This window comes from Aegilops tauschii, chromosome 5 (assembly GCF_002575655.3).
Source record: "Aegilops tauschii subsp. strangulata cultivar AL8/78 chromosome 5, Aet v6.0, whole genome shotgun sequence".
Lineage (NCBI taxonomy): Eukaryota > Viridiplantae > Streptophyta > Magnoliopsida > Poales > Poaceae > Aegilops > Aegilops tauschii.
Window position 1 is genome coordinate 380,020,957 of NC_053039.3, and position 71,894 is coordinate 380,092,850.

The 71,894-nt window shown below is 47.3% G+C and overlaps 2 protein-coding genes and 1 long non-coding RNA gene across 4 annotated transcripts; 1 reads left to right on the plus strand and 2 right to left on the minus strand.

The window, feature by feature from the left end:
- Positions 1–9,777: 9,777 nt before the first annotated feature.
- Positions 9,778–16,237, minus strand: LOC109786300 (cellulose synthase-like protein E6). The gene is made up of 7 exons (XM_020344879.4): positions 15,731–16,237; positions 13,182–13,500; positions 12,885–13,025; positions 12,651–12,782; positions 11,277–11,489; positions 10,612–11,184; positions 9,778–10,524 (listed from the first exon to the last, which is right to left on the minus strand). The coding sequence occupies exons 1-7, from the start codon at positions 15,991–15,993 to the stop codon at positions 9,976–9,978; spliced, it is 2,190 nt and encodes a 729-aa protein (XP_020200468.1). The 5' UTR covers positions 15,994–16,237; the 3' UTR covers positions 9,778–9,975.
- An 11,370-nt stretch (positions 16,238–27,607) lies between these two features.
- Positions 27,608–31,011, plus strand: LOC109786302 (uncharacterized). The gene is made up of 4 exons (XR_012184914.1): positions 27,608–28,141; positions 28,228–28,377; positions 29,362–29,457; positions 30,757–31,011. It is a non-coding gene; the product is annotated as an uncharacterized lncRNA (long non-coding RNA).
- Positions 31,012–31,735: 724 nt separating this feature from the next.
- LOC109786301 (uncharacterized) lies at positions 31,736–37,453 on the minus strand. Of its 2 annotated transcripts, XM_020344880.4 has the most exons (3): positions 36,971–37,447; positions 32,854–33,042; positions 31,736–32,109 (listed from the first exon to the last, which is right to left on the minus strand). In XM_020344880.4, the coding sequence occupies exons 1-3, from the start codon at positions 37,217–37,219 to the stop codon at positions 32,032–32,034; spliced, it is 516 nt and encodes a 171-aa protein (XP_020200469.1). In that variant the 5' UTR covers positions 37,220–37,447; the 3' UTR covers positions 31,736–32,031. The 2 variants fall into 2 exon arrangements, with proteins under 2 accessions (XP_020200469.1, XP_020200470.1); XM_020344881.4 differs by lacking the exons at positions 31,736–32,109; positions 32,854–33,042 and adding an exon at positions 33,085–33,882 and having other exon boundaries at positions 36,971–37,453.
- Positions 37,454–71,894: the final 34,441 nt, after the last annotated feature.

The window sequence follows — 71,894 nt, forward strand, 5'->3', positions numbered from 1 at the left end:
GGTTATTTGCAAGAACTGTGATGAAGTATTGTTTTTGGTGGGATGGAAAGTACTGAATTAGAATTGGTATGATATTTATTATTAGGGAGATTGCTTCTGATACATGTACTTGGACAACAAAACCAGTGAGAGTGACAAATTGGTCCATTTTTTGTGGCATACACAACCATGGTTTAGGGGATTTCCAAGCATCGGCTGGATTGGGTCCGGATTCAGTTCATATCGTAGTGTTTATTTGGTGAATTTGGATTCAGTGGAAGGCACGGCAATAAGTAAGTAGTGGTGTAATAATTATTTATCCGGAAGATTTGTGATGAAGTATGGTTTTTGGTGGGCGGGACACGACTGAATTAGAATTGGTATAATACCTGATATTTGGAAGATTTCTCTTTGATACATGTGCTTGGAGAACAAAAACAGTGACAGTGGTTGGTTGGTCCATTCTTTTCCATAGAGACCCTGGTTTAGGGGATTTCCAAGTGTCAGTTGGGTGTACATGATTTTTTTTAGTTTTAAACTGCAGCGGGTGGTCTTCTTATTTTGGCGTTGGTGATTAGCATTGCATTGCACGTTGTTTGGTGCAAATCCTTTTGTTTGTACACTGTCTGTCGATTTTTATAATTCTGTCTGTTTTGTTGTGAGACATTGCTTCAAGGTTAGGATTGGGAAAGCACCTGATGAGAGGGAGATGAACCCTGACAGGAAGACAACTCTTGAATAATCTGTGCGCGCTTACGCAGAGAAGGGGGATGGCATGTTGTCAATCCCAAAATTGGCACAAGTTTTGATTCATTGGATGAGGCTTATGAGTTCTACAACCTATACTCATGGGAAACTGGGTTTGGGTTTTGCACGATCTGCAGAGTGCAGGGCCACAAGGGTGCAACTTGCCCCCAAAGAGGTGATGTGCCGAAGGCTCCAAGGAAATTTCCGAAATGCACAAACTATGGGGTGGTCGGCCATCGTTGCAATGCTTGCGGCGCTAAAAAGAGCGGTCCATTCGAACCAAACTTCCTCTAGACTAAGGATTGTTGTGCTGATCCTTTGTAATGTTTCTAGACAAATGTTGCAAACTTTGTCTTTCTTGTAGTGGAACAACTTGCCTGAACTGATTGTGATGTTCCAGTGGTTTACTTTGTCGGTGCTAGCGTATACAACATAGTTTTCTTAATCCATGTACTGTGCCCACTAGCGCGAAATGTAGTTGCTGCCGCTGAAACAAAAAAATGGTTGTTTTGCTATCTGCGCATGTGATCAGGCTGCTGGACAGGGGTGTGTCAATACTAATTAATGTTCCTTTTTATTTCTAAACGCACTTGTCTATTCTGTGCAAACTACATTGGCTACGTTGTTGTTTCCAGTATCAAACTGCTGTTTTTTAAGAAGTTGTGATAGCATGCTTAGTTGTGTCAACTTTAGCCATGCAAATGATTTTTCTCCATTTATTTATGTGTGACATGGCAACTAGGTTCATACGAGTTCATTTTTTGTCAATCTATTCAACTCGGTCATGGCATGGCAGCTAGGCTTATCGTTTTAAACAGGGCGTGTTGTTACACCAGATGAATTGACAATAAGATGCCATAGCTTTCGTAGGATTCTCCATTGCACTTTGAAACTAGCTGGCAGGGGAGAGCACGCGCCCTCTGTCGAGCACAGGTGTGGTACAGGCATTGAATGTCTGTAGCAGAGTAGCGTGGGTGTTGCTGAGTTCCATGGTCTAGAGCTACGTATCTGCAGGCGCTGGTTGACTGGGTTCCATGCTTACTCCCTTTCTAAAATATAATCACGGGAAAAAAGAGATAGATTATGACTTGAAACCGAAGAAAATAACGAATGACCCAGTGAAAAAGTTAGCATTAAATCGATCGTGTGAGCAATGGAGCATGTTAACTGAATCGGTTTCTTCCTTGCTCATCCTGTATGTGTGCGCGCCACTCCGCCTAGTCTCCTAGATGAGCAGTTTGCATGCTGGACGAACACATGCCGTTGGACTGCGAAGTGACAAGTGATGGAAGCGCTGCCCCCCAAAACTTTTTCTTGGGAGGGCATAGTAAATTCGGGGAAGTGACAGACTGTGGAAAGGGAAGCACATATCGTGGCGGTTAGCTGTAGCACTGGATCGGGCCTCTCTTCTGAAACTTAAAATTTAAGGCTAATTCAGAACACTTGTACATATAAGCGTGATTACCCGGGGATAAAACTGATTGATCTATCTGATTCAATATAATAACGCGTGTAACTAGGTTGCTTGGATTATCCTGGCTGGTACAAATGACACAAACTGCAGTTCGATGTTAGTGTTTATTGATTTTAAGCACATCTGTAGCCAGTGCGATGGTGCAATCAAACATCATAATTAACAGGCCCAAAAACTTGATTAGTAACGTAGTGGTAAACACTTGGTGTTTCACTGGACCCAAATGCTGCACGTAGGCACCTTTGCGTGTTGGTGCTCTTCGCTCGGCCACAAAACGTCCACGACGTGCATGAACAGCTCGTACAGGTATCCACGCGCATTGTGCAGGAGTACTACCGCGAGTCCGGGACCAACTATGTGCGTACATGTCAGGTGCGTGTAAGAGGCCTACCTGCCTTTGCATGTGCGTGGGCCATCGCTGATCCAATACAGCCCAAAAATAAATCGAATACGTGCCCTATACCCTGCCCGCGCGGATCCCCATGGTGGTCCGACGACTGAGATTAAGGCCTGCCTGTAGCGCGGCCACCATTGGCATTTTCCGGGGCTAGGGATCGCTTCTTCTCCTGCGGAGCTCTTCCATGACAGCGCCTAATGACTCGGCGGCGGCGGCGGTGGCAGCCGCACAAGACCTCCCTACCAACACTTGTCGTCCAGGGCCACTTCGAACGGCCCCGTCACCGGCGGCCGCGTGGCTCCATGCTACCACGACTCCTTGTCCATGGCCGCCATGGCGGCGGCGAACGATCTCGTCGCCGGTGCCCGTGTGGCACGATGCTACGACGGCTTCTTGTGTATGGCTGCGCAGAAACCCGGCAGAGCGCAATGGCATCCGTGCGGCAAGATGCATCCAGCTGCTATGTGACGCCGCACTTGTCCACGACGGCGAACTCCCGGCCCTTGGTTCCAGAGTCAGCTAATGCGTCACGTCCTTATAGACATGTACACAGAAATACTAAACTTTTGGTGGATGTTAGATGGACCATCATGCCATCAAAACCCATCGACACAAATTATATGTATCTTCTCATGCATGCTTCAATAAGCATTGTACACATTTTGCACTGCTCAGGGGTTGTACAGGAGAGCAAACAAATGTGCACGGAGCAGTATATGTTCATCCAGATTCTACATGAACTTATAGTGATTGTACATGTCTAGAGGGATCATGGGCACCATGAACTTCGGATGTCCAAGCTATATGCCTGCAATCAAGCCAAGAAAGCTTAGGTGTGCTCAGCAGCCCGCAGTAGTTGCAGCAGACCAGGGATGACACGAACATGCTGATGACGTCCAGGTAGAGCGTGAGTGACATGGAGCAGCTTGATGCATCTCGGGGCCGCGGTCGACGAAGAGTTGGTTCGGCGACCATCTTCGCACGTGGCCGGCATGAACCCGACAGGCCAGCAACGTGCCATGTGGCCATCATGGACGTGCAGTCCGTCCAGGTCCTCTGGAGCGGCCTGTCATGGATGAGAAATCGCCACAGGCGCGACCGGCGACGACGAGCTCCTCTGAATCGACGGCAGGGACGAGATCCTTCGGCGCGGTCGGCGCGGCCATGGACAAGTAGTCCAGTACTCGTTGGTGAGTCCTGGAGCGCGGCCGTCGCCGGAGTCCTTGGGCGTGGCCGCCATGGACGTGTGCGATAAAATAACCCTACAGCTACGTACCTGTTCGAGCCCACGAAAGAAGGTTGGGATTGCACCCGGGAATAGCTATTTGGGATTCAAAGCTAATGAAAATGGGATTATGTGCTTTGAGATTAGAGAGGCCACGTGTCATCCATCTAACAGGGTCTTACATGTTGTCCTGTGAGACCCGGTCTCATAGGATTTTTTTTCCTGCCCGAGCAGAACAAGCAAGCATGCATTAACCAGCTCACCTAACCAAGTCAATGTGTTATGGCGACTGATAGGCGCCGGCGCACCGGCTGGAAATTTCGGCCGGTCCCGCGTGGGCCGCACGATCTAGCTGTTGTAGACCGTATGATTCCTTCGTCAATCTTATAGAAAACGCTGCAGCAAAAAAAGCAGGGGAAAAAGAAAAGAGGAAAGAGACCAGCGCCCGCTCGTCCTCGGCCGCCGCCGACTCACGCTCGCCGACATCGCCCGTTTGCCTCGCCGCAGATGCTCACCGCCGATGCTTGCCGCCGTCGCTCGCAATAAATAAGCCGTTGACCAAAGCAACTTTTCTCTTGCCTCCGTGTTGCATCCATGGTAGCTTCGCGGCGCCGACCGCAACACCGTCCCTCGCCGGTGCTGCCCACCGCATGTTGCAGCATCAATGGTGACGGCGGCGTCGCTTGCATACAAAGCCGATGGTAGCAAAAAAAGGATTGCTGGTTCCAGCAAAAATCGAAGCCGGTGGAAGAAAAATTGGGGCTGGTTCCAGCAAAAATCGAAGCCGGTGGAAGCAGGCTGGTTCCAGCAAAAATCGAAGCCGGTGGAAGCAAAATTGGGGCTGGTTCCAGCAAAAACAAAAGACAGTGGAAGCAAAACTAGGGCTGGTTCCAGCGAAAACAAAAGACAGTTGTAGCAAAAAGATTGTTGGTTCCATCAAAAATTGAAAGCGGTGGTGGCAAAAATTGGGCTGGTCAGCAAAATCAAGATAGTAGAGTTGCATCCCTTTTGTGTCGGAGCTGGAACCGGCAAGTGGCAGAGCTGCAACCGGCTATAGGAGAGTTGCAATTGGCGAGCGGCGGAGCTGGAACGGGCTAGGTGTTCTCCTTCGCAGATGCGCGTCTTCCCGCTCCGCTACACGGCCGCCTGCTTGTTTGAAGCGTTGTGGCATCGCCGTTGTAACTCCGCGGCCTGTTGGTTGCAGCACACCGCGCACCGGCCGGCGATGGCTGGCTAACAGCAGGGCGGCTCATCGGGGCTTCAAGCGGCGCGCGGCGGCTCAGAAGAGAGAGATTGGGAAAGCAGAGATTAGTCATTGCGCGAGAGACGTGAGGACTGGGGAGATAAGAAAACGTGTGGCTGAGAGGCTTCGCAAGAGAAAGAACGAGATAAGAGACGCGTGGGCTGATTATGTGGTGGCTAGCGAGCGATGCGAGACCTCGTGTGCTGTTCGATCAGACGGCCCAGCAGCGAGTAAAGCGTTGTTGATCGGATGGCCGGCGAGCGACCGGCGCGAGCGTTAGCCGGCGGACCGGCCAGAAACGTTTCCCTTACACTATTGACCGCGTGAGTGGTGGTATGGTCACAAACTCAAACTCACAATCCGGGCGGGGGTACAGGCTAACAAATAGACGTTACTGTCAGCTCCATCACCATCGCAGGACTAGTTTGGCTTTTAAGAGCCTGTCTATATCAAAAATATACGCATATAAAATCTGAAATTTTGGAAATAACCGAACTTTTTTTGTCGTGACACAGCCGGAGCATACAGCCGCCGGACGTCGCACTGACTTGGCGGAGAGCCTGTCCCTCAGAGGGCGGCGGCGGAGGGGGCTCCAGCGCACGGACTGCATGACGGCCCAGTACGCGGCGTACCAGAGCTCCGCCACCAGCATGCCCAGCCACGCCGCCCTCCCCTCGCCGGCGGCCGGCACGTGCGTCGCCCGGTAGTAGAGCACCAGGAGTATCCCGGCGGCCACCGTGACGGCGTGGAGCCTGTACACCGCCCGGCCATCGTGCATCTCCGTCTCGAACAGCCTCCTGCTCCTCTCCATCTTCCAGTCTCGTCTATCGCTCTCTCGGTCTTTTGTGATTTGTCTAACTCGGAACTCCTGTAGATGATGGACAGGAGCACACGCATGTAGTTGTAGTGTACTGCCGACCAGGTGGAGGCGTGGACCTCCCCACCCCATACTCCACTGGTTTGGTGGACTGGATTGCCCGTCCCACTACCCCACTCCACGCGCGCGCACACACCCACCGACATGGCCACACCCGTGGCCCCGTAGGGCATCTCCAACATGACTCATCAAATCACCTCGATCCGACAGTCCAAACACTTTCGGACCTCCAATGCGGACGCACATTTTAGGTTGGACTGGTTTGGACATCCGAAATTCCAATGTCGGCCCCAAATCGGGGGCGGGAGAGTCTGGACATTTCGCTGCCTCGGCATCCGACAACCTGGGCCCATCTTTCCCATGTCTAGAACCCTCAGCATTGATGCCGCTCTCACCAGCTCGTTGCCTACCTGCATTTGAGTCTGGCCGGCGCGTCGCCCGAGAAGCTTACTTCAGCTTTAAAGTTGGTTGACCTCCCTTCCCAAGCCCTATCCTCACCCAGTCCTCCTCATCTCCTAAATCTACCGCACATTGCACCTCCAACGGCCATCACGATGGACAAGAAGATGCCCGAGGAGGAGAACGAGCGCACCGGGGCGTGGTGGTTGCTGGGCAGCTACCACTCGACGCAACCTCCGCCATGGCAGGACTCCGGGTCTGAGGAGAGCTTCGGATCCAATATGCGGCACTATCCCCAGTCACCGAGTCCGTCTTCGTCCACCGTGAAGGAGAAGTGGTTGTCGAGGAGGAGATCGACTAGGCTAACCTCGTGGGGAGGACTCGGCAGAGGAGCCGTCGTAGCCACCAATGTCGTGCGGTGGCGACAAATGGTGAGTTCCAGCAGCACATGCGGATTGCACTGCGGAACTCGTTGAGGGACTAGGGTCCGGCGCCATCATCCCCTCTATGCAACCACAGTGTCCAGATTAGACTCCGCATGTAGTCGTCCCTAATGCCAAATGGTGCCCGGCCCTAGTGAAGCAAGAGTCATCCCAGCCGAAGCTGCGTAGCCGCTTCGACTACTATCTGAGCGGTGGTGGCTCGCACCGCACATCGTCCTCGTCGTCGGGGGTCGGGAGATGTCTCACCAAGGCGGAGGCACGGCAGGAGTGGCACCGGGTGCAGTGCTTGGCAGTGTTCGCCAAGACCGGCGTGCCACCGCTCTAGGTCCTCACTGAGGCTTGGGCCTTCGATCGGTTCCGGACCACCAAGAAGATGGTTGCCCGTCGTCGGCGCCGTCTGAAGTAGCAACTCCTCCTTGTCGGGCTGGTTGAGACCGAGTGCTCGAACCGTCTCCAAGCTAACAAGAAGCAACCAAGGTGGAAGAGGCGACCGAGCGCGTCTGCGTCGTGAGCGTGACGCCCCGGCCATGGACAGATGCCGCGACGGCTGGAGTTGTATCCTCCACTGGTACGACTACGAAGACTCAAACGACGGTGACAATTGTGGTGCCGGTGGGCTTGGAGGCCATGCCTACGAGGTGGTCGTGCGCTACTTAGCCTAATTTTAGTTTAGTTATGTTAAGTTAAATTTTGAGTAGTTTAGATGAAACTTGTTAAATCTTATCTAATATGCATGTAATATATCATACTAGGTTTAATTTCATGTGTAATTCGTGTTTGAAATGTTCGGATGAGGGAAATTACGGAGACTATTTTGGATGGCCGGCTCCATCCAGATGTTGGTCATACAGTGCAATATATAACAGGTACCTTATACTAATTCAACAAAACTAAGTGAGACAAAGATCTAAAATCCAGAGTGAGAACACTCAGTGATTCGAGTACAATCCAGTGGCACCTTGCTTTGTCTGTACATTGGGATCTTTGTCCAATGGTCCAAATGGCTAGATCCTCTGTATCCACCTTTTTTTTAGACAATCTCGCGAAACTTTATTAACTTGTCATAATGTTTACAGAGACGAAATGAAGATCTCCCGGATGGCCTAACCACACATGACGGCCAACGCAAGGGAGAGAGAATGTTTCGCTAGATTGTGAGCTTCATAGTTTGAGCTCCTAAATTCATGACCTATATTACAAGATAAAAAGCTAGAAGAGTGTTCTGATATCTCCTGAAGTAGAGCTCCATAAGTAGCTAGCTTGCCATGATTCAACCTAATGGTCTGGTCCTATACGGGGCGGAGCTGGGCCCCGGGCACCCAGGGCCCAGGTCCGGGGCTTGCAAAATTTAACAGGCTACAATTATATAGCTTTTTCTGCAGGCCCGGGGTGCAGCCCAGTAAACAAATGAAAGCCCAAAGCCTTGATGGCCTGTCCTACGAGAAACGGACGCACGAACGAGGCAAGGCTGCCCCACGATCTACTCGCACGCACGAGGCAGAGGAACGTTTTTCTAAAAAAATGAGGGAGAGGAACGCAGTGCTGTTGCTGAAAAAAAGCTCGTGCGGCCGCCGCCGAGTCGCACACACACAGGATCAAATCTCCAGACTCCAGCGCTCGCGCCGCCGGCGATGCCTCCGCCCCCCAACCCCCTCCCCACTTTCCCCCTGCTCTCTGGCTCCCGGCCGCCGCCCCCTCTGTCCTGTGCGTCGTTCGCCCGGGCGCGCCATCCCTGCTGGTTGCTTCACTGCCAGCTGCAACACCTTGTAGTTTCCTTTGATGTTTTCTCTGCTCCCCTGATGCTTTTCACTTGTACCATGTTCTACTTATATCAGTGTATAAACTGGTCCGAACTGAAATTTAATTGAAATAGTGGGTGTATATGTATCCAGTCATATATCTAGTGTATTGTTGAACTCAAATTGATGTAGTTGCTAATTTAATTTCATACTGTAGAAAAATAAGATGAAGAGATTTTTTTTCACCAGTCTAGGGTATATCACTTATAGGTCTCGCAAAAGGCTTTTACCTTGTCGAAATGGTAAGTTTTTATATTTATATAGGTGATAATTGTTTCACTTGATGTTTATGCCTTCTCTTATGAAATTTTGCTTTTCATGTCTTGAAGGTGTTGGCTCTTCTTCCATCGTTGATGAGGTTATGTGAGGCACAGATGAAGCAAACCATTGATTGGTACACTTTTTCATCATGTACTGTTCTTTGTAGTTTTCAACTATGTTTTTATCCATTTTGTTGTATCGTTAAGTTTCGAGTTTAAATTCTAAATTTTTAGTGCAATTGAGCCATATTTTGTATGGGTATCTTTTGAGGTAACTATGTACGTTAAGTTTTTCCTCACCTCAAAAACTATTTTGGGCCCGGGGCTTGCCCCAATCCTGGCTCTGCCACTGCCTATACAAGTTGCTTCCTAGTAAAATGTATTGTAAAGAAATCTCTAATATTTCGATTCACATAGATGTGGTGATTTTGGGCACTGGAAAGTCTTCAACAAGTTACTTTCATAGTTAATATTCACACAAATACGTTGGTAAGAAAATATAGAAAAAATGTATTGTGAACCTATTTTTTCATCGGTACAATTTTGATTGATTATTGTGAAGAGTTTCCTCTTAGTTAGTGCTCTGGTTGGCAAGATCTAAGAAATGACAGGATACAAGAGAGGGAGAGATGGTTGAAAGGGGATCATGATTTGAGGTGGGTACAGGTGGGGATGAGAAGGGGTTAGGTGGAGCATTGTGGATGAAAATAGAGGGTTTATGCAAAATGTCCATGTCCTGGCCACCTTGCTAAATCTGGACGGCTCATTCTTTATTCAATGGTGCAGACGATTGGATCCAATGTATTCATGTGCCCACCTAAAACCCTGATTCTGTACAGGTTGCTCCCATACTGGGATTTTACTAGTGCTAGAGGAGACTGAGTTAGATCTGTCGTCGATTGCATCGGCGTTCTTGACATCTTCTGGTTGGGCATTTTTATTTTCACAGGGGTAATTTGATCCATGGTTAATCCCGAGTCGAAGGGCTTACGCAAATTGCCTCTGCCCAACCCGGGGCTGCACCACATATAAATACAGTTGCACATGAAACTATCAGAGCAAGTGTTTCGAGAGAACCATAAACCATACCAACTTGAGTACTTAATTACACACTGATGCCTCTTGTGGGACCTTAAACTATTGCTGGCAGTAAGGCCAACATCACAAAGCCAATAGAAGCTAGTGTAACTGGGAATGGTATTCTGCCTTTGTCCTTCCTCAGGAACATTGCTTCATAGAATGGGATACTGGTTATCACCACCATCCCACAGAGAATGAGCTGGGGGAAAAGTGCATCCAAGTGTATATTATTCCATCCAACTTTCATGACTTTACTTAGCCCTCCCAGCAGGCAAACAAGGTTGAGTAACGTGATAGTCCCGATGATCACATATTCTGGATCCGACGACCCGAATTCCATAATCTCTTGCTCATACCTCTTGGACTCGTCTTCATCGCTTACCTTCGGTGAAACCACAAAATTCATCTTTGACAGTCCAAGTAACTTCCGGAGATTGTCAAGGACTCCAAAGAGGTACGAGGTTATTCTTTTGACCAACCACATCCTCTGCCCATTCCACCATCCTTTCAGCGTGTCTCCAGATGATAGTGCCTCATATAGGCTGTACATGGTCTTCACACAGAAGACATATACGAAGGGTGCAATCCATGGACTTGTAATCTGAACGACACATGAATATTACATCAGTTTTTAATACAAAACATATATGTAACTAAGGTGAGGCTTTTTCATAGCATGAATCATTACCTCTGGGAAAAGGGGGGTGCCTTTGAGGAGGGCCAGTGAAGGGATGATAACATAATACAGCGTAGCGAGTGAGTTGGGTGCCCATAGTCCATAGATATGGTAGCCCATCTGATGTCGTAGCTTGGTTTTTCCATGCCCAAACAAGAACACGTTGTACTTGGAAAGGAAAATTGATAAGTTACCCTCGCTCCATCGCTTATGTTGCAATATTGTCTGAGCAAGTGTCGTTGGACCTACACCCATAAACGCTGGTTTTTTAGGATTGTTGTAGACCGACTCCCATCCTCTGCAATGTATTGCCAATCCGGTGATTACATCCTCCACCGCGCAACCATATTTTACCCCAATCTCATCTCCCCACTGTGTGCCATGTTCATATGTGCAGGCTGCTAAAGACTTGGCTTTCTCTTCAGTCTCATCTATGCTCTCTTGTAATTTGTCCTTGATCCCTGCATTCCAGTCTTCCTGGTAGTCTTTTGTGAACTTCCTGCCGCAAAGGATCTCCCTTCTGTGGAAACATCCGGTGCCAATATACAGAGGGCCACCCAAACTGTCCATACCACCCATCTCCACCTATTAGATTGAGTGGCCATGTTAGTGCCAATAATATAATATAAATGGAGAACATGAGAATGTAATTCAAGTTACAATTTGGCACTGCTGACCTCATTGATGACATGGAGGGAGTTCCCATATATATCATTCTTGCTCAGATTGTTATAGTTCTGAGGGTACTGCACAAATCCAATCTTGTGACCCATTTCTTCGTCAAGGAAGAAGCACAGTGCATCTCTGACCGCATCGTTGTTGTTGGAGTACATATCACAGTCCACATTCATGATGATAGGGCTGTTGCTTATCACTGATGATACCCTTATCTGCATTTCAGCGGAAAAATTGACACATTCTAATTAAGTCCATTATGACAAAAGCATTACAACCTTTCATGGAATAAAATTGTCATATAATTCCCTCAAAAAAATTGTCATCTAAACACCAATTCCACTCCAGTAAGCTAAATTGGTGTGGTGTCAAGCTACTCTCAGCCTCTCACTGTCTCTTGTTAGGCGGAGGGCAAAAGAAGGGGATCAGTGTATCACCAAGTGCTTTTAAGTATCAGCAAGTGCATACATTGGGTGTATGGTATTAGCTAACTTCTTTGTAGCTTCTGTACATTCAAAACCCAAAATTTATAGAAATCACAGTAGGGAAACCTACTGTCTTCCTAAAAAAATTGGGTGTATGCATATGATTTGTGATAACAGATATACGTTTGAATGCATGTATTGACCATTGTGTTTTGCATGCACCCATGAATATGGTGATCATTTTGGATTTTACTCTATGTCTTTGGTGTCACTAGAAGATGAGTAGACAATATCTACTCAAATTTGTGTGTATATAAGCATAGTCCAATTGCAACTTGGATTTCAATGCTGTGCAGCAGACATTGATTTGTTGCAGGTGCTACTCATATGAATGCATACTACAACCAGCACACCTCAGGAACTTGAGCCATGTGACAGGAGGTATGTAGTCCTTGTGCTCTGTGTAGCTTTATAGACATACCGCAAGTGACTGATGGGGCATCAATCAACTTTCCTATTGATTCTGGCACACATCTCGTTGCAACACATTCAGTGACAATAAGCCAAGGGACTATTTTCCTATTGAGGATTTCAGACTGTACCAACATATTTTAAGCATACATTCACTTCATTTGTTTCGCAAAAGGCTGAAGAATCGAGGTTCTTGCATTTTATCAACTTTCATTCTCTCAAATGCTTGGGAAATTTCTATTGTGGACTAGTGATACAATGAGGTGAAACTGAATGAAGAAAGCAGAGAACAACATTTTGGTTACTCTTGTCCAATAATGCAGTTTATCAAGAACTTCGGAATTATGAATTAGAATATGGTGCAGGTGCAGCTAGTATTTCGCCAAGAACCAGTATTAGAAAATGAGTTTACTAATGAAAACTATGAATCTTACAGTAAACTGTCTACTTAGCGTGACGGGGCAAGGTTAGTAAGTTTACCAAAGCATTCATTGCCCCAGCTTTGAAGTTGTGGTGGTGCTGAGGCCTCTTCTCACGCGCCATGTAAACAAGTGTTGGTAACACATTTCCGTCATTATCAACTGCATTTTGGTCCTTGCCATCTATCAGAATCTAACAAAAGAAACAAGTTTATAACTTCAAACTCCTGAATACCATGTAAGTTACTCCAAAATCATGGAAACCTTTACTCCATTCTGGAGGCATGACAGCTACCTGAACAATTGGCTGGTGATTCTTTGAGGTGATTTCCTGGTTCCATTCATGAAATCCTTTATGCTTTGCTTTGATTTCTTCAGGAATTTTGCCCGACATGACAGCCGTGTCTATTCGCTCAGTCATTTCGTCAAACATGTCCTGCCCAGAAGATGAAATAGTATCAGTTGCCATGCCAAATGTTGAGCACTATATATAATAATCTTGTCATCACCAGTGTGTCAACCCATTCCCTGTTCAATAGCCATTTGATGCATGTGTTTTAAAAAAAGAGAGATATTCTTAATATCTACTCACCTTGATCAATGACCATTCTTTTGGGGTGCACAATTCTTGATGCCCATCTGACTGTGAGAAGTAAGCGGCCGGTGACCTTGGCTCAATGTTATATCTCTTGCAGAATGGCAGCCAGTGCTTTGCAAACAAGGAGGCCTCCCACATGCCATAGAAAGTGAGAATCGAGCCTCCGTCGTCGGAAAGGTACACGCTTAATTTCTCGGGCGGGTAATTGTACGCCATGAGCGACAGGATGGTGGAGACGACGAGGCTTGGCGGCTCCGAATAGGGGTCTGCAGTGCACACAAAGATGTCCACAGAAGGTAGCCTTTCTCCGTGCCTTGTTCAAATGACAAATTAACCGTGTTAGTGCTGAGCATGACAAATATATGTTTGAATGATGAAGTATATGAAGTTATGAACACAGGTTCTCGGTTAACTGGTTTTTAAATTCAGTTTTGCTACCCAGGAGATGCAAATTGCTCTCTGGTTTGCCATGATGGGAGTGGGACGGTGTACCCTATCAGCTGATGAGTCCCGGAGGTTGGACCAAACCAGCCAACCGTACTGAAATTTAAATTCTGCAGCGTGTTCAGCGCTGATTTCGACCTGGTGGGTGGTATGCGTCATTCAGTCGTAAATGCATTTGCTCTAATGTACTAGGACTTTTTGTATACATCATGCTTAATAGACATCACCGTCAGCTTCCATCATTTTCACAAGATTAATGTACTGTCAAAAGCAGTCTTTGCCTCTCTAACAAAGACACGTATAAATCTGAAACTTGGAAATAACCAAAGTTTTTTTTTCTTTTGCGGGAAAATAACCAAAGCTTTTGGCATGTTCGTAAGTTTTTTTGTCGTGTATTGATCAAATAAGAAGACAAATCTGTGATTTCGGAATACTGCGTATGCTACAGCGTGTCATCTTGTGGCATTAGTCATTAGCTACTCCCTCTGTCCCAAAATATAAGAACGTTTTTCATACTACACTACACTAGTATGAAAAATGTTCTTATATTTTGGGACGGAGGGAGTATATTTTACCGCCTTTGCTAATTCTGGTGTAACTGAACTCTTTTTTGGCGATCCCAGTCTTTTTTTGGGGGGCGATTCCTAGTCAGCGCACATACAAATCTGTAAAGTGCAAGCCTTCATGTATTATGCAAAACTGCAGATCATGGGCGCGGTCCCATTCGAATTGTGACAAATTGCGTGTCTTCCTTTCGATTTTTTGTTTTTCTCGGGGCATATCTTGTTTCAGCCCAGCCCACTAGTGAGAGATTAAAAATGATTAATCACCACTAGATGGAAAACCTAAAGGGCTACCAAAAAGTGCCTTAGAAATTTAAAAATGTTATAGTCGTTGCAGTGTTTTGAGGCACTGCTTTCCGGAAGTCCTAACCAACTGCTCTTGTATTTCCTGTATATCTTGTCGTAAGGAAGGTTGCTGAAAACTGATACTCCCTTCGTCCCAAAATAAGTAAGTGTCAAAGGGAGTACTCCACTATAGGAGTATCTTATTGAGAAAGACAAAATCATCTACTGTATCTTGTTGTGCATGGAACTGATGAGATGTCACTCACCACCTCGCTGGCACAGACCATGCATTAACTAAGATTGGTTGGTGCTGATGCGGCCGTCCACGCGCCCGCTGTGGTGCATGCGGCCCGCAAAACAAATCGGGACGCCGCGGTAGGTAACGCTAACGTAGACGCAAGCACGCACGGTGTACTCCTAGCCAGCCAGGGGTTGGCGCTGGAGGAGGCAACAGCAGCACTCGTGTAGCTACTGGTGGGCAGTGCAACCATGCCACGACAGCACACGTTTGCTCTGCCTTCGTTGCCACTGAGGTGCTGACCAGGTACGTAGGTCCCCGCGCGCTGGACGCCATTAATCACTGCCGTTCTGGCTGACCGCTGCCTTGCCGGCCGGTATATCAAGCCATGGGCCGGGCCTCTTCCTTAAAATGCCAATATGCCAAGCCCAAGCCCGTCCAGGGCCTGCCGGTGGGCTCAAAACTCAGGCCCAAGCCCGGCCCATGGCCAAGCCCATCGGGCCTAGGCCCTGGATTTTAGGGCCGGGCCTGGATGGGCCGACAGGGCCGGCCCTGAGATGGCCAGGACTACCGGCCGGCAACGGTAAGCAAAGCTGTCCTGCCCGGCGGCCCGTTAGCCGGCCGGCACACGCACGGACAAGTGCATGTGGGAGGGACGTGGCGGTTTCTTCTTCTTCTTCAGATAAAGGCAGGCAAGATGAGCAGCACTCTCTCTGGTAGTACTACACAAGTCCTACGTACGGCGACGACGACGTGTCACCTCAGCTACGTACGTACGGATTAGTAGGCAACCAAGTAGTGGTAGGAGTAAGCAAGGGAAACACGCACGCACGCACGTACGCCTGCGCGCATCTGCATGATATACTATCTCTTGTTTCAAAGAAGAAAAGAAGAAGAAGAAAACTGCGTGGCATGTGACTCGATCATGCCATGCGGCCGCGCGCGCGCCGTTGGTGAGTCGGCCGGTCGTCGTAACACGGACGGATCATGCACGGACGGGACGTGGCGCGTACCTGGCGGCGAGCCTGTCGATGAAGGGGCGGCGGCGGACGGGGCTCCAGCGCACGGACTGCGTGACCACCCAGTAGGCGGCGTACCAGAGCTCCGCCGCCAGCATGCCCAGCCACGCCGCCCTCCCCTCGCCGGCGGCCGGGACGCGCGTCGCCCGGTAGTACAGCAGCAGGAGGATCCCGGCGGCCACCGTGACGGCGTGGAGCCTGTACGCCGCCCGGCCCCCGTGCGTCTCCGTCTCGAACAGCCTCCTGCTCCTCTCCATCTATGCTAGCTAGCTCACTCTCTCCTGTCGATCGATAGAGCTGTCTCGAACGCTTGTGTGTGTATGGTGGCTGGAGGCGCTCGCGTACGCCACGCACATATATGGTGGCTGGGAAGGCCGGAGCCCGGAGGCCTTGCGATCAGCAGTGACGCTAGCGGCTAGCCGGGCCGGTCCAGCTCTCTCTCTCGATCAGATGGCGTCTAATTGGCCACGCACCCGCGCGTGGCCATAGGACACACAGTTGGCTCTGGCGGCTCTGTGCTGTGCACCCATCTAAAACGTGCGCCTGCGCCTGCGTACGTGCACATGGCGCCGGTCTCCTCGCGCAGTGCACGGCTCTGAGCCCACGGCTCTGTCCCTGTGCGGCTGAATCCTTTGGATCGACCAGCATACGTGCGGACGTAGGCCTCCTCTGGTGCTCGCCTTGGTTACGTGCCAGGACTCCTCCAGAGGCAGGCATGCAGTGTCTCATGCGCATGCATGGATGCGCTTCAACCGATCATCACCAGCTCGCTGAATCCACGGAGAAGACCCGTCGGTCGGTTCCCTGACGTACTACTACGCACGAGAGCGGGAAGAAGCATTGATGAGTGATCAAGGAGTCGTCCTCGGGGACCCGGCCGGTCCATTCCTGGAGATACGGACTGTTGGTGGGTTCCTGCACAAATTTGCATTACTGTACTTAGAACGTGGGTAAGGCTGGCCATAGTGGGGTAACAACAGTACTATCATGTACATGGGGCTCGCAAACATGCTTAGGCTGGCCATAGTGGGGTAACATAAGTAGTATTATGCACTTGGGACTTGCAAACATGCTTATGTGGCAGGCAATTAAAGAAAAGAGAGATGGTTATAGTAACATAGATAGATACCGTAACATAATAAATGTGATGCTACTATGTGTCATGCATGGCAATAAATGAGACCACTTATGATACTAATGTATACTACTATGCACTATACAGGTAGTAACATAGACTAGTAACATATACATGACAGATAATTAAAGAAGAGAGAAAGAGTCATAGTAACATAGATAGATACCGTGACATAATAAATGTTATGCTACTATGTGTCATGCATGGCAATAAATAAGACCGTCTATGATACTATTTTATGATACTATGCACTACGGATGTATCATACACTAGTATTATATGCATGATAATAGTATATGTTACTCCTTACTATGACCAGACTAACAGTGCGTGTCAGGTTCCGATCTGACTTGTATGTATGTCGGCAGTTAGCAGCCGGGGGCCTTGGATCTACTTACCATCTAATGGTAGGCAGCATTTTTATGAAATTATGTAACTGACAGGTAGATATCGATCGGCTATCTGGCTTCTCTTCCCCGGCTAAACCGGCGACGCAACCGAGGGAATGTGTGCGTGCGGCACGCAGCTGCACCAGCCTACCGCCGACGAAGAAGCACACGTCCTGTTCGTCCATCCGTGTCCGGCCGCGAGCGCTCGATGCGCCGTGTAGCGACGGACGAGCGTACCAGCCGCCTATTTCTGCTTCACTGACGTGCGTACGTGTGTGCCGCTGTACGTGGCCGGGCGGGCGCGGGCGACGATATCTGTCTGCTGCCATCCAGAACGTGCGGCTTCGTACGTGCCGTGCATGTGCCGCTGGTCTCCTTGCGCGTTGCACGATTTGTTGCATGTCTGATCCCCACGCCCTGTGCTTTGGGTCGACCAGCACGCACGCAATCCAGGTGGGTAGTTTTGTGTCCTAATTAACGAAAGTCCCACGGAACGAGACGAGACTGGACGGAAGAAATTTCTCACTTACAACCTATACGCATGTTATTATTATTATTTTTAGAATTTTTTCATTCATATCACGAATCCGTACAAAAAAGTTGACCCTTACAAGCACACTGAAACGCAAACACAAAGAATCATGAACACTTAGAGTACCCTAAGACAATCATAACACAATAAGATCTCCGAAGCCCTGTGTCATCATCCCTGAATGTTGAGAGAAGACCCCTGCAGCAGAAGGATCTGCAACCAGTCGCAAGCAGGTCATCATCTTCGACCACGGTACAATTGCCGCCACGCTGCTTCCTCCTTTCTTGACACCAGCGCTGAGAGGGCATGGACATCAATCCAACACACCTGCAACAGTCGTCGCCATCTTTGGCTTTGAGTACCGCGAAAAGTGTCCCTTCCGGAAGGAAGAGAACTCGAGTCATCCGACCGGTCCAGCACCGCGGTCGGGCCATCCGCCCGGACAAAGCAGGATCTCCCACCAGCATCAGCGCAGAGGAAGGAGAAGAACAGCAGCAGCAAATCATACCAACAAGGAAGAAGAAGGGTCTTCGTCTCCCTGCATCCATCGTCCATCTGAGGACCCAAACGGCCAGTGCCGATGGACCTCCAGCCACCAAAGCCCGCGACCTCGACGAGACCCGGGGATCCCCAACTCCGCTGGCTCCTAGACGAAGGCAAAAGCCTCGCCTGACCGCGAACGGAGCCCGGAGAAACTTATTCCGACGCGACACCACCGCAACGGCCTCGGCAGCGTCTCCCTCAACCCTAACCCTACCACACACCCACCTAGCGAACAGACCCAAGATTCCTCCTTCCTCCCACCGCCGGAGCGGCCGACGGAGAGAGAGGGAACCGGCGGCGTCACCGGTGACGCGCAAGGGAACCCTCGTCGCCTCCCTGATCGCCTATGCGATCCTACTTTTCCGCTGTGTTGGTTCGATTGGCTGGGGCCAAGTCAACCTATACGCATGTTATTCATGTACCAATAGATAGATAGATGCCCACGCAAAATTCGTGCATCGGACACGATCGAGAACGTCCATCCGTCCGTCTCTCACCTACGTACGTGTCAGGAGCAGGACTCCTCCGGCGCTCTGAGGACGTGCGTCCGGTGTGAGGATGGATACTACAGACCGGATATATGCAGCATGCAGTGTAAAAAAAGGCTAACCCAAAGGCTAATCCTCGTTGGCTTTTCTTTAACTCCATGAGCACCGCGACTCAAATTCGGATGGGCTGGCAGCAACTACACAGGAGTACATGAGAGAAGTAGCTAACTGCCAAGCGCTTAGCTCCTGCTTCAAGGCCGGAAGCGTCGCTTAGCGTAACGATCGCCGTATGTCTCTCTCGGCTGCCCCCCTCTCTCTCTCCACGGGAGGAAACCCGTCAGGCACTTGGGACCCGGCCGGGCCGGTCGGAGTCAAGACGACGGACAGTGCACCGACGGATAGCGTCTACTTACACTTAATAACTGCGGACTAGCGATCATAGATGGATTATGGTGGTGTTTGATTCTCTGCTCCTAGAACTTTTTCTAATTCTTAGGACTTTTTGAAAAAGACTCTTAAGGAGGTGCTTCTAAAGACTTTTAGTAAAAAGTTCCAAAAAAGTCTCACCCTGTTTAGTTTGCTAGGAATTTCTTCTAGTCCCAACACAAAAAAATTCCTGGAACCAAACACCCGCTATATTTCTGGACCAGATCGCATCCGCCACTGCTATACACTAATAATCCCGTATACTTTCTGTCACTACCTCAGAAAATGCGGGGCACAGTGTCAGGGTTCCAACTTTTGCTATTACTACTATTTAGGAATATATGCATCATTATACTAATGCATGTTGTATGTGGGGTTTGATGTACTCCCTTCGTCCGGGTGCATAGGGCATCCAACAAAAAATTAGTGTTTCACATATATAAGTCACCGTGCTTAGAAGAAGCTCCTCGTTCCCCCGATCATTTGTTTTTATTTTATTTTACATACTGCTATTTTCATTGGCTGACACATTAAATAGGATTTGCATAATGGTATTACGGAATTAATGACATGGAAAATCAACATATTGATTCCAAAAAAAAGACAGGTTGGCTCTTCCCAGTTTTTCAAACGGGCCAAATAGGAGTAATTATTGCCATTTTTTGGTTTCATATTCTCCATCCGATCTTCGTCGTCGTCGTCATCGTGGTCCCTCCAGCGACGGTACAACGCCGGAGGGCCGCGGCAGCCTTATCCGTGGCTGCTTGCCGCTCGCAGAGGAGCCGCTCCGCCTCCTGCTGCACCGTGCGGAGTGCCACTGCGGCCACCATCGACTTGGCCTTCGGAGCCCCAGCGGCAGCCTTGCCGCGACCGGCGTTGGCGGAGCAGTCGCTAAGCGGCGACGCCTGGCGGTCGTCTCCGCGGTGGTCACGGAGTGGTCAAGCACCCACGCGGCAGCGAGGTCTGGGTCGTTGCGGACTCAATCCGGCACCACGCCGCTCTTGGCGAATGCAGAGCGACGACTGGCATTGCGCCGTCCGCTCCTGCTGCCGAGCCACGTGCTCCGCCTCAGATACGACGGCCCTCGAGCCCGAGGGATCGCCGAGGTAGTGGAGGTGGCGGGCACGCGCTTTCTTGATCGCGGTTGGCAACTCCTCGAGGCAGTGGCAGCACAGCGGTGACAAAGGCGCGTCGATGCGGCCCTATCGGCTGCGTTGCGGGGGCGCATGCTCCTCATTCACGCAGTGTCCTATCTGGACGCCGCGGTGGTGCGGGGGCGAGGCCGGCTCCTCCTTCACCGGCAGGAGCATGGATGTCGGCTCGGGTTTGACGTGGTGGCGCGGCGGGGACCGCGGCTCCTCCTTCATGCGCACTGGCAATGGCAGTGACGGCCCCATATAACGGAGCGGCCACTCGTCATTATCTCGATCTGACGGGCGAAATCTTTGTCCGTCAGAGCGGCCTCCTTGAGGAGTTGGGGCGGCTGCGGCGGCGGCGCCTGGTCCTCCTCGTCACTGCAGCAGATGACGATCCCCTCGTTGACGGAGGAACCGGCCGTCGTCGACGTTGACGGGCCCGGAGAGCGTCTGCAGCAGCGCCAAGAACCGTCGGAGGTGGAGCTTCCACCTACTCCGCCTGCCGGTGCGGAGCACCACGACTACGGCATCGCCGGAGTTTGGGCCGGAGAGGGAGGGGGGCTCGGGCACGGAGACAGGGGAGGGGAGGGGGGCGGTGCTCGGGGAGGGGGTGGTGCATCTCCGGCGCACGGTTTAAATAGCCGTGGCGAGGCCCGCGTGAAGGGCCGTTCAGCCGCTTCAGTGCGGTGCAGCGGCCGAAGTTGGTTCCTCGGGAACCTGCATCCGCATTGAGGCCCTGTTTGGTTCATCAGTCCTAGGACTTTTTTTAGTCCCAACTAAAAAGTTGCTAGTCCCTAAAAAGTCTCTACCTGTTTGGTTCCTGGGGCTAAACATGGATTAAAAGACCATGTTACAACTAAAAGTCCCAAAAAGACTCTCCCTGAGGGTCTTCTTTCATAAGTCTCGAATGCCCACTTTAAGTCCCTATAAGTCCCTTCTATTTGGTTTAGATTGGACTAAAAGAGACTTTTTTAAGTCCCTACACCAATAAGTCCCTGTAAACAAACACCCCCTGAAGCAGCGGCTGCCGAGAGGTCGTGTCGGTTTGCGTCGCCCTCCATCCCTCCCTGGTCACATCGCAACATCCATGCCGGCCTCCGCATGCTCTCGGCCGGCATGAATGCGGCGTGGTAAGCGGCGCGTGTATCGGAAGAAAAGCGCGGGAGGGGCAGGTGACTGGTTTTTGGCGGGCCAGGATGGTCTGAAGTGTGCGTAGGATCGATCCGGACTCCTGCAAACCTACCCACGTCTGTCTCCGGTTTGCAGGGGTAAATCGTGTCCGGACTGCGCCGGAGCAATACAGATCGGCGTTGGATGATTTTCATGGTCGAACAGCGCGGTCCGGACGCAGCGGGAGATTTGGGGGCCGCCTTGGAGATGTCGTTGGACTAAAAAAGATAAAAAAAAATATAAAGCGTGCTCCTGCGTACGCGCACGTGGTGCCGGTCTCCTTGGGCAGTGCACGACTATGATTCCACGGCCCTGTCCCTGGGTCTCTCGCCTGCGTTACGTGCCAGGACTCCTCCGGTGCTCGATCTGACGTCCGGTGTGATGTGAGGAGGATGGATGGATAAGCCTCGACCGCTATCGTCCTTGAACAGTGCAGCACAGGCATGCAGACGCAGTGTCACGCCGCACATACATGATACGTACGTACATGCATTACCGATCAATAATCGGCAGCCTCACTGAGTCCACGGAGAAAAACCGTCGGTCGGTCCCCTGACGTACTACGTAAACATGAGAGCGGCCGGGGAGGGCATTGATGATCGAGTGATCAACTAGTCGCCCTCGGGGACCCCGCCGGTCCATTTCCTGGAGATACGGGTGCATGCATGATTGGTGGGTTCCTGGACAAAATTGCATTACACAATGTGGGTAAATAGTACGTGACCGTGTCAGGATTCCGACTTCGATCTAGTCTAGGCAGAGACATTTACTATATGAAATTATTTGTCGATCGCCGACTCTAGCCAGCTAGCAGGTGGAGCAGTGATCGTATTTTGTATAATACAATGTAAGACGATTTTTGACACTGTACTAGTATGGAGTACTAGTAATTGTTGCTGGTAGGGTATATGATCACGCGAGCAAAATAAATTGCTTCTCGTCGTTGTGGCGCCGTGCCCCTCTACGTCGAGCACACAGCCCAGAGAGATCGAGTGCATACGCAACGAGCACAAGGATAGGATAGACACAAATTATGTAACTGATGGGTAGACATCGATCGGCTGTCTGGCCTCTCTTCTCGGGCTAAGTTGGCGACGCAACCGAGGGAGATGAAGACCACCCAATCGGGGCTCCGGGCAAATACGCATGGATGTCTCACTAAACTAACCGGAGTACGTACGTAGCGAAGAACGTGTGTGGCACGCAGTTGCTACAGCCTACAGCCAACGAAGAAGCAAGCGTACTGGGTACGTCCTCTGCCCGTCCATCCGTGTCCGGCCGTGGTGTAGCGACGGACGAGCGTGCTTCCGTGACGTACATGTGCCGCCGTACGTGGCCGGGTGGGTGCGGGCGACGATTCAGTAATCCAGCCCTTGAAGCTGAGAATGTGTTCAATCTCCCGGTTCATTTCTTGTTGGATGGTGGATGCTCATCATCGTCATCATCTCGACTTCTTCGTACGAGTCCGACGAATCGAAGAACTTCTTTTGAATCAATTCATCCAGCTCTCTCGGTCCTCCTCATCGATGAAGCGTCTGAATTCATCGTTTTGCCTACAAAACAATCACAAAAAGCTAGTCGGACAACGTGTCGAACAGATGAAGGGCAAGTGCAGTCCGAGAGTAGTCGGAGCGTGCTGCGGCGGCGTCCGGGCCGGCGAGAATGGAGGGGAGGAGTGTTGTGACAGTGCTGGCAACACTGGGGGCTCAATACAGCGGCGGGGCAAGGGTGGTGCCGGAGCTAAGGTCGGGTCGGCTGTGGTTTGTACTTCCAGTGAATTTTGATAATAGGCCTTAACATTCTTCGAAGAAAAAAAGCAAACATGCAGGCATGCACTACCAACCAAATAAAAGAGGCGCATTTAAATACCAAAGAAAAAAGAGCATGGGTGCCTACCGCATACATGCATGGCCAAACGAGGGAGCTTGAGCCTAGCCAGAGGAAAAGCAAGCATGCACGACCAACCAAGGGAAAGCGAGGCGCACTTCAAAATTCCAAAGATAAAGGAGCTTGATGCGCATGAATTAAGTACCAAAATCCAGTGAAAACCCAAACACAAATTAATCCTTTAGAAGTCCAAAGTCATTATTCGGATTCTCCAAGAGAAAAAGCAAGCGCGTTAATGGAGCAACTCATATACATCTTTTTACATCTCGGTGTGCCCACGGCTGCATTTTCATAGATTTCTCTTTTAGTGTATGAGGGCTAGAGTGAATAAATTTGGAAAGAGCGGAATGAGAATCTTAAAGAGTACTTTCAGAGTCCAAGGTCATTATTAGGATTTTGTAAGAAAAAAACAAGCACGATAATGGAGCAGTTTTTGCTCATATGCATTTTTTACACCTCGGTGTGTGCCCGCGTATCACCAGGACCATCACATCATATACAAGGTTCGAAGAGGAAAAATGAAAATTAAAGCTTCCTTTAAGAAAACGAAAATAAGTTAATCTTCGTTGATCATAGGACCTTTCACCCGAGGTCAGTGCGAAAAAAGGAGGCGTTGCCAAAAGGCATGGGTGCAAGTACAACGTCTTGACCTCTATGATCAATGATCTGTACGACGACCCGTATGTAGGCATGGGCACCCCGTCGATCTAAATAGATGGCATGGACATGTGAAGGGTCTTGAGCTTGCTTATTACGTTAGATGTGTATGTTATTCTTTATCTCCCATTGCAACCCACACTTTTAGTGTGGGTTATTTTTTATCTCCCCTTGTAATCCGTTGACATGTGTGTTATTCGTACTGAAAATAAAGTTCGCAACAGCTTAGCTTTTCAAAAAAAAAAAACTTAGCTAAGTTTGCTAGAAAAGTGAGACTAGGTCTCAGTCGACTAAGAATTAACCAAGTCCCAGTCAAGTGCATAACATATAAGAAAGAGAAAAGAAAAAGCTGAAGCTACGGATTGTGATGTAAGATCTCACGAATATAACATCGACTGAGACTTAAGCAAGTCTCAGTCGACTGAGATGTAGCAAGGTTGTTGCTTAAACAGAGGGGAGAACTATGACTTGGGTTGGTTGTAGCCCAGCAGATTCATTAGACCTAGTTCTGGCTGATTGTAGAGATTTTATGAGTTGAAGTAATGCTACAATGATTTCACCCGCAACATAAAATCAGTGTCCTGGTCTCCTGCTCCATTTGTTGGAGTCGACGTCGTGGCGTCGTGCAAGTCCACACAGATCGTCACTGAATTCCTGGGCCAGATTAGTACAGTACGGCACAAAAAATAATGCCGGCTAGTACTCTACTACTCCCTGTAGAGTAGTATACTGTACTACTCTACAGTATAGTACACTGTACTACACTACATTGTCAGGGTCAGGCCTCAGGGTCCGGGGTTTTGCATCGTGGGCCGGGCACTTGGCTGAGCATGCAGTATCAAATTGTTTGTTTGGTGCCTTGACAATCACCCGAGATTAGCCAACAGGTAGTCGTCGTCAGATAGTTATTGTATGATAATGATAATCAATCGAGGGACGCTCGCTGCTTCAGGGACACGGATGTCTACACTGTGCCTGCAAAATCTCGTGGCGCTATAAGAAAGGTGGTAGCAAGTGTCAAGATCTCCTGTTTGCTGCTTAATTGGACGATCGATCAAAGAAATGATAATAATCCAGCGTGCCCGCACAATAGCCAAATCAGACCCTTATACTACCTATGTCTCTGGTTTATAGGTCCCTTTCATATTTTGAGCCAAATTTTGACCATAAAATTACTAACAAAATAGTAACGCATGCCATCAAAAACTTATATCGTTGGATTGTCTTTGAACATACTCTAGTTTTCAATGATATTGTTTTTGATAACATGCATTAACATCTTGTTAGTTAAATTTAAAATCAAAATTTGACATAAAATATAAAAAGAACCAATAAACCAGAATGGAGGTACTAGTACCTACTGTACCCCATATCAGCCTCCTCATCTCCTGCTCGGTAAGTTCCAGCGTCCACGTCCAGCGAGTAAATGCAAACAGGCGATGGATGGATTGACGGACCAAGCGACGATGCACGTATGCACATATGGTAGGGACGGATTCTGCTACACGTAACTGTTCCCGCACATATATATGATAGCGTGTGCATGCACATATGATAGGAAAAATACTACTCTGCACCGGCCCACGAACACCTCTTTTACATACGTCCATGTCTCGTAGTAGCGCCAGCGGTAAGATAAATACGTGCCTTGTCGATCGACAGCTAGCTAGGATTCTTGGTCGAGCCAGACAGATCGCAAGGAGCCCAGTGGTGTGGCGATAGAATGTGCACGGCAACCAATCCATCCGTGTCGGCCAGCGAGTAGTCGATCGGTGCCATATACTGCTCACTCGGTCCGAAATTACCTATGACAACACAGAATATATGTAGACGTGTTTTTAGTTCTAGATACATTAATTTCTATCCATTTCTGCGACAAATAATTCAGAACGGAAAGAGTAGTTGTATATGCTATTCTACACGAGCTTAGCTCCGTCCGTCTCCAGGATGCATGTGTATCAGCCACCTCTTTCCACGTAGAGGAGAGAAAAACGGCTCTCCCTCCCCCTGGCGTGGCGTATGCGCCGCCGTGCATGGCCGGACGCGGTCGCGGGCAAATAATTGAGCGGACGATCCAGTACGTAGCCGCCGTGGACCCACCCGGCGCGGCCGGAGTCAAGCGATCTCTGCATCGCATCGACAGCGAGGCTCGGGGAAAGAAACCGGCACTACTAGACAACCGCGGCCGGAGTTACGTGAATTTGTCAAGCGCGGCAGACTAGCGACTTGTTTATTTACATATGCTATCAGCACTTAGCCGCCGGGGTACCTTGGATCTGCCATTCTAGGCGTTGAGTGCAGTGTAAGAAAATGTTCGTCGCTTTGACGATCTAGACAGACCCAGACGTTCCATACCAATTGGTTGTCGTTGGCATGATAACAATGCTGTGCATGTGGCTTGCTTAATGTGGTGGAAAGGAACGGGGTAGAAACCTCGCATTTTCGCTCACTTGCTGCCACAATCAATCAATCAATCGATCGATCCACTCTGCTTGCAGTCCAGACAGCGAGATGCGCCGCACTGTAAACCGGTAAAATCTCGTGCCTGGAATTTTCTTTCCCGTGCGCGCACAAGACAAAAGAGCCCAATCCGTCCATTTTTGTTGCAGAGTCGTGCTTGCCCACGTCGAGCGAGCGGGTAAATAAACCCAAACACATCTAGTCTAGCCTAGACAGCGAAAGGTAGTGGTAGTAATCTCGAGAGAAAGCGAGGCTTATTATTGTTGGCTTGTCCGCGCAGCGATACGATGAGGAGGACAAATGGGAAATGTAACGGGCCATGGACGGATGTGGCGGCCACTCTGTCTGGCTTCTTCGGACTGGCGACGCAACTGACCACCAGTCGGGAACAACATGGCACATGTGGCGAGCTATCTCAAAGTAATGCTTACCCAGGTTTAGCCGACTGGGATCACCCTTTGGGATCTCCAATCGGCTAAACCTGGACAAGGCGCCGGATCGTCGCGTGAATATGGCCGGGTTGGCGTGCGAGATTCAGTCACAGATCGATGGCAGCCCGAACACTGCTGAAACAGAACAGCTGGCTGCGCAAAGTGGCTGTATTGGCTATTTACATGCGGTTAAAATTCATGCTGAATTTGGTTCTGCCAAAGTTTCTTCTATTGCAATGGATTATGGATGTAATGTACCGCTCCCCAGTCCCCATCACACCGTAAGAAAATGCATGAGAGCAGATCCCATCAGCCGTCAGGTAGGCATGTGGCACACTGTAAATTACAAATGATTTAGTCAGTACTCCCATTGGAGTACTGTACTACTCAAAGCTGGGCATCAATCAAATTGCAGTGGCAGGACCTCCCAGCGGAAGCATGCATGCCTAATTGAACTTACAAAGGATGAAAGGGGTGCTCGACGCAACCAATGCCTCCACGTCGGCTATGAATAGTGCACAGCGAGCGCGAGCCGGCAGCCGGGCAGCAGCGAAGCTAGAGTGAGCGGGCAGCAGGGAAGCGAAAGAAAAAGGAGAAGTGAGCGGGCAGCCAGAGAAAAAGAGAAGCGACCGGGCATCTCCCCTTTGACCCTTGTCCCCTCTTGCCGTTGCCGGCTCCTCTCCTCTCCCCGCGCCTCGTCCGCCTCCTCTCCTCCCTCTCTCTCGTCTCCTCACCCGCACCGCCAGCCCCTTCTCTCTGCTTGCCCCAGCCGTCTCTCTCCTCCCGCGCGCCGTCAGCCCCGGATCTGGAGGAAGAGGAGAGATGCGGGATTTGGAGGAAGAGGAGAGATGTGGGATCTGGAGGAGGAAGAGGAGATCCGGGCGTCCCGGCGGTGGCTCGACCGATGCAAGGTGACCTCCTCATCTCCGACGCGGCCTCTAACCACAGTGCGCTCCCCCCATCCTCCCATGCGGGGTCTATTCCTTTGCCAGGCTGCCCCAGCTCTTTCGATTTGACCCATTTTCTGCTGCCCCCTCAATTCTCGACGACGACGCGCTACTCATCCCCGCCGGCTCCGATCTCGTTATCAAGCGCGTGCCCATCAAGTTCGTGGACGGCCGCGGGGACGCATCGGCTCCTTGTCAGGACAAGTGGGTAGCTAGAAACTGATGTTGCTGTGTTCTAATTGGGTGGGTTTCAGTGTTTAATAGTAGTACCGTGTTTCTTTGTGTGGCAGAGCTGAGGAGCAGCATGGCTGTGGGCGCAGTGACCGAGGCGATGGCATTGCGTCATTTCTGCCTCCATTTCATAATTTTGATGATCTAGATAAGGCTGTTTGTCCTGGTTTGGAGGCAAATGGTAAAAGTCAGACCTGTTTTCATCACTGGTAAACTTTTGTGATCTTCTCTATTTATTTATTTATTTAGATTCAATTACCAGAGGTTCACATGAACAAAGATGTGATGCACATGTAACTGATTGGCTTGGGCTATTCTACGAATGTAGCGAACTGCAATAGGATAACAGTGGGCATGTGTCCGCGTGGTCGTTGTTTGTTGAAGCGCATATCGAGATCGAGATTTGACTGCCTCTGTTAATTTTTACCCATAATAAACACCTTCTAAGGACAGTTTAAGTAGTTTATGATGTGGCACCTATCCATGTATAGATATATAGCTGCGAAACGCTGAGACAATGATGTACCACAGTAGTATTAAGTTTATAGTATGATGTTCATATTCCTTCTTTGACTTTTAGTATGATGCTAACACCTCAGATTTGTGATTGCTTATCTTCTTTTTTTGTTCCTTGGACAAATCTTGCAAATTTTGAATAGAAAGCATGTTTCTTGCGCAATTTTCTCTCCAGACACAAACAGGTGTCACTCTAGGAAAAATATCGTAACCATCATTCTCCCCCAGTCATGGTTCGGAAAAAAACCTTATCGAACATATAAATCCCGCTATGTTACCCGCATAGCGAGTGCCATCGCGGTTTGAAAGTCATCCGGCCCGCACGTTGTATATCACCGTCGATTGTTAGTGTACCTTCCATAGCTGTGGTGGGTTTGGGTGGCCAAGAGATTTTGCACCACGAACTGTAGCAACAGCCTTTTTGCCAGTTAATGCTACGGTTCTTGCTGACGGTGTATCTCCCTTGAGCAACAATCTCCCATCGTTTTTGCTGGTGATTTTTTTGCCAGTTAAGTACTTTCCTGAAGGAGCTCCCAGATGCTTTAGGCTTTGATGTCTGCTTTAGTCTGATATTTCCATTTGATCTTCCAAAAGGAGCAACCATCACAGTACCGAAATTAAGTTCCACTTGATGGTTCTTAATTGTATTTCTCAGTTTGTTTGGACTTGCACTGCAGGTGGTTGCGAATCTCAGGCTTTGCATGTCCGTCTATGACATCCTTGCCGTCGAAGGCAGATTCATCTTTCCAGGATAGGGCTGCTCGACGTATAAAGTAATTTGTGCCATCATCTCTGCCATCCATTTATCTTTGCTAAGGAATGTGAGATGCTACTACTTACTAATTTTGTATGTTGTTTAGTATTCCACTGGTTGCATGGTGGATGTTTTTTGCTGTTAGTTTCTTTGTATGCTAGCGAAGCTCGAGTTCAATAGTTCTTGTCATTACGTATTTGTTATTCACCCCCGTACTGAATTTCTTTAAAATACATCGGTTCCAGTCTTGACTATGGGCTGTTTTGCCATGCTTACATCAGAGCTCAAAAGTAGATGTCATTAGCAAGTAGGTGATACCTGTCTGTCCGATTTAGCATTTTGGAATTGCTCACAACATTTCTTTCGGCATGTCAATGAAAATGGCACCTTCCCGTTCTGATGTTTATTATGTTTCTTGAAGCCCTCACCATCTTTATATTCATTACATATTCTCAATATAGCTTATTTCTTAATAATACCTAAAGTGAATACCAGGAGCTCATCCTTACCTCTCCAGTCTATTCTTATTTGAGTATTAAGAGCACCTACATTGCTTTGGTTCTGTATGACTGATCAAATTTACACACACCTCAATCATAGTAAAATCTGGAAGGAGACGTAAAAGAATCAAAGAAAAGTAGAGATGCACAATAATTTTACTTTTCAGGGATTGTTCTTGGGTTCAGCTTTCGCTGGCATGTTGTTATTACAGAGTTACCCTATCTCTTTGAATGGTCGTATGTACTCCAAATTCTTATAGATTATGCAACTAGCTAATGGTTGGAACTTTAATACTCCGCTTTATTTATACGTAGCACAACCTCGTGTTAGTTGCCATTTTATTGCTATAGATATGGTCTTGTTCTGATTGTATATGTGATGATTATATCCATGTGTATGTATGTGGTCTTCAAAGTTGTTGAAAGATTTAAAGCGTAAGCAAGCTCGTCAAATTCCTTCGGTGCGTCATATATTCTTATGTCTCCTTCCTATGCTTTAGAGGTTTATAGTAAGAAGATATGAGATTCAGTCTTTCCTTTTCAGTATATCTGGAAGTATATGGGAGAGATTACTAGGTCACACATATAGTTTGGTTATTAAGTTTCTAAATAAGTTCAGCCCCGGAGCACATATTTTGCATCCATTGCTTATTTAACCATTGAGATCTATTCTCTCTGGTTCATACAGTATGTTTACATTTGACTTGGAATTGGCTGTACTTTTGTTCTGCTTTTGTTACAAGGTATATCATCAATTTCCTGTCTGGATGTACTTTTATTAGTTTGCTTCTAACTGCATCTTAATATGTACTCGGTAGGCTCTACAGGATTTGATGATGGATGTGTGAATGTGAGCAATCAGGATATAGATTTCTTCCAACAACAAGACATGCATTCAGGAATATGTTGCGTCTTAGCTTTGCAGCTTCACATTGTAGGATTAATATTTGGCACCTGACATGAGATTGAGAAATACCATGCTTTAATTAATTATTAGTACATACCTTGTGCAGGGCACATAAAATATATCTGATATCGCATTTTTATGAATATTTTTATCTTTTCTATCCTAATTCAGTAGCATCATTTCTTGATGTTATTTCTCTATACGATTGTTGCTTCCACTGTAGTTTTTCTCATCTGAAATGAATTTGAATTAGGTCACTTTAGTACCAAAGTAAAAAAATTATTTGTTCTTGAGAAGAGCCAAAATCCTAGGTGATCGTTAGATATTATTGATAATTATCAATTAATAATTATGTGCTTGACTGTTTGTTGATGACCAGTAAATTTGTCACAGTGTGCTTTTGGAATTTCCATGTGTTCAATAAAATTGGCAATGGGATCGGGAGTTGGTGGCAAAGAATTATATGGTTTGATGGCACTAGGGGCAGGAGTGCTGTTTTGACTAAGAAGATGCCTAAATAAGCTGTGAGGCTGCCTAAACAAAACTGTATTTCTGTTAACCGATCTAAGCCATTCTACTATATGTAAACCAATTTAAGTCACTCTACTATCTGTAATACAATCCACATTGCATTATCTTTCTATCTACATCTCCTACCTACTCACTACTAACATTGCTTCTAACTACTCCCTCCCTTCGGAATTACTTGTCTCGGAAATGAATGTATCTAGAACTAAAATACATCTAGATACATCCATTTCTGCGACAAATAATTCCGAACGGAGGGAGTAGCTTTTTGCGCCATTGGCGCAACCGGGTCACCTAGTAAGATCTAAACACAAGAGGTGTTGAAACTACAGCTCTCAATTAGAATTCACTACTCTGCAAAGTTTAAGAAAAAGACACAAGAATTCGCTAGTTTGCATTCCAACAAACGACACGAACTTCAGGTCATCGAATCGGGCGGGGAGAAGCTTCTGTACAGACCCAGAAGAACCGTAGTATTTATTGTAGCAAGGAGACTTTATTCTACACGGCTACCGTAGTTCATCGCATACGTTAGCATTTGCGAGGAGTTAGGAACTTCAAAAGAAACCATGGAACGTGCATTCAAGAGAACCCAAAAGTGTTTCCTCTAAACAAAACTTCGAAGTGGATGCGTTTGCTGGTGTACATTTCTTCTTGATCACTTCCGCTTAGCACTCTCTTCCGCTCTAGTGAAAGCATCCGTCAGCACATCAACAGCCCAATCCTTGGCATCCTCCTGCAGGGCAGAGATGTCAAGATAAGTTGTCTTAAGCATCAAGCTCTACAGCGAAAGGTAGGTCAAACCTTAAAAACGTATGCAGGCGGTAACTCCACTGAGTTAGATAAGGATGCAGGTAAGATAACCACATTAGAAAAGAGATGACTTGCTGCCTGCCCTACCAACACGGAGACTTGAAAAGAGATGCGGGTAAGGGAGAACCAGACAAAATTGATTCGACGCACGCTCACTCACAAAAATATCGAAAAGTGATACAATATTATAAACCTTGCTTTTAAGATGAAGGCATGTTTGACTGACTAACTAATGCCTTCAGAATTACTACACTGATGAAACAAAATATATATGCCGAAAACTGCAAGCTTGTTTCCTCAAGGTGTACTTTGGTTACAAGTTCTATTATACTCTAGAGTAAATGTCTACCACAATCACTCAAATCCCGCTGAATATAATCTAATAACTAATGAGGACACGAGGTAAACCAAACATGTGAATAATAACTAACAAATCTAGCACCATCATGCACGGGTGACCTTGCTAGTTATGTATAGCAGCAAGTTGTTGAAACATGGAACATCAGTATCTACTATGCATCAGCAATACATCTGTTTTCAGCACGGAAGCAAGACAGTGGATCCAATAAACTAACTCCACAGAGATGTAATACACCATAAAAAATCACAGAATTATATAAAAATGCATCGATGAGATGATAGTGAGGAAGTTATGTCTGCTACTTACCAGCCGCATTTTTTCCCCAGTTCTTAAGCGGGCATGTGGACGAGCTAACTTTGATTCAAAAGGGGTCCTTGGCCTGACTTCTTGGATTTCATCCCACTCTTCACGCGAAAGCATCCTTACTGTTCCTTGCTCAGGGTGACTATTCTTAATCTTGCGTTCCCTCCTTTCTTGGTCTGTAGCTTCATGTTCCTACCCAAAAAACATGCAACTAAGCTTCAGAGCATGCCAATTTCAGAACAGACAGAAGATTTTCTGAATACATGCAAACAATGCCGAGTTAAACTATTTGATCGACATATACAATATGCAGTAGGTAGACAATCTGGCAAACATCAGGATTGATGATTACACGACAAGGATGTATCTCTACTACCTAAAAAAAGGTTTCCACTCCCGTAAAAAAACCGTTTTGCTTCATCCGACTGTTTCGCTTCCCCTCCCCTTCCACCGTTTTTTCTGGTCTTTTCGGTTTTCTGATCAGTAAAATCCTTCCCTTCCCCATCCGAGCGCCTCCTCCTTCCCTAACACGGACCGATCTCACCTCCCAAACGCTAGCTGTAGGGTTTCGGGCCGCCAATCACGCTCAGCTGATAAGATCCCCGTCACCAGCAGGGGCAGGGTGCCGAGGAGAATCTACTGGATCCCCGCCGTAGCCCCCATGCTCCCTTTCCTCGTGGCCGGTGACACCCTCTGCCCTAGCCGCGCCACCTCGGCCATCACCGCCACAGAGCCTCCTTGTCGCCTCGGACTGATCTTCTGTGCCAGGATGGGTGCGACAACGAAACCTCCCGGACATCATGATGTCAACCCCAACGCCGTCTACTTCAATCACATACATGCCGCCGCCGCCGTCGTCCCGCACCTGCACGCCGCTTCAGGACGGTTCAGTGCACGCCAATGACCTCCTCGGCCCAGGTAGTCAGACAACTGCATCTCTCTAATTGCTTTCTCTTGATCTCTCCTTTTTTTTTTCCTATCTCCTGCATCTCGCCCGCCGGAGCCGATTTTTCTGCAGGCTACACGACAAAGCTGAGCATGACAACAATGTTAGGCGGCTGTCTCAGTCATTGATGAAGAGTCATGTAGCAGCAACCCGTAAGGACTTGTACTGCTCAAAACTGCAGGTTAGTTCTCATTGTGATTGGGAATATTACAGTAGAGAGTCAAACTTCAGCTCTCGTTGTTGTGGCATTACAATGTCATACCTAAACACTTTCGCTCAGTGCCAGAGGACGCACCAATAAAACAAAACCGAAAAATAAACTGGGTCTTTCTTCTATTCTGTCAACCTATCTACTGGTTTGGTTGCTGAATGTCCAAAATCACAAGCCTGCTGAAAAGGTAAATCAAAGTATCAGGATTTTGCGTCGGAATCGGTGTATTTCCACACTCACTTGAGGTGATTGCTTGGTCTCTTGATGCTTAAATTATGTTAGTTGTTTTATTATCTAGATTTTTTGTTTTTTTCCCAACACATCATGAAAAAGGAGAGCACAACAGATTTTTTAGCTTTCATAAGCATGCATCTATTAAGCATACAGCGCAAAGTATGGCTTAACACCAGTACAACTCTGAGCAGGGAGAAGTTCTTGAATTAGGAAACTGAGTTCAGAAAATGTTGTAGTTGAAAGCTTCAAAGTAAAACTGGAAATATCATTTTTATATGCAAAAAAGATTAATCCATACAATTTTTTGGTCACTGTACCATTTAATACAGTAATTGAGCTACTACATACAGAACGATCCTTCTCTTTTAGGAAGGGAAAATGCTGTACCTGACCTCTGTTTCTATATTATGTGAACAAACAGGTATTCAAGAATCTGAAGGAGAGAAGAAATTATTATAATAACCAGGACATGGCTAACTTAGCAAATCTTATACTGAAGAAGTGTGGTGGCCTCCCTCTCGCGGTCTCCACAATAGGTAGCTTCCTGGCAACCAAACCGAACAAGAGCTATGGGGTGGAGAAATCTGAACAAACATATGAGTGATGCGCTTCAGGTCAATCCAGAGCTTGCAATGATAAAAACAGTACTTGTCTCAAGCTACAAGGGTTTACATCTCAAGCTTCGCTTTTTGTATTTCTCCATTTTTCCTGAAGGCGTGACATTGAGTGGGCACGCTTGGTGAGAAGATGGATTGCAGAGGGATAAGACAACAGAAGAACTAGGGAACAGTCACGTCACTGAGCTAATCAGCAGGACCATGGTCGAGCCATCAAAAAAGGACAGGCCTTAGCGCCACCGGGAGGATTGTTATTTTTGCAAATTCTTGATCTCATTTGCGAAATCACGATCTGAAAGTCGACAGAGGAAAATCTTGTTCGTCACAGGCAGGCAAAGTTCATCACCTTGCTGTAAGCAATAGCTGGTTAAGAGAGAAGAATGCATTCAAAAGTGCAGCCCGGAACTGGTATGGCATCCGATCATTGCCAGTATTTGGAGAATGGAAATCATTCTTCATTTCTGATGATATGAGATTCCTTTGGGTGTTAGATTTGCAAGATACAAAGGGTCTAGAGGATCACCACCCCCATCAAATTATAAAGCTTTTTCACGTAAAGTATCTTTCGCTAAGAAGATGTGGTCAGCTTTTGAGGCTGCTGAGGCACCTAGAAACGCTTGATATCAGAGATACACAAGTAATCAAACTATCTTGTATAACTATTATAATCTTTGGCCTGATGTGCTATTGACTTGCTTTTCTAAAAATGAAGCTTGATGTGTGCATGTAGATTATAAAGGTACAAGCTTACATTATTGATGTGAAACCACCAAAATATTTTTTACACCCGTGCGGGCCAGCCTGGTCGGGCCGCGCTTCCTCTTGGTCGCCGGTTCTGTACAGGAGGTGCTGCTGGTGGCGGAGATCTAGTTCGGGCGAAATCCCTGGCCGGCCATGACCGGCCGCGCCGACGGCGACGCCTCAGGGCGCCGTTTCCCTCCTTGGAGGCGTCGGTATGGACTAATCTCCTCACTTCACCTCCCCCTAGGTTTCCCAGGCGAAAGCCCTAACTCTGTTGGGCGGCAGCGGCGCTCACGGCGCCGTTCCCTTCTTGAAGGCGTCGCTTTGGGAACCTTGGGGTTGGGTGGCGCTTGTTGGTGGTGGGCGATAGCAGTGGTGCGGCCCTTTCCTAGCATGGATTTATGTCCGTTGCTTGGAGATGGAGTCGCGTAGGTGGAGGTCGTCGGCTGGCGTCGTGGTGGCGTCAATGGCGTAGGACCTGCCAAGGCTCGCGTAGGTGGAGGTCGTCGTTTGGCGTCGTGGTGGCGTCGATGGCGGAGGACCTGCCAAGGTTGTCACCTCAATCTGCTCTAAAGATGGACCAGTGGAAGATGGCGGCGACGACACATGTGAGTGCGTTAGACCGGTTTGAGCCCCGGACCCGGCAGATGGCTCGGTCGCGGCCTCCGGCTTTAGATGTTAGGCTTAGGTGAGACGTATGGCTATGTGGCCCAACTTGCACCCCTTCATCATTTGGATAGGAGTAGCGGCAGATGTTGCCAAGATGGCGGATTCAGGCATATTGCTGTTATACTTTGTAAGGTCCTCAAGAATAATCAATAAAATGGCCGTATGCATCTCCCAGATGCAGAGGCCGGGGGTCATCCTCCTTTTCGAAAAAAAAGCAACGCACGGGCAGTTACCTAGTAGTATATCTTATATGAAATCTAGGTGACTAGTTCATGAAATAACTAAGATAAATTCGTTCAAACATTTCTTGAATGAAGCCATTAAAAGGGGACACAAAAAGTCAAACTGCAATATCGAATAAAAAAGCTATACCTGGATAACACAACATTTAGAGATGCTCTATTCACTACTCTACCATGGATAGATGATCATTTCATCCAATAAAGAGTTTCTTGGAAAGTCTCTTCTCTAAATGGATTTGATGCATTGTTGACAATAGGTTACATTTCTAGAAGCTCACATCTTACAAATCCAAAGTATTCACTAACGCACAATGATCGCCCTTAGCACTTCACATGTATACAGTACGCAGATCACATGATTAGGTATGTGTTCAATCCTAAATAAACATGTTCAGTCAAATGCACGGCAGCTGCATCTGCAATTAACCCTAGCGAACAGAGGAGTGGGGGCGGAGGGTACCATCATGAGGAGCTTGGTGAAGAGGGCTACGGCGGCGGCGGTGAGGATCATGGGCAGGGTGACGGAGTCGAGCCATTTAAGCGACTCCGGCGTCGGCACGAAGAACTCGTCGCGCCCCGGGTCGCGCCGACGCCGCCGAGAGCGCTCCCGCTCCGCCACGCTCAGCCGTAGAAGGTTCCCCGTAGATCCCTCGGCCAGCGCGGCCTGCCTCATGGCCGCCCCTCCCCGGCGCAGCACCGTCCGCAACATCGCTGCGTCCACGCCGCCGGCGACTTAGACGGGACGACGGGGCCAGGGAAGTGGAGCAGTCTTAGGGGAGGTGCGCGTCCTTCGCCGTCCGCGCGCTCCCAGGACCACCTGTCGACGGACGCTGCGCCGCTCGCCTGATTCCCCCCGGTCCCGGCGGCGGTCGTGTTTCGCCGGCGCTTCAAGAGGGAGAACAGAGACCAAGCAGGCACAGCACGAATGGGCCTATAATGGTCGAGGGGTGCGCCTGAAGCGCCTCCCTAAATGGACCAGGCCCATAAGCACGTATGCACTCACTCTATACGTACTCCCTCCGGTATTTTTTTTAGAAAAACATACTCCCTCATGTCCTTTTTAGTCTGTATATATATATTCTGTTCAAAGTAAAGTATGTCTACTTTGACTAAGTTCATAAAAAAATACTTTAATCAAACACATAGAAAAAAGTATCAATTCACAATGCCAAAATAATATTGTTAGATTTGTTATGAAATGTAGTTTCATAGTACATATATTTGGTATTATACATGTTGATATTTTCTAATATAAATTTGGCCAAACTTTAAAATGTTTGACCTGACCAAAATCTAATACACATAGTAAAAAGGACCGGAGAGAGTACGTCTATCAGACGCCCCTCGTAAACAAAATAACGTACGTCCATCACACACTGCTGCACGCGTATAAGCACGTAAACTAGGTACTCTTTTATTTTCTTATTATCTAAAAAAGTATTCTTTTGTGGATGCGGCATTTGGCTCCCATGCTGCCCGGGCATGAACAGTAAAATTGCTAAAAAAATTGCAAGCAAGATGCTCAAATGCGTGATTTCCTTGAAAATTTTGATGAAGTTTAGACATTTGAGGAGCTCATGGCAAAAAAAATGCATATTTTGGCTGTCGGGTAAACTTTTGAAAATTGCACTATTCACGCCAGATTTTGCTTTTTGTTTTTTTGCCACAAGCTCCTTGAACGTCCAAACTTCACAAAAATTTGCAAGGCGTTCACACATGGGAGCATCTTGAACCACAAAATAATTAGGATTTTTTTTGAATTTGTTTTCTATTATTTTGATTTTACCATTCACTGGGTGCATCTGAGCTCGAGTTCCGGATTGACCTATCTTTCTTTTGTTTTCTTTTTCTCTTCCATTTTCTCTTCAACTTTTTATTTTCTTGAAATTTTCTAACAAATAGATTAGGAAACTTTTAGACGAATGTCCAACATAATCTAAAGGTAGTTTTAAAAATTATGTGTATCATATTTTTTTAAAGGTTTGTTGTGTGATTAAAATGGTTAACCATGTATTTAAAAATGTTCACGTATTTAAAATGGTAATCATGTATTTAGCCAGCTGGGTATGAGGATTACCGGCCAGTCCAAGCGTTTGGGCTCTATTTGGGACGGCCGGTTGGGTGACAATTTTACATCCGGGTAGTGGCTGGGCAGGCCACCCGGGCGTTTGAGATAGACATGGGGCTTTTGGTTTTAGATGCTCTGACCGCACGCCCGCTGTTACGAGTAGCTTTTTAGATAGTATATACCACCACTGCGAGTTTGCGACCAAGCCTTCTTCTACTGGGGCACTCGACTCATCCTACCACGAACAAGTAGATGGAGAATCCCGGGCAGCAAATCATGTCGGTTGAGACAACCTTCCAAGAACTTCAAGTGGCGGAGCGAGATGGAATCTATTAGGGCGAAAGATAAAATAAGAGTGTTTGGAGGGGCCAAAAGCTAACAAAGTTTTCATCTAAGCCCTCCCTAAAAAAATTCCTTCACAGGCTGGTTTGTTTAGGGGGGGGGGGCAATGCCCCCCTCCCCAGCAACACACATAGCTCCGCCGTTGAACTTGATGTCTCGGTCTGGAGAGATCAAGCCACGATGCGCTCACTGTACGTCGGTATTGGCATGATTTGCCCGTACATTATAAGTTACTTTGTTCTCGTCGGAGCAATCCTGTCATAACACAATAAGGGGCAATGGTACCCTGCAGACGTTGAGCAAGATAACCTTGACGGCATCGAAGGCTACCAAGTAAACTCTCGCTTCTTCAAACAAAAGATAATTGGTATATCCATTTTTCTCACTCCTAATTTTCACAATGTAGATCACCATGTCGTGCACACTCATGCTTGGGGATGTCCTTTTCATCTTCATCCGGACCGTAGTCGTGCACGTGCATGGAAGAAGGGTTACCGTTCGGGCAAAAGTGGGACATTTGACAACCAGTAGCACACCAAAATATTCAAGAAGGATCTGGTACCCACACCATTGGCAATGGTGGCGATGCTATCTAGTGCCGCGCTAGCGCACATCTTCAGCCAACTGACATGGTACTACGTAGCTCTACTTTATGTACTGTCACGACCGGCTTTTCGGGATATTAATTTTCCAGAAAAACGGCATTTGTGCTCACCAGCCTCAGGATTACTGTTAGCTGATGAGGCACCAACTTGATACAAGAATTCCAAGCAAAGTACAAAAAATGTAGTACAAGACCATTGTGGCCTAGGAGTACAACACTTGGTTTCTAGTGGTTGATGGCGGAAGCGGTTTGTGGTTCATCTGCGTCTATGGGACTCCATTTTCCACAAGAACAGCTGACCAGGATAACTCCTATCTTCGCGAGGCTGCTATCGTCAATACGTAGGTTCCGGGGCTGTCACCGCGATGCTTATCTCCATGCGCGAAATCTGGCCAAGACAATAGCCAGGGACAAGTCAGTGAGTACGTTTGAATGTACTCGCAAATATTAAGAACACGGGTATAATATAATAAGAGACAATCATGCTCTGAAATATTTATGGTCATAACGTCTGTCACGAAATGAACAAAAATCCGTGATGCACGCATGCAGGTAAAATATGAACATGTAATACGGGAGTAGAAATAAAAATGCACTGATCGAGTGTCTGAAATGACTCCTCGAAAGGGTGCAAGTAAATTAACAATGCCACAGTCGGGCGTCTGAGCGACACCACATAAAGGGCTTATAAAGGATAAATAAATATCAAACATGCCGCAGTCGGGCGTCTGAGCGACACCACATAAAGGGCTTATATAAGAATAATCACAGTGAATATCCAGGAGGTAGAACCGTCCCAGGGATATTCAATAATTCAAATAATGTAAATGGTTAGTCCATGGTAATAATAAACATAATCCTCATATGTCACAGGTCATAAACAAAGTTCTGATATATCCGTTTCTCCATCCGCAGACCGTCACTGTGTTCTAGTTTAGCCGTTCTCCATCCGAATACCGTTACTATGATCCAGTTTAACCGTTTCTCCATCCGAAAACCGTCACTGGACCCATCTCAGACTGAAGTCCTTACCCAAGAACATGGCTATCCGAATGGATATATCCTCTGCAGAGGGTGTACTATTTACCCACGAGTAACGGATTTATTTAGCCCATCGGGACTAATTCCGCCTACGGCCTTTTAATTGAAAACACGCCTGACCTGCACACACCAGCTTAACTTACCGGTGTCTGGAATCACCCACGACACCCGCCAAGCAAAACTCTAAGTGGGGAGGCTACAACCTCGACGTAGCATGGGATCAAATTTATATTCGCGCGCTCTAAGGGGTGCCCCCCTCTTGGTCCCAACCGGAAACACCCATGCCCCCGGACCAGGTGGCATGCCTACCGGATGCACCCGGTATCTTCCACCATGGTTTCTCTGTACGGTGTGTGCTTTGGTAAGGGGTTGACAACTTACTGAACCATACCCTACCTGCGGTAGGGGCAAGTGGTAGTACAAAACAAGTAGGGGAAGTCACTGAACAAGACTCGACCTACGACCGACTCAGGTGGTCCAAGTGTTCTCCGAATGATTGACATAACCAATATATTACCATTAACAGATAGACTCACCACTCATCAAGCCTCACCATGCCATACCGGACATACTCGTCTCAACGAGGAACTAGGGACAAGCTCGTGTCTACCCAAGACCACGACTTTCCCGGCTTCCTTCCGGTATGCATGAGAAGCTCACGAGGATGATTACTAACACCAGCATATCCATTACTAACAACAAAACATCTCCGATATGCACTCATGCGTGTGACTGATCGATGCATAGCAATAACGCATGCTCCAAGTCAAAGTGGTGTTGTAACTGTATCAAAACACCTCACGAAAATATTATGCCAGAGTTCAGAATGCTTGCCTTTAAGAGTATGCAAAGGGTGCACTTTTTGAAAGCTTTCTTCTCTCTCCATTTTCCTATTTTGCAAAATATTCAAATAACAAATATTTCAAACACAGTACAAAAAGTTGTCCCAAATATTTTTGAAATAAATCTTAAAATAAACTAGATGCAATTTGAGAGAGGTAGGAAAAAGAATCAACTCATTTGGAGTTTTATTTTAAAAGTTATAGCCAGTCAAAGTTTGGTCAAATCTCTGTTTTTAATAAAAACCAGAAAAGAAAACGTTTCGGGGGAGAATGTGTTTTCGAAACAGAGAAGACGTACTCGGGACTTATGCGCCTTCACTTAACCAGAGTGGACGGCGCGCGGGTCACTGACAGTGGGTCCAGGGGGCCACTGGTCAGGTTTGACTAGTCCTCTCCTCCCTCCTCTTCCTCTGCCCGAACGGAGCGAGACTCCGGCGATCGCCACCGATGAACGGCAGCTCCCCACGGGCATCCGAGGGCGGGGATGGACCTGCCAGACCGGGGCGGTCCTCTCGGTGGTCGTTGGGTCGACGGTGGTGGGAGGAGTCGCCGGCGGCGAGCTCCGCGGCGGAGAGGGCTACGGGAGTGAAGTGAGTTTTGGGCTCCGGTGGTCTCCGATCGAGGCTGAGGCGCTGGGCAGCTCCGCAAGAACAAGGGGAAGCGATTGGTGGCGCTGCATTGGCGGGGAAGTGTCTGGTTGCGACGAATGGCACCGGAGGGCAGCGGCGGACGAACCGGCCGGAGTTGGGGAAGATGGCCTCTTCCAGTCAATCCACGGCTAGGGGAGAACTAGGGGGAAGGCATGAGGCCGCTTGAGCGCTCGGAGGGGCTCGGGGCCTCCTTTTATAGGCGTTCGAGGCTGATCCCGCGGCGGCCGTGGATAAGAACGCCGGCGACAGCCATGCTATAGCTGCAGGGCGACGTGGCGGCGACGGGCGCGTGCCGACGAGCTTCAGGATAAGCTCGAGCTGTTCACAGAGGCAGCTGGCGCGCTGGTGTGGTTTGGGCGGCGCCGACCATGGTAGGAGCTCGCTGCCGACGCCGGCGTGCCGCCAAAAGCTCTGCCAGCGGCGTTGCAGGGCGCCAGAGGTGGCGTGGAGAGTGGGCGAGGTTAGTGCGCTGCTCTGTAGGCGAGCCAGGGCCATGTGCGGGACGCGGCGGGGGCGGCAGTGCGACGCGGCGGCTCGGTGCGCGCGCGTGCAAAACGTGCGCTCTGGGCGCGCCCAGAGCACGCACGGGACGTGCTCGACAAAATGCCAGGGCAGCCTAGAGCGCGAGGGTGAGGCTGGCAAATAACAGGACTAGGATAGAGATAGCTGGGAGTTTAGTGGACAAGGTTGCTGGGTCAGTGGAACAAGATCATAGTGTAAACTAGGAAACATGCCCAAAACTGACTGTGCATACCAAGTGTTCGACAGAATGCCAAGTGCATTTAGGCAACTCTTGGAGTGGCCAAAATCTCCAGATCAGGGTCTCTCTAGATGTAGGTGATGATGGCAAGATCATATGGGCAGAACCAGAAACTTGCTAGTGCAAGTTTTGCAAAACTTCAGTTTTGGACAGAAAGAACAAGGTCTCATTGCATGCACTTAAAATCCTCCAAAGGGTCCACTCTCCTGGACTTAAGGGTTTGGTAGGGAGGGCTTCAAGCAGGAAAAAGCTCAGGGTCACTAGAGCAAAATAAAATAGGGTTGCAGTACAAATCACCAAACTGGACCAGAATGAAAGAGAGGTTGACTCACTCAAATTTTTCAAAGATCAACACTGGGTTTTTGCATGAAGATGAATTATATGCATCTACTGACATCTCCAAACACTTGGAAGAATTTTTAAAGGAACATTTAAATAGGTTGTAGTGCAAAAATGACTACTGGACCAGATTTGAAAAGTTGATGTGGAGCTCAAAATCCCCAATAACCAAAAGACATTTTTGCATAAAGGTGATGTGGAAACATCACATGACATCCCCAAATTTTGGTGGAAATTTTAAATGCATTTGTCAAAGGGTTGCAGTGCAAAACAGGCTCCAAATTCAAAAGAAATCATTTTAAAAGAATAAAGCTCTGAGAAAACAAATCTTGCAATTAAATCCACTGATAAAGAATTGTTTTATGGAGAGAGCATTCAAGTCCAATAATCCTTTTGGAAAGTCTCCACTTGAGGTAAAAATCCACAATATCAAAAGGGTAAATCTAGACAAATGGAAAAGTTTTATTTCCTGGCAAAATTTTAATTAATAAAACCAGGTCAAAAATTTTGGGGTGTCACAACACTACCCCCCTTAAGAAAAATCTCGTCCTCGAGATTTGTTAAAAGCCTTTTTGAACAAACATTGCATTTACCAAAAGAAATCCTTTTACTGTGCACAAAAAAATGTGGCTACAGTGCGAGGGCAATAAGTGGTGTAAAACCACAGTGTGGTACACTGGCGTAGCGTGGAAAAATACAAGGTCGGGGAGGAACGAGATATTTCTACGCGGATACAGTAATTTAGAATAAATTCTAAATTACTAAAACACGCTGGTCGCACCCGAGAGCACAGCGCTCTCTCTGGCTGACAGGTGGACCCAGGGCCCACTGTCGTCCTCTTCTTCTACCTCTGGCTCTCTCTTCTCTCTCGCGTGCTCTCCCGCGCTTCCTCACCGGCGACGCCTAGCGCGTAGGGCATCTAGGCCGTACCGCGGTAGTGCACGGCGTGCTAGCTGCCGGTGCAGCGTGCACTCACCTCGCGGGCCAGTGCACTGTCGGCACTGCTCGCGGACTCGCCTCCGAACACCGGCGATCGAGCGACGATTGGCGCTGGTGGACCTCGCCCACCGTACACCGATCTCGAGCTATAAAATGATCGCGGTGCTCCTCTCTTCTTCCTCACACCTGGCCTCGCTTCTACTCCTCCTTCCTCCATTGCTGTTAGCAGGAGCTCGAGACGAGGCTCTAATGGCGGAGGCGATGCCGGACTGGTATGTGATCCTGGTGTGTGGAGGTTTGGCGGTGCTGCTGGGGTTCTCCGTGCTCCTGTGCGCGATGATCCTGGATGATCGTCGTGATGCTGCCGCTCGAGTGTTAGCTCTTCGCGGCGGCGGCGATCACGTGGATTAGGTGCGGCATCGAGTGCTAACTGCTGTGCTGGGGCAACTCGCGCCCGAATGATCACTCACAAATCTCTCTTACTGAGACTGTGGTGTTCTCGGGTGTGATCAGTTAGGCGCAAAATGTGTACGAGGATTTGCAATTAGTGCACGAGGTCGAGTGGTTGAGGTTGTGAGTCTGCTGTTATGATGCTGCGCGAATAAAAATCTATGTCGTGAAGATATCTGCGCTGCAGCAACTCGGGGGGAAGAAATCTCGTCACAAAAATTTATCGCGAAAGAAAATTTGTTTAGACAGAATCAACAGCTGAAAAACCGCTCACATAATTGAAACCAAAAATTTGATCTGTCGCACAAATTTTTGGATACCACGTACAAGTTACAAAATAAATACTGGGATAATAAACACAGCGGTGACGTTTACAAAGAAAACGGCAAAAAGACAGGGTCCTGAGAAAACGCCTCTGGTACTGGGGAACACTCTTCTTCTATCGAGGGAAGCGGGTTGACCAGTCGATGAATGCGCATCTCCTGGTCAGGCCTCAGTGGTCTGCCAATAGCGATCCGAGGATTTAAATCAGCGAGGCTCTGGAGATAACCCATTACTCGCTGAGTCAAACGCTCCTGAGCGATAACGTACTGAGCAAGGTTGGCCAGTACTGGATCTCTCTCAATTCGTCCACCGGGAAAAGATGCAACTTCTCCGGGTGCTGCACGACTCGGAAAATAATAATATCCTCGCTCCTGGCATAGGGCACCGCGAATCGAAGACGAGCGAGCGCCTCGTACGCAGCAGCTTCTATGGCCATATGCGGAGTCGGCATGGATTTCCCCACGAAGGAGACTTCCGTTGGGTCTTGGTTTGGGTATGCGGGAGGGATGTGCACCACTGCCCAATATTTCGAGGTGGATGGGGTGATCCTTGATTTGAGCAACTCGTACTGGGGTGGATGGGTGGCACTCATGGTACTGCAGGTAAAGTCCCACAATAATTTGACAAAACTACCCAGGGTTGCGTCTGGGGTTCTCAGATAAATACTGGGGGTCGGCATGGCAAAGAAATGGCTGTGAGAGTAGTGCACAAGGTGAGGGGTACTCGGCAAGGTCACGAGGTGGCCTTTTATATAGCATTGGGGCTGGATTTCTACCGTGGTGAAGGGTAACTGGTTGACGATCCTGTTCTTGGGTCAACGCCACAGATATACATATCACATAAGTGTGACGCATTACTATGGGTGCCGTCGGGGTTGGTCTTGTTAGTTGCGCCCGAAATTTAAAAAAAATGCAACTGTACGCCAACGTACATATGCATAGCCACTACTCCAAAAACAGGGGCGTTCAAGCAAATAGCATTAAATAAAAGCGATACAAGGTCACACCATTACAAAGTGTAGGAAAACTAAGGCTCGATACAACTCGAGCGACTTAGTCTACTTCGTTAATATCTAAGTGGGCTGGCCTGGCGGATGCCGAGGTTTCTCCACGGGTTTCTCCGTCAGGATTTGCTGGTTGAGGTTGAGGGGCTGCAGGGTCGGGGTAGTGGTGATGACCATCGCGGGGGTTGTTGGCCACAATCCCGTTGGAATGGGTTCCCAAAAGGCGACGAAGCGCTTCTGGGGACACCAAGGTACTCTGGTTAACGGCTGGGGCAGACCTCAAGGGATCGATCGGGTGTCCGAACAGCACGACTGGGTTGTCGGCATCGGGCTCTCTTGCCGGGGCTCGGCGAACCAGTTCTCCTCGAGCTGCGATCAGGTCGAGGGTGACCTGATCGAATAGTTGCTCTAGTGCGCTTACATAGTGCACCAGATGCAATAGTGCCGGATCCGTCTTGTGATCTCCGTTGGCAACCTGGGGCGGCCTACCATACCCGTCACGACTGGGGTAGTAGTAGAACGAGCGACAGTTAACTCTGGGTGACAAGTGCCAGAGTTGAACTATAGCTTCTCGAGTTGCCAGTTGGATGGCTTGTGGCTCAAAGGAAGTTGTCCTTCCAGTGAACCTGTAGGGGCGTTCTGGCGACAGACCCCTACCATAGATGTGCACAGTGGCCCAGTACTGACGGCTTTCACCGTACATGGGTCCTTGGTACACAACATATTCAGGAGGCTCTTCTAACGCATAGGCACGGCGGGTGAGGTTTGCGAGCACGGTCACAAAACCTCCAAGGTTGGTTGCTGTGGTCTCATTGTGAACAATGGGGCCAGGCATCGTGGCTTGGTTTGGGGAAAGAGGCTGTGCTGTGCTGTGTTGAGGTTAGCGTGCCCTTTTTATAGGAAAAGGGGACGGAGTCTTCCTTCGCACGCTTGCGATTGAGACGTGTTAGGTGTCGGTCACTGGCGTGTGATCGACGGGCTAGGCTGATAGGTTGGGCACCGTCTGCCGAAAGGCGTCGGGTCACTGTGGGGCTATCTTGCGCGGGAAGCTTGGCCGGGGTTTGGTTAAGGTCTGGTGGTTTGGTTAACCTAGGTTTATTGACCTGGCTAAGATAGGGTTAGCCAATGGTCAGCCTGGCTCTGATACCAAGTCTGTCACGACCGGCTTTTCGGGATATTAATTTCCTAGAAAAACGGCCTTTGTGGTCACCAGCTCCAGGATTACTATTAGCTGATGAGGCACCAACTTGATACAAGAATTCCAAGCAAAGTACAAAAAATGTAGTACAAGACCATTGTGGCCTAGGAGTACAACACTTGGTTTCTAGTGGTTGATGGCGGAAGCGGTTTGTGGTTCATCTGCGTCTATGGGACTCCATTTCCCACAAGAACAGCTGACCAGGATAACTCCTATCTTCGCGAGGCTGCTATCGTCAATACGTAGGTTCCGGGGCTGTCACCGCGATGCTTATCTCCATGCGCGAAATCTGGCCAAGACAATAGCTAGGGACAAGCCAGTGAGTACGTTTGAATGTACTCGCAAATATTAAGAACACGGGTATAATATAATAAGAGACAATCATGCTCTGAAATATTTATGGTCATAATGTCTGTCACGAAATGAACAAAAATCCGTGATGCACGCATACAGGTAAAATATGAACATGTAATACGGGAGTAGAAATAAAAATGCACTGATCGAGTGTCTGAAATGACTCCTCGAAAGGGTGCAAGTAAATTAACAATGCCGCAGTCGGGCGTCTGAGCGGCACCACATAAAGGGCTTATAAAGGATAAATAAATATCAAACATGCCGCAGTCGGGCGTCTGAGCGACACCACATAAAGGGCTTATATAAGAATAATCACAGTGAATATCCAGGAGGTAGAACCGTCCCAGGGATATTCAATAATTCAAATAATGTAAATGGTTAGTCCATGGTAATAATAAACATAATCCTCATATGTCACAGGTCATAAACAAAGTTCTGATATATCCGTTTCTCCATCCGAAGACCGTCACTATGTTCTAGTTTAGCCGTTCTCCATCCGAATACCGTTACTATGATCCAGTTTAACCGTTTCTCCATCCGAAAACCGTTACTGGACCCATCTCAGACTGAAGTCCTTACCCAAGAACATGGCTATCCGAATGGATATATCCTCTGCAGAGGGTGTACTATTTACCCATGAGTAACGGATTTATTTAGCCCATCGGGACTAATTCCGCCTATGGCCTTTTAATTGAAAACACGCCTGACCTGCACACACCAGCTTAACTTACCGGTGTCTGGAATCACCCACGACACCCGCCAAGCAAAACTCTAAGTGGGGAGGCTACAACCTCGACGTAGCATGGGATCAAATTTATATTCGCGCGCTCTAAGGGGTGCCCCCCTCTCGGTCCCAACCGGAAACACCCATGCCCCTGGACCAGGTGGCATGCCTACCGGATGCACCCGGTATCTTCCACCATGGCCTCTCTGTACGGTGTGTGCTTTGGTAAGGGGTTGACAACTTACTGAACCATACCCTACCTGCGGTAGGGGCAAGTGGTAGTACAAAACAAGTAGGGGAAGTCACTGAACAAGACTCGACCTACGACCGACTCAGGTGGTCCAAGTATTCTCCGAATGATTGGCATAACCAATATATTACCATTAACAGATAGACTCACCACTCATCAAGCCTCACCATGCCATACCGGACATACTCATCTCAACGAGGAACTAGGGACAAGCTCGTGTCTACCCAAGACCACGACTTTCCCGGCTTCCTTCCGGTATGCATGAGAAGCTCACGAGGATGATTACTAACACCAGCATATCCATTACTAACAACAAAACATCTCCGATATGCACTCATGCGTGTGACTGATCGATGCATAGCAATAACGCATACTCCAAGTCAAAGTGGTGTTGTAACTGTATCAAAACACCTCACGAAAATATTATGCCAGAGTTCAGAATGCTTGCCTTTAAGAGTATGCAAAGGGTGCACTTTTTGAAAGCTTTCTTCTCTCTCCATTTTCCTATTTTGCAAAATATTCAAGTAACAAATATTTCAAACACAGTACAAAAAGTTGTCCCAAATATTTTTGAAATAAATCTTAAAATAAACTAGATGAAATTTGAGAGAGGTAGGAAAAAGAATCAACTCATTTGGAGTTTTATTTTAAAAGTTATAGCCAGTCAAAGTTTGGTCAAATCTCTGTTTTTAATAAGAACCGGAAAAGAAAACGTTTCGGGGGAGAATGTGTTTTCGAAACAGAGAAGACGTACTCGGGACTTATGCGCCTTCACTTAACCAGAGTGGACGGCGGGCGGGTCACTGACAGTGGGTCCAGGGGGCCCACTGGTCAGGTTTGACTAGTCCTCTCCTCCCTCCTCTTCCTCTGCCCGAACGGAGCGAGACTCCGGCGATTGCCGCTGACGAACGGCAGCTCCCCACGGGCATCTGAGGGCGGGGATGGACCTGCCAGACCGGGGCGGTCCTCTCGGTGGTCGTTGGGTCGACGGTGGTGGAAGGAGTCGCCGGCGGCGAGCTCCGCGGCGGAGAGGGCTACGGGAGTGAAGTGAGTTTTGGGCTCCGGTGGTCTCCGATCGAGGCTGAGGCGCTGGGCAGCTCCGCAAGAACAAGGGGAAGCGATTGGTGGCGCTGGATGGGCGGGGAAGTGTCTGGTTGCGACGAATGGCACCGGAGGGCAGCGGCGGCCGAACCGGCCGGAGTTGGGGAAGATGGCCTCTTCCGGTCAATCCACGGCTAGGGGAGAACTAGGGGGAAGGCATGAGGCCGCTTGAGCGCTCGGAGGGGCTCGGGGCCTCCTTTTATAGGCGTTCGAGGCTGATCCCGCAGCGGCCGTGGATAAGAACGCCGGCGACAGCCGTGCTGTAGCTGCAGGGCGACGTGGCGGCGACGGGCGCGTGCCGACGAGCTTCAGGATAAGCTCGAGCTGCTCACAGGGGCAGCTGGCGCGCTGGTGTGGTTTGGGCGGCGCCGACCATGGCAGGAGCTCGCTGCCGACGCCGGCGTGCCGCCAAAAGCTCTACCAGCGGCGTTGCAGGGCGCCAGAGGTGGCGTGGAGAGTGGGCGAGGTTAGTGCGCTGCTCTGTAGGCGAGCCAGGGCCATGTGCGGGACGCGGCGGGGGCGGCAGTGCGACGCGGCGGCTCGGTGCGCGCGCGTGCAAAACGTGCGCTCTGGGCGCGCCCAGAGCACGCACGGGACGTGCTCGACGAAATGCCAGGGCAGCCTAGAGCACGAGGGTGAGGCTGGCAAATAACAGGACTAGGATAGAGATAGCTGGGAGTTTAGTGGACAAGGTTGCTGGGTCAGTGGAACAAGATCATAGTGTAAACTAGGAAACATGCCCAAAACTGACTGTGCATACCAAGTGTTCGACAGAATGCCAAGTGCATTTAGGCAACTCTTGGAGTGGCCAAAATCTCCAGATCAGGGTCTCTCTAGATGTAGGTGATGATGGCAAGATCATATGGGCAGAACCAGAAACTTGCTAGTGCAAGTTTTGCAAAACTTCAGTTTTGGACAGAAAGAACAAGGTCTCATTGCATGCACTTAAAATCCTCCAAAGGGTCCACTCTCCTGGACTTAAGGGTTTGGTAGGGAGGGCTTCAAGCAGGAAAAAGCTCAGGGTCACTAGAGCAAAATAAAATAGGGTTGCAGTACAAATCACCAAACTGGACCAGAATGAAAGAGAGGCTGACTCACTCAAATTTTTCAAAGATCAACACTGGGTTTTTGCATGAAGATGAATTATATGTATCTACTGACATCTCCAAACACTTGGAAGAATTTTTAAAGGAACATTTAAATAGGTTGTAGTGCAAAAATGACTACTGGACCAGATTTGAAAAGTTGATGTGGAGCTCAAAATCCCCAATAACCAAAAGATATTTTTGCATAAAGGTGATGTGGAAACATCACATGACATCCCCAAATTTTGGTGGAAATTTTAAATGCATTTGTCAAAGGGTTGCAGTGCAAAACAGGCTCCAAATTCAAAAGAAATCATTTTAAAAGAATAAAGCTCTGAGAAAACAAATCTTGCAATTAAATCCACTGATAAAGAATTGTTTTATGGAGAGAGCATTCAAGTCCAATAATCCTTTTGGAAAGTCTCCACTTGAGGTAAAAATCCATAATATCAAAAGGGTAAATCTAGACAAATGGAAAAGTTTTATTTCCTGGCAAAATTTTAATTAATAAAACCAGGTCAAAAAATTTGGGGTGTCACAACACTACCACCCTTAAGGAAAATCTCGTCCTCGAGATTGGTTAAAAGCCTTTTTGAACAAACTTTGCATTTACCAAAAGAAATCCTTTTACTGTGCACAAAAAAATGTGGCTACAGTGCGAGGGCAATAAGTGGTGTAAAACCACAGTGTGGTACACTGGCGTAGCGTGGAAAAATACAAGGTCGGGGAGGAACGAGATATTTCTACGCGGATACAGTAATTTAGAATAAATTCTAAATTACTAAAACACGCTGGTCGCACCCGAGAGCACAGCGCTCTCTCTGGCTGACAGGTGGACCCAGGGCCCACTGTCGTCCTCTTCTTCTACCTCTGGCTCTCTCTTCTCTCTCGCGTGCTCTCCCGCGCTTCCTCACCAGCGACGCCTAGCGCGTAGGGCATCTAGGCCGTACCGCGGTAGTGCACGGCGTGCTAGCTGCCGGTGCAGCGTGCACTCACCTCGCGGGCCAGTGCACTGTCGGCACTGCTCGCGGACTCGCCTCCGAACACCGGCGATCGAGCGACGATTGGCGCTGGTGGACCTCGCCCACCGTACACCGATCTCGAGCTATAAAATGATCGCGGTGCTCCTCTCTTCTTCCTCACACCTGGCCTCGCTTCTACTCCTCCTTCCTCCATTGCTGTTAGCAGGAGCTCGAGACGAGGCTCTAATGGCGGAGGCGATGCCGGACTGGTATGTGATCCTGGTGTGTGGAGGTTTGGCGGTGCTGCTGGGGTTCTCCGTGCTCCTGTGCGCGATGATCCTGGATGATCGTCGTGATGCTGCCGCTCGAGTGTTAGCTCTTCGCGGCGGCGGCGATCACGTGGATTAGGTGCGGCATCGAGTGCTAACTGCTGTGCTGGGGCAACTCGCGCCCGAATGATCACTCACAAATCTCTCTTACTGAGACTGTGGTGTTCTCGGGTGTGATCAGTTAGGCGCAAAATGTGTACGAGGATTTGCAATTAGTGCACGAGGTCGAGTGGTTGAGGTTGTGAGTCTGCTGTTATGATGCTGCGCGAATAAAAATCTATGTCGTGAAGATATCTGCGCTGCAGCAACTCGGGGGGAAGAAATCTCGTCACAAAAATTTATCGCGAAAGAAAATTTGTTTAGACAGAATCAACAGCTGAAAAACCGCTCACATAATTGAAACCAAAAATTTGATCTGTCGCACAAATTTTTGGATACCACGTACAAGTTACAAAATAAATACTGGGATAATAAACACAGCGGTGACGTTTACAAAGAAAACGGCAAAAAGACAGGGTCCTGAGAAAACGCCTCTGGTACTGGGGAACACTCTTCTTCTATCGAGGGAAGCGGGTTGACCAGTCGATGAATGCGCATCTCCTGGTCAGGCCTCAGTGGTCTGCCAATAGCGATCCGAGGATTTAAATCAGCGAGGCTCTGGAGATAACCCATTACTCGCTGAGTCAAACGCTCCTGAGCGATAACGTACTGAGCAAGGTTGGCCAGTACTGGATCTCTCTCAATTCGTCCACCGGGAAAAGATGCAACTTCTCCGGGTGCTGCACGACTCGGAAAATAATAATATCCTCGCTCCTGGCATAGGGCACCGCGAATCGAAGACGAGCGAGCGCCTCGTACGCAGCAGCTTCTATGGCCATATGCGGAGTCGGCATGGATTTCCCCACGAAGGAGACTTCCGTTGGGTCTTGGTTTGGGTATGCGGGAGGGATGTGCACCACTGCCCAATATTTCGAGGTGGATGGGGTGATCCTTGATTTGAGCAACTCGTACTGGGGTGGATGGGTGGCACTCATGGTACTGCAGGTAAAGTCCCACAATAATTTGACAAAACTACCCAGGGTTGCGTCTGGGGTTCTCAGATAAATACTGGGGGTCGGCATGGCAAAGAAATGGCTGTGAGAGTAGTGCACAAGGTGAGGGGTACTCGGCAAGGTCACGAGGTGGCCTTTTATATAGCATTGGGGCTGGATTTCTACCGTGGTGAAGGGTAACTGGTTGACGATCCTGTTCTTGGGTCAACGCCACAGATATACATATCACATAAGTGTGACGCATTACTATGGGTGCCGTCGGGGTTGGTCTTGTTAGTTGCGCCCGAAATTTAAAAAAAATGCAACTGTACGCCAACGTACATATGCATAGCCACTACTCCAAAAACAGGGGCGTTCAAGCAAATAGCATTAAATAAAAGCGATACAAGGTCACACCATTACAAAGTGTAGGAAAACTAAGGCTCGATACAACTCGAGCGACTTAGTCTACTTCGTTAATATCTAAGTGGGCTGGCCTGGCGGATGCCGAGGTTTCTCCACGGGTTTCTCCGTCAGGATTTGCTGGTTGAGGTTGAGGGGCTGCAGGGTCGGGGTAGTGGTGATGACCATCGCGGGGGTTGTTGGCCACAATCCCGTTGGAATGGGTTCCCAAAAGGCGACGAAGCGCTTCTGGGGACACCAAGGTACTCTGGTTAACGGCTGGGGCAGACCTCAAGGGATCGATCGGGTGTCCGAACAGCACGACTGGGTTGTCGGCATCGGGCTCTCTTGCCGGGGCTCGGCGAACCAGTTCTCCTCGAGCTGCGATCAGGTCGAGGGTGACCTGATCGAACAGTTGCTCTAGTGCGCTTACATAGTGCACCAGATGCAATAGTGCCGGATCCGTCTTGTGATCTCCGTTGGCAACCTGGGGCGGCCTACCATACCCGTCACGACTGGGGTAGTAGTAGAACGAGCGACAGTTAACTCTGGGTGACAAGTGCCAGAGTTGAACTATAGCTTCTCGAGTTGCCAGTTGGATGGCTTGTGGCTCAAAGGAAGTTGTCCTTCCAGTGAACCTGTAGGGGCGTTCTGGCGACAGACCCCTACCATAGATGTGCACAGTGGCCCAGTACTGACGGCTTTCACCGTACATGGGTCCTTGGTACACAACATATTCAGGAGGCTCTTCTAACGCATAGGCACGGCGGGTGAGGTTTGCGAGCACAGTCACAAAACCTCCAAGGTTGGTTGCTGTGGTCTCATTGTGAACAATGGGGCCAGGCATCGTGGCTTGGTTTGGGGAAAGAGGCTGTGCTGTGCTGTGTTGAGGTTAGCGTGCCCTTTTTATAGGAAAAGGGGACGGAGTCTTCCTTCGCACGCTTGCGATTAAGACGTGTTAGGTGTCGGTCACTGGCGTGTGATCGACGGGCTAGGCTGATAGGTTGGGCACCATCTGCCGAAAGGCGTCGGGTCACTGTGGGGCTATCTTGCGCGGGAAGCTTGGCCGGGATTTGGTTAAGGTCTGGTGGTTTGGTTAACCTAGGTTTATTGACCTGGCTAAGATAGGGTTAGCCAATGGTCAGCCTGGCTCTGATACCAAGTCTGTCACGACCGGCTTTTCGGGATATTAATTTCCTAGAAAAACGGCCTTTGTGCTCACCAGCCCCAGGATTACTGTTAGCTGATGAGGCACCAACTTGATACAAGAATTCCAAGCAAAGTACAAAAAATGTAGTACAAGACCATTGTGGCCTAGGAGTACAACACTTGGTTTCTAGTGGTTGATGGCAGAAGCGGTTTGTGGTTCATCTGCGTCTATGGGACTCCATTTCCCACAAGAACAGCTGACCAGGATAACTCCTATCTTCGCGAGGCTGCTATCGTCAATACGTAGGTTCCGGGGCTGTCACCGCGATGCTTATCTCCATGCGCGAAATCTGGCCAAGACAATAGCTAGGGACAAGCCAGTAAGTACGTTTGAATGTACTCGCAAATATTAAGAACACGGGTATAATATAATAAGAGACAATCATGCTCTGAAATATTTATGGTCATAACGTCTGTCACGAAATGAACAAAAATCCGTGATGCACGCATGCAGGTAAAATATGAACATGTAATACGGGAGTAGAAATAAAAATGCACTGATCGAGTGTCTGAAATGACTCCTCGAAAGGGTGCAAGTAAATTAACAATGCCGCAGTCGGGCGTCTGAGCGGCACCACATAAAGGGCTTATAAAGGATAAATAAATATCAAACATGCCGCAGTCGGGCGTCTGAGCGACACCACATAAAGGGCTTATATAAGAATAATCACAGTGAATATCCAGGAGGTAGAACCGTCCCAGGGATATTCAATAATTCAAATAATGTAAATGGTTAGTCCATGGTAATAATAAACATAATCCTCATATGTCACAGGTCATAAACAAAGTTCTGATATATCCGTTTCTCCATCCGAAGACCGTCACTGTGTTCTAGTTTAGCCGTTCTCCATCCGAATACCGTTACTATGATCCAGTTTAACCGTTTCTCCATCCGAAAACCGTCACTGGACCCATCTCAGACTGAAGTCCTTACCCAAGAACATGGCTATCCGAATGGATATATCCTCTGCAGAGGGTGTACTATTTACCCATGAGTAACGGATTTATTTAGCCCATCGGGACTAATTCCGCCTATGGCCTTTTAATTGAAAACACGCCTGACCTGCACACACCAGCTTAACTTACTGGTGTCTGGAATCACCCAGGACACCCGCCAAGCAAAACTCTAAGTGGGGAGGCTACAACCTCGACGTAGCATGGGATCAAATTTATATTCGCGCGCTCTAAGGGGTGCCCCCCCCTCGGTCCCAACCGGAAACACCCATGCCCCCGGACCAGGTGGCATGTCTACCGGATGCACCCGGTATCTTCCACCATGGCCTCTCTGTACGGTGTGTGCTTTGGTAAGGGGTTGACAACTTACTGAACCATACCCTACCTGCGGTAGGGGCAAGTGGTAGTACAAAACAAGTAGGGGAAGTCACTGAACAAGACTCGACCTATGACCGACTCAGGTGGTCCAAGTATTCTCCGAATGATTGGCATAACCAATATATTACCATTAACAGATAGACTCACCACTCATCAAGCCTCACCATGCCATACCGGACATACTCGTCTCAACGAGGAACTAGGGACAAGCTCGTGTCTACCCAAGACCACGACTTTCCCGGCTTCCTTCCGGTATGCATGAGAAGCTCACGAGGATGATTACTAACACCAGCATATCCATTACTAACAACAAAACATCTCCGATATGCACTCATGCGTGTGACTGATCGATGCATAGCAATAACGCATGCTCCAAGTCAAAGTGGTGTTGTAACTGTATCAAAACACCTCACGAAAATATTATGCTAGAGTTCATAATGCTTGCCTTTAAGAGTATGCAAAGGGTGCACTTTTTGAAAGCTTTCTTCTCTCTCCATTTTCCTATTTTGCAAAATATTCAAATAACAAATATTTCAAACACAGTACAAAAAGTTGTCCCAAATATTTTTGAAATAAATCTTAAAATAAACTAGATGAAATTTGAGAGAGGTAGGAAAAAGAATCAACTCATTTGGAGTTTTATTTTAAAAGTTATAGCCAGTCAAAGTTTGGTCAAATCTCTGTTTTTAATAAGAACCGGAAAAGAAAACGTTTCGGGGGAGAATGTGTTTTCGAAACAGAGAAGACGTACTCGGGACTTATGCGCCTTCACTTAACCAGAGTGGACGGCGGGCGGGTCACTGACAGTGGGTCCAGGGGGGCCACTGGTCAGGTTTGACTAGTCCTCTCCTCCCTCCTCTTCCTCTGCCCGAACGGAGCGAGACTCCGGCGATTGCCGCCGACGAACGGCAGCTCCCCACGGGCATCTGAGGGCGGGGATGGACCTGCCAGACCGGGGCGGTCCTCTCGGTGGTCGTTGGGTCGACGGTGGTGGGAGGAGTTGCCGGCGGCGAGCTCCGCGGCGGAGAGGGCTATGGGAGTGAAGTGAGTTTTGGGCTCCGGTGGTCTCCGATCGAGGCTGAGGCGCTGGGCAGCTCCGCAAGAACAAGGGGAAGCGATTGGTGGCGCTGGATGGGCGGGGAAGTGTCTGGTTGCGACGAATGGCACCGGAGGGCAGCGGCGGCCGGACCGGCCGAAGTTGGGGAAGATGGCCTCTTCCGGTCAATCCACGGCTAGGGGAGAACTAGGGGGAAGGCATGAGGCCGCTTGAGCGCTCGGAGGGGCTCGGGGCCTCCTTTTATAGGCGTTCGAGGCTGATCCCGCAGCGGCCGTGGATAAGAACGCCGGCGACAGCCGTGCTGTAGCTGCAGGGCGACGTGGCGGCGACGGGCGCGTGCCGACGAGCTTCAGGATAAGCTCGAGCTGTTCACAGGGGCAGCTGGCGCGCTGGTGTGGTTTGGGCGGCGCCGACCATGGCAGGAGCTCGCTGCCGACGTCGGCGTGCCGCCAAAAGCTCTGCCAGCGGCGTTGCAGGGCGCCAGAGGTGGCGTGGAGAGTGGGCGAGGTTAGTGCGCTGCTCTGTAGGCGAGCCAGGGCCATGTGCGGGACGCGGCGGGGGCGGCAGTGCGACGCGGCGGCTCGGTGCGCGCGCGTGCAAAACGTGCGCTCTGGGCGCGCCCAGAGCACGCACGGGACGTGCCCGACGAAATGCCAGGGCAGCCTAGAGCGCGAGGGTGAGGCTGGCAAATAACAGGACTAGGATAGAGATAGCTGGGAGTTTAGTGGACAAGGTTGCTGGGTCAGTGGAACAAGATCATAGTGTAAACTAGGAAACATGCCCAAAACTGACTGTGCATACCAAGTGTTCGACAGAATGCCAAGTGCATTTAGGCAACTCTTGGAGTGGCCAAAATCTCCAGATCAGGGTCTCTCTAGATGTAGGTGATGATGGCAAGATCATATGGGCAGAACCAGAAACTTGCTAGTGCAAGTTTTGCAAAACTTCAGTTTTGGACAGAAAGAACAAGGTCTCATTGCATGCACTTAATATCCTCCAAAGGGTCCACTCTCCTGGACTTAAGGGTTTGGTAGGGAGGGCTTCAAGCAGGAAAAAGCTCAGGGTCACTAGAGCAAAATAAAATAGGGTTGCAGTACAAATCACCAAACTGGACCAGAATGAAAGAGAGGTTGACTCACTCAAATTTTTCAAAGATCAACACTGGGTTTTTGCATGAAGATGAATTATATGTATCTACTGACATCTCCAAACACTTGGAAGAATTTTTAAAGGAACATTTAAATAGGTTGTAGTGCAAAAATGACTACTGGACCAGATTTGAAAAGTTGATGTGGAGCTCAAAATCCCCAATAACCAAAAGACATTTTTGCATAAAGGTGATGTGGAAACATCACATGACATCCCCAAATTTTGGTGGAAATTTTAAATGCATTTGTCAAAGGGTTGCAGTGCAAAACAGGCTCCAAATTCAAAAGAAATCATTTTAAAAGAATAAAGCTCTGAGAAAACAAATCTTGCAATTAAATCCACTGATAAAGAATTGTTTTATGGAGAGAGCATTCAAGTCCAATAATCCTTTTGGAAAGTCTCCACTTGAGGTAAAAATCCACAATATCAAAAGGGTAAATCTAGACAAATGGAAAAGTTTTATTTCCTGGCAAAATTTTAATTAATAAAACCAAGTCAAAAATTTTGGGGTGTCACATGTAGTTTCGTCTGGCAGTGGCCTTCTGCATAAGAGGTACTACCTAAGGAGCATGGTACCACATGTTTACCTGTATCAGCTGCGTCAACGCAACCTTTCACAAAAGATGTTACCACCTTCACCATGATAGCTATCTTATTCTCAGTTGGTTTATTCTTCTTTTTCTTTTGATGCAACTCTACCTAGATTTGGCATCCATTTTTATCTTCCTCCTATTGTTGCATCTGTACCTTACTCTTGTGTTCTAGTTGGGCCTTGCTTCACGGAAAGGGCAATTTCTGCACTGGCTCATAGTCATCTTCTATGGGTCTTACCGATGATTCTACCTCCAAGGTCTCCACAACAACCTATTCCTCGGGGTCCTCATTAGTGTAACACTCCCATTTTTTCTTAGGGAGGTTCATATGTTCAGCGTAGCTTTTAACAAATCGCAAAAGAACATCAGGGTCAAGATAAAGTTCATCACTAACTTTGTTAACTCTCCCTGAATTAAGATAAGCTTTTATGCAATCAAAGTCTATCTCAACTTTACCATATTCCTCCTCATCACTCCTCAAGCTTCATTACTGGTGAGTTTACTGTTTAATAATTATCAAGATCCCGACACCAAACTAGTAATGAAAGAACCCGTCGAAGCTAAATCTAACTCTTCTTTGGGATCATCCTGGAGTCCTTCATAAAACAGATTTAACACAAGCCAATCAAGGAATTTATGATGCGGACAATCATTTAATAAAATTCAGTACCTTTGATATGCATTTACTAGGCTCTCCCCAAGTCTCCGTAAAAAATTTAAAATCCAACTTCTAGCTTTACAAGACTTCATGTCTGGGTAATACTCTGATAAAAATGTTGCTGGAAATTTATCCCATGTGTCAAAGGTACCTGCAGGGTGAGACACTAACCATGCTTTTGCTGCATCATCAATAGTGTGTGAGAATAACTTAAGCTTCATATCATCTGAGCTAAAAGCATTTAATTTAAATGTCCCACATATCAAAAAAAATGCAGATGTTGGTAAGGATCATCACCTTCATCACCTTTGAATGGTTTACTACGCAATAGTTCATGGACACTTGGATTCACCTCATACACTACACCGGTGAGGTTGGGACCCAATGGTTTGAATATTTCCTGCGTAGGTGGCCCAGTAAGGCGCATGGCATAAAGCTAGTGATAATGACCATACTCGGCCATGGTTGCTCTGAACCTGCAATCAGCTTAGTACACGCAACTTAAATCAAACTTAAACAAAGATCAAAAGCGTCCAGATCCCCGACAACGGCGCTAGAAAAAGCTTGATGTCCTGCACATGCATAGGGTTTGGTTGAAGGTTTTTAGAAGTAAGAGTATCGATCCCACAGGGAGCACAAGAATCAATCTTTTGCTCTTGGATAACTAAATATTGTGCCTACAAGTTGAATGTGATCCAAAGTAGTGGTAATTTGGTGGAAACGGTGTAACTATTATGAAAGTAAATTGCTGAAATGAAATTTAGTAACGTGTATTATGAACGAGAGTTTTGCAACCAAAAGGATTAAATCGTCCTTAGGGAGTCTGGATTCCCCTCTAGCGTGCATCTATAGCGGTGCCTATACACAATGCTACGTTGAATTTCTAAGACCCTTTGCATATCTGTATTCGTGGCAGAGCTGATACAGATCGTTCATACACGCGGCAGCCCTGTATCACATACGCCACCACCGTACTTCCCCTATCAAATGGTGATTAAGGGGGAAATGTCCCCGTGGATGCATCCTATAAATGGTATATGTTTTTGAAGGAAATATGCCCTAGAGGCAATAATAAAGTTATTATTTATTTTCTTATATCATGATAAATGTTTATTATTCATGCTAGAATTGTATTAACTGGAAACTTGATACATGTGTGAATACATAGACAAACAGAGTGTCACTAGTATGCCTCTACTTGACTAGCTCGTTGATCAAAGATGGTTATGTTTCCTAGCCATAGACATGAGTTGTCATTTGATTAACGGGATCACATCATTAGGAGAATGATGTGATTGACTTGACCCATTCCGTTAGCTTAGCACTCGATCGTTTAGTATGTTGCTATTGCTTTCTTCATGACTTATACATGTTCCTATGACTATGAGATTATGCAACTCCCGTTTACCGGAGGAACACTTTGTGTGCTACCAAACGTCACAACGTAACTGGGTGATTATAAAGGTGCTCTACAGGTGTCTCCAAAGGTACTTGTTGGGTTGGCGTATTTCGAGATTAGGATTTGTCACTCCGATTGTCGGAGAGGTATCTGTGGGCCCACTCGGTAATGCACATCACTATAAAGCCTTGCAAGCATTGTAACTAATGAGTTAGTTGCGGGATGATGTATTACGGAACGAGTAAAGAGACTTGCCGGTAACGAGATTGAACTAGGTATCGAGATACCGACGATCGAATCTCGGGCAAGTAACATACCGATGACAAAGGGAACAACGTATGTTGTTATGCGGTCTGACCGATAAAGATCTTCGTAGAATATGTGGGAGCCATTATGAGCATCCAGGTTCCGCTATTGGTTATTGACCGGAGAGGTGTCTCGGTCATGTCTACATAGTTCTCGAACCCGTAGGGTCCGCACGCTTAACGTTACGATGACGGTTATATTATGAGTTTATGTGTTTTGATGTACCGAAGGAGTTCGGAGTCCCGGATGAGATCGGGGACATGACGAGGAGTCTCGAAATGGCCGAGACGTAAAGATCGATATATTGGACGACTATATTCGGACTTCGGAAAGGTTCCGAGTGATTCGGGTATTTTTCGGAGTACCGGAGAGTTACGGGAATTCGTATTGGGCCTTAATGGGCCATACGGGAAAGGAGAGAAAGGCCCCAAAGGGTGGCCGCACCCCTCCCCATGGACTAGTCCGAATTGGACTAGGGAGGGGGGGCGCCCCCTTCCTTGTTTCTCCTTCTCCCTTCCCTTTTCCTACTCCAACAAGGAAAGGAGGAGTCCTACTCCCGGTGGGAGTAGGACTCCCCCCTTGGAGCGCCCTCCTCCTTGGCCGGCGGCCTTCCCCTTGCTCCTTTATATACGGGGGCAGGGGGGCACCCCAGACACAACAATTGATCATTGATCTCTTAGCCGTGTGCGGTGCCCCCCTCCACCATATTACACCTCGATAATATCGTAGCGGTGCTTAGGCGAAGCCTTGCGTCGGTAGAACATCATCATTGTCGCCACGCCGTCGTGCTGACGAAACTCTCCCTCAACACTCGGCTGGATCGGAGTTCGAGGGACGTCATCGAGCTGAACGTGTGCTGAACTCGGAGGTGCCGTACGTTCGGTACTTGATCGGTCGGATCGTGAAGACGTACGACTACATCAACCGCGTTGTGTTAACGCTTCCGCTTTCGGTCTACGAGGGTACATGGACAACACTCTCCCCTCTCGTTGCTATGCATCACCATGATCTTGCGTGTGCGTAGGATTTTTTTTGAAATTACTACGTTCCCCAACAGTTTTACCCCTTGCTGCAACGGTCTGGGACGAAGGGAGATAGGGCCTTTAACACACCTACTTCCACAACCAGCCGGTCCGCCAACAATAACAACCTTACATCCAAAATTGGCATATGTTGGATTGTCGACTTGACACAACATCAAGAAGACTATTCACATAAACATGCAAAAAGGATATTAAATCCTAATATCAAACGTACTATTACACGCTAGGGTTTGTCCATATCCCCAAGAACTATGGGAATTACTCGCACGTGGAGCCAACAAACATCATATAGATGGTGATTATAAACATGGATGGATTAAACACGTAAGAGACAAGTTGATCCACTAGGGTTCCTAAGGTTACAGCAAGATGGTGATGATGACGACAGTGGTGATGATGTTGATGATGATTGTGATGATGTTTTAGAGATCCTTGTGCTTGGTGGTGAAGACGACGGCCTCCCCCTTCGCCAATTCTCCCTCCTAATTGTTCTGGAGGCTAGGGTTCCTCCATCCGGGCGAGTTTCTGGTGTCTCCTCTCCTCTGATCTCAGATCCAATTCCACAAGGTAAAAATACTTGACGAGATGATTCCTTAGGCACCTCATACAACCGCTCAAACAAGCAGTCTTGCTCGTATGATCGGCCTTCTTTTGCACTGGAGGCTCTACTGGTGCCTCTCTTTGGTCCCTCTTTCTTGTTTCTTTTATGGTAGATGATTATCACATTAAATAGCGTGATTCCGCCATAATTCTATAGGATTCCTTCCATATTTATTTATTCGCACCAAAAGTGTTTCCTGGGGAATTATGACAAAAAGAGGTGGGTGAGCGCGGTAAAATTCCACAAAGCCTAACATGTAAGCACAAAATAACCACCAATAACATCACGTAAATTGGACTAATCAGCGACCTACCATGCACTACTCTTCCTTGCTGCCGGTGGCGACCGTGGACGTGCTGGCTACGTGGTCGTGACAACGAGGCACGAAGGCGGCAGAGCTGACGATGTCCTCGTCATCGCTCTTGCCGAACACCTCGTCCACCGCCTCGTTAATCTCCTTGAATGGGGCCTACATTTCTGTCTGATGGAGCCGGTACCGTTAACCATCGCAAGGGATGCTGTGGGCGGAGCAGTAGCAGTCGAGCAACGCTCCTGCTCTGCCACGCCCACGTCCGATGCTCATCAAGGAGGCTGAGGTTGTAGGCTAGGTCAACATACGCCTACCGGAACTTGGCCTCCCGCTTCTCCCGCACCATGTCTGTCTAGGTACGGACCTCGCCAATTGTGATGTCGGCATTCCCCGGCGAGGACGTTGGCGTCGTCTCATCCTTGGCCGCGTCCTCCATTGGGACATCGACGGCCTCCGTCTGCCTACCGGCCAGCCAACCGGTAGCAATGGTGGTCATCTCCTTCTGCTCGGACAAGAGGCTCTCCTAGAGGGCTTTGGAGCATGAGGAGGCCATGGCGGGCGTGGTGCGGAGAGGAGTAAGGGACCGGAGGAGGACGGTTTCGGCTATGGCCGGGGCTGGAGTTTATATAACAGGCGAATGGCAATGGGCCGCAGCGGTGTAATTAATGGTGGACGACATATGAACGGATGGCTGGTACCGAAGTAGGTACCTTGGCAACTGCATATCATTAATGTAGGGCGATGAACCGACCGGCGGGGGTGTCATTTGAATGTGGAGTTGTCGCCTGCACTGGGAAGCGATGCGGGCTAGGCTCTCCCGGTCAGCGTGCCGCTTCAATGCCGATAGCAGTGAGAGGTCGCATATGCTGGATTGCTCCCTGACTATAGCGCCATAAAGCTCCTGTCTGCTAGGACTACGTCGGTATTTCCCCAAAGAGGAAGGGATGATGTAGCACAGCGAAGGTAGGTATTTTCCTCAGTGATGAAACCAAGGTTCTCGAACCAGTAGGAGAACCAAGCAACACAACGTAAACAGCACCTGCACACAAATAACAACACCTCGCAACCCGACGTGTTAAAGGGGTTGTCAATCCCTTTCGGGTAACGATGCCAGAAATTTGCAATAGATTGAAATAATAGATCACAAATAAAATAAAGTGCAGCAAAGTATTTTTGTATTTTTGGTTTAATAGATCTGAATAAAAATGCAAAGGAAAAGTAGATCGCAAGCAAATATATGAGAAAGAAGACTCGGGGGCCGTAGGTTTCACTAGTGGCTTCTCTCGAGAAAAATAGCAAACGGTGGGTAAACAAATTACTATTGGGCAATTGATAGAACTTCAAATAATTATGAAGATATCCAGGCAATGATAATTACATAGGCATCACGTCCAAGATTAGTAGACCGACTCCTGCCTGCATCTACTACTATTACTCCACACATCGACCGGTATCCAGCATGCATCTAGTGTATTAAGTTCATGAAAAAATGGAGTGATGCAATAAGAATGGTGACATGATGTAGACAAGATCCGTTTATCTATTGCGTAGATATAGATCCCATCTTTTTATCCTTATAGCAACGATACATACGTGTCGTTTCCCTTTCTGTCACTGGGATCGAGCACGTAAGATCGAACCCACTACCGGGCACCTCTTCCCATTGCAAGATAAATAGATCAAGTTGGCCAAAGAAAACCCAAATATCGGAGAAGAAATACGAGGCTATAAGAGATCATGCATATAAGAGATCAAAGAAACTCAAATAACTTTCATGGATATAAAAAGATATAACTGATCATAAACTCGAAGTTCATCAGATCCCAACAAACACACCGCAAAAAGAGTTACATCATATGGATCTCCAAGAGACCATTGTATTGAGAATTCAGCGAGAGAGAGGAAGCCATCTAGCTACTAACTACGGACCCGAAGGTCTACAAAGCTACTCATGCATCATCGGAGAGGCACCAATGGAGGTGGTGAACCCCATCCGAGATGGTGTCTAGATTGGATCTGGTGGTTCTGGACTCTGCGGCGGCTGGATGAATATTTCGTCCACTCCCCTAGGGTTTCTGGAATATTGGGGTATTTATAGAGCAAAGAGGCAGTCTGAGGGGCACCCGAGGTGGGCACAACCCACCAAGGCGCGTCTGGGCCTCCTGGCGCGCCCTGGTGGGTTGTCCCCTCCTCGGGACTCCCCCCAGGTGCAACCAGGGCCCGTTGTGTTCCTTCTGGCCCATAAAAATTCTCCATAAAGTTTCGAGGCATTTGGACTCCATCTGATATTGATTTCTTGTGATGTAAAAAATATGCAAAAAACAGCAACTGGCACTTGGCACTATGTCAATAGGTTAGTACCAAAAAATGATATAAAATGACTATAAAATGATTATAAAACATCCAAGATTGATAATAAAACATCATGGAACAATAAAAAATTATAGATACGTTGGAGACGTATCAGCATCCCCAAGCTTAACTCCTACTCGTCCTCGAGTAGGTAAGTGATAAAAATAGAATTTTTGATGTGGAGTGTTGTTTATCATGTCATAACATATTCTTTTCTTTATAGCATGGACATTTGGACTTTTATGTGATTCAAAGCAATAGTCTAGTTTTGACATAATAATTTAGATACTCAAGCATATCAACAAGCAACCATGTCTTTCAAAATATCGACGCTAAAATAAGTTATCCCTAGCCCATCATGCTCAAACATTGATCCATTCATGAAACACACTCGAATATTAGCTACACCCAATACTTAAGTACAATCATATTGCCTCTTAGTTGGTGCTTTTATAAGAGAAGATGGAGACTCAAATAAAAATTGCATAAGGTAAAAGAAAGGCCCTTCGCAGAGGGAAGTAGGGATTTGTAGAGGTGCCAGAGCTCAAAGCAAAAATTTAGAGATAAAAACATTTTGGGAGGTGTATCCATCCCACCAACGAAAACGACTTAGAGTTCTGAGCACTTTCCATGCTAGATATGCCATAGGCAGTACCCAAACAAAAAATAAAGTTTATTCCTTTTTCCACCATTCTTTCACTTTCCATGGCTAGCCGTATCCATGGGTGCCTTCCATATACCAACACTTTTCAAGGAATTTATTATTTGACAACATAAAGTAAATTCATTTTTGCATTTCGGGACTGGGCATCCCTAAAACCTTTGCCTTACTCTCGTGCAATGACAAGTGAATAAACACTCATCGTGAGAATAACACATCCAGCATGGAAAATATTAGCCACCCGTTACCATTCCGCGAGCGAAACAAACACACAAAAGAGAAGTTTATTTTGAAAATTAGAGATGGCACATGCAAATTTGCTTAGAACGGCAAAATAATACCGCATATAGGTAGATATAGTGGAATCATCTGGCAAAACTGGTTTAAAGGATTTTGGATGCACAAGTAGAGATCATACTTGGTGCAAGGTGAAGGCTAGCAAAAGATTGAGAAGCGACCAACCAAGAAACGAATAATCTCATAAGCAAGAATTAAGCATAATTAACGCCGAATAATGCACCACAAGTAGGATATAATTTCATTACATGACTATTGACTTTCGTGCATGCATAGGGAATCACAAACCTTAACACCAATATTCTTACTAAAGCATAATTACTCATCAACATAACTCACATATCACATCATCATATCTCAAAACTATTACTAAGAATAAAGTTTATTTTGTCCAATGATCTTCATGACATTTTTTTCACTTTATGCTTCTTGGATATCTATCACTTTGGGACTAATTTTCATGTGTTGCTTTTCATAAGCTCAAACAAATATAAGTGAAGATCATGAGCATAAAAATTTTCTTTCTCTCAAAATAATTTAAGTGAAGCAAGAGAGAATTTCTTCAAATTTTTTGCTAACTCTCAAATAAATCTAAGTGAAGAGAGCATTTCTTCAAAAATACTAAGCACACCGTGCTCAAAAAGATATAAGTGAAGCACTAGAGCAAGTCCTAGCTCATAAAAGATTTAAGTGAAGCATAGAGAGCAATTCTAACAAGTCATGAAATAATTTTGGCTCTCTCAAATATGTGTGTCCAGCAAGGATTGATGACTTAAAACACAAAATAAAACAAGCAAAGACTCATATCATACAAGACGCTCCAAGCAAAACACATATCATGTGACGAATAAAAATATAGCTTCGAGTAAAATACCGATAGTTGTTAGAAGAAAGAGGGGAGGCCACTCGGGGGCATCCCCAAGCTTAGTTGGTTGCTCGTTCTTGGATAATAGCTTGGGATGTCGGGGCATCCCCAAGCTTAGGCTCTTCTATCCTTCTTTCATCCATCGTAAGATAACCCAGAAAACTTCAATCACACAAAACTCAACAAAACCTTCGTGAGATCCGTTAGTAAAAGAAAGAAAACCACTACTATAAGTACTGTATCAAACCAATTCATATTTTTTTGTATTATATCTATTGTATTCCAACTTTTCTATGGCAAAAACTCATCAAAGAAAACCATAGAGCCATCAAAATAAGCACACAACACAAAGAAAACAGAATCTGTCAAAACAGAACAGTCTGTAGTAATCTGAATTGCAGAACTAGGATGTCCTAGGCAATTTGTATATCAATCTTCTGTAAAAAACTCATATCAGAATCACGTTTATGTGATTTACTAAAATTGTTTTCGTGAGTGCATAAGTTTCTGTTTTTTCAGCAAGATCAAACAACTATCACCCAACAAGATCCTAAAGGCTTTACTTGGCACAAACACTAATTAAAACACAAAAAACACAATCATACCAGTAGCATAATTGTGTAAACACACAAGAACAGAAAGCAGAAACACAATTGCAGGATGCTGCTAACGCGACCCTATGATCAGAGACCCTTCGACGAAACTGTGTGCGATGCCATAATCGCAAACGATGGTGTAAAAAAACGTCAAAAAGGTGCAAAACGTTTGCGATGACGGATGCATCAAACACAGTTCAGATTTTAGTTGCGTTTGCGATTCAGGGCGTACGGTTCAGTTCAATTAACCGTTTTCGATGAGGAGGAACAAAAGAAACGGGTAGCCAGATGAAGGTGTGTGTGATGTACAACATACGGTTCACTCGGATGAACTGTTTGTGATTAGGCAACACAAAAGAAACGGTCAGCCAGATCAAGGTGTGTGCGATGTACAACATACAGTTCACTCGGATGAACTGTTTGTGATTAGGCAACACAAAAGAAACGGTCAGCTGCTACCTCTTGAGCACTGCATTGGTTTTCCCTTGAAGAGGAAAGGGTGATGCAGTAAAGCAGCGTAAGTATTTCCCTCAGTTTTTGAGAACCAAGGTATCAATCCAGTAGGAGACCACGCACGAGTCCCTCACACTTACACAAACAAATAAATCCTCACAACCAACGCGATAAGGGGTTGTCAATCCCTACACGGTCACTTACGAGAGTGAGATCTGATAGATATGATAAGATAATATTTTTGGTATTTTTATAATAAAGATGCAAAGTAAAATAAAAGGCAATAAAAATAACTAAGTGTTGGAAGATTAATATGATGGAAAATAGACCTGGGGGCCATAGGTTTCACTAGTGGCTTCTCTCAAGAGCATAAGTATTACGGTGGGTGAACAAATTACTGTTGAGCAATTGATAGAATTGAGCATAGTTATGAGAATATCTAGGTATGATCATGTATATAGGCATCACGTCCAAGACAAGTAGACCGACTCCTGCCTGCATCTACTACTATTACTCCACACATCAACCGCTATCCAGCATGCATCTAGAGTATTAAGTTCAAAAGAACAGAGTAATGCTTTAAGCAAAATGATATGATGTAGAGGGATAAACTCATGCAATATGATATAAACCCCATCTTGTTATCCTCGATGGCAACAATACAATACGTGCCTTGCTGCCCCTACTGTCACTGGCAAAGGACACCGCAAGATTGAACCCAAAGCTAAGCACTTCTCCCATTGCAAGAAAGATCAATCTAGTAGGCCAAACCAAACTGATAATTCGAAGAGACTTGCAAAGATAACCAATCATACATAAAAGAATTCAGAGGAGATTCAAATATTGTTCATAGATAAACTTGATCATAAACCCACAATTCATCGGTCTCAACAAACACACCGCAAAAGAAGATTACATCGACTAGATCTCCACGAGAGAGGGGGAGAACATTGTATTGAGATCCAAAAAGAGAGAAGAAGCCATCTAGCTAATAACTATGGACCCGAAGGTCTGAGGTAAACTACTCACACATCATCGGAGAGGCTATGGTGTTGATGTAGAAGCCCTCCGTGATCGATGCCCCCTCCGGCGGAGCTCCGGAACAGGCCCCAAGATGGGATCTCACGGGTACAGAAGGTTGCGGTGGTGGAATTAGTTTTTTGGCTCCGTATCTGGTAGTCTGGGGGTACGTAGGTATATATAGGAGGAAGGAGTACATCGGTGGAGCAACATGGGGCCCACGAGGGTGGAGGGCGCGCCTGGGGGGGTTGGCGCGCCCCCTACCTCGTGCCCTCCTGGTTGATGTCTTGACGTAGGGTCCAAGTCCTCTGGATCACGTTCGTTCCAAAAATCACGTTCCCGAAGGTTTCATTCCGTTTGGACTCCGTTTGATATTATTTTTCTGCGAAACTCTGAAATAGGCAAAAAATAGCAATTCTGGGCTGGGCCTCCGGTTAATAGGTTAGTCTCAAAAATAATATAAAAGTGTATAATAAAGCCCATTAATGTCCAAAACAGAATATAATATAGCATGGAACAATCAAAAATTATAGATACGTTGGAGACGTATCAAGCATCCCCAAGCTTAATTCCTGCTCGTCCTCGAGTAGGTAAATGATAAAAACAAAATTTTTGATGTGGAATGCTACTTAGCATAATTTCAATATAATTCTTCTTATTGTGGCATGAATGTTCATATTTGATATGATTCAAGATAAAAGTTTAGTGTTGACATAAAAACAATAATACTTCAAGCATACTAACTAAGCAATTATGTCTTATCAAAATAACATAGCCAAAGCAAGTTATCCCTACAAAATCATATAGTCTGGCTATGATCCATCTTCCCCACACAAAATATTCATATCATGTACGACCCTGGTTTTAGCCAAGCAATTGGTTCATACTTTTAACGCGCTTCAGCCTTTTCAACTCTTACGCAATACATGAGCGCAAGCCATGGATATAGCACTATGGTGGAATAAGGTATAATGGTAGGGGTTATGTGGGAAGACAAAAAAGGAGAAAGTCTCACATCAACTAGGCTAATCAACGGGCTATGGAGATGCCCATCAATTGATGTTAATGCGAGGAGTAGGGATGGCCATGCAACTGATGCACTAGAGCTATAAGTGTATGAAAGCTCAAAAAGAAACTAAGTGGGTGTGCATCCAACTTGCTTGCTCACGAAGACCTCGGGCATTTGAGGAAGCCCATCATTGGAATATACAAGCCAAGTTCTATAAAGAAATTTCCCACTAGTATATGAAAGTGAAAAAATGAGAGACTCTCTATTATGAAGATCACGGTGCTACTTTGAAGCACAAGTGTGGTAAAAGGATAGTAACATTGTCCCTTCTCTCTTTTTCTCTCTTTCTTTTTTATTTGGGCCTTTTTTTTATGGCCTGTTTTTTTAGTCCGGAGTCTCATCCCGACTTGTGGGGGAATCATAGTCTCCATCATCCTTTCCTCACTTGGTACAATGCTCTAATAATGATGATCATCACACTTTTATTTACTTACAACTCATGAATTACAACTCAATACTTAGAACCAAATATGACTCTATATGAATGCCTCCGGCGGTGTACCGGGATATGCAATGAATCAAGAGCGACATGTATGAAAGAATTATGAACGGTGGCTTTGCCACAAATACAACGTCAACTACATGATCATGCAAAGCAATATGACAATAATGGAGCGTGTCATGATAAACGAAACGGTGGAAAGTTGCATGGCAATATATCTCGGAATGGCTATGGAAATGCCATGATAGGTAGGTATGGTGGCTGTTTTGAGGAAGATATAATGAGGTTTATGTGTGATAGAGCGTATCATATCACGGGGTTTGGATGCACCGGTGAAGTTTGCACCAACTCTCAAGGTGAGAAAGCGCAATGCACGGTACCGAAGAGGCTAGAAAATTGCGGAAAGGTAAGTGTGCGTATAATCCATGGACTCACATTAGTCATAAAGAACTCATATACTTATTGCAAAAATTTATTAGCGCTCGAAGCAAAGTACTACTATGCATGCTCCTAGGGGAAGGGTTGGTAGGAGTTAACCATCGCGCGATCCCGGCCGCCACACAAAGGAAGACAATCAACAAATACCTCATGCTCCGACTTCGTTACATAACGGTTCACCATACGTGCATGCTACGGGAATCACAAACTCCAACACATGTAATTTTCAATTCCACAATTACTCAACTAGCACAACTATGATATTACCACCTTTATATCCCAAAACAATTATCAAGCATCAAATTTCTCATGATATTAATTAAAGCAAATTGCCATGCTATTTTAAGATCCTCAAAATAATATAAGTGAAGCATGAGAGATCAATAGTTTATATAAAACAAATCCACCATCGTGCTCTAAAAGATATAAGTGAAGCACTAGAGCAAAACTATATAGCTCAAAAAATATAAGTGAAGCACATAGATTATTCTAATAAATTCCGAATCAAGTGTGACTCTCTCAAAAGGTGTGTACAGGAAGGATGATTGTGGTAAACTAACAAATAAAGACTCAAATAATACAAGACGCTCCAAGCAAAACACATATCATGTGGTGAATAAAAATATAGCTCCAAGTAAAGTTACCGATGGAAGTAGACGAAAGAGGGGATGCCTTCTGAGGCATCCCCAAGCTTTGGCTTTTAGGTGTCCTTAGATTATCTTGGGGTGCCATGGGC

Excerpts from the sequence above, each read along its gene's own strand:
- LOC109786300 (XM_020344879.4), bottom strand. The coding sequence starts at position 15,993 with ATGGAGAGGAGCAGGAGGCTGTTCGAGACGGAGACGCACGGGGGCCGG. Across the intron at positions 12,783-12,884 it reads ATCACCAGCCAATTGTTCAG|ATTCTGATAGATGGCAAGGA; the intron begins GTAGCTGTCATG and ends TTCTTTTGTTAG. Across the intron at positions 11,490-12,650 it reads CTGGGGCAATGAATGCTTTG|ATAAGGGTATCATCAGTGAT; the intron begins GTAAACTTACTA and ends GCTGAAATGCAG.
- LOC109786301 (XM_020344880.4), bottom strand. The coding sequence starts at position 37,219 with ATGTTGCGGACGGTGCTGCGCCGGGGAGGGGCGGCCATGAGGCAGGCC. Across the intron at positions 33,043-36,970 it reads TCACCAAGCTCCTCATGATG|GAACATGAAGCTACAGACCA; the intron begins GTACCCTCCGCC and ends TTTTTTGGGTAG. Across the intron at positions 32,110-32,853 it reads CTGGGGAAAAAATGCGGCTG|GAGGATGCCAAGGATTGGGC; the intron begins GTAAGTAGCAGA and ends TCTGCCCTGCAG.